Source organism: Phyllostomus discolor, chromosome 2, assembly GCF_004126475.2.
Source record: "Phyllostomus discolor isolate MPI-MPIP mPhyDis1 chromosome 2, mPhyDis1.pri.v3, whole genome shotgun sequence".
Classification (NCBI taxonomy): domain Eukaryota; kingdom Metazoa; phylum Chordata; class Mammalia; order Chiroptera; family Phyllostomidae; genus Phyllostomus; species Phyllostomus discolor.
In genome coordinates, this window is record NC_040904.2 from 191,388,377 (window position 1) to 191,450,356 (window position 61,980).

At 41.6% G+C, this 61,980-nt stretch overlaps 1 protein-coding gene across 4 annotated transcripts; it reads left to right on the plus strand.

Annotated features, from left to right (window-relative positions):
* The first annotated feature begins 19,496 nt into the window (after positions 1 to 19,496).
* On the plus strand, positions 19,497 to 42,241 carry YBX3 (Y-box binding protein 3). Of its 4 annotated transcripts, none has more exons than XM_036019332.1 (10): positions 19,497 to 20,001; positions 23,724 to 23,787; positions 24,736 to 24,769; positions 27,188 to 27,277; positions 28,938 to 29,060; positions 32,590 to 32,805; positions 38,281 to 38,369; positions 40,006 to 40,177; positions 40,828 to 40,927; positions 42,096 to 42,241. In XM_036019332.1, exons 1-9 carry the CDS (start codon positions 19,743 to 19,745, stop codon positions 40,891 to 40,893), a joined length of 1,113 nt encoding a protein of 370 aa, XP_035875225.1. In that variant the 5' UTR covers positions 19,497 to 19,742; the 3' UTR covers positions 40,894 to 40,927; positions 42,096 to 42,241. The 4 variants fall into 4 exon arrangements, with proteins under 4 accessions (XP_035875225.1, XP_035875224.1, XP_035875227.1 ...); XM_036019331.1 differs by having other exon boundaries at positions 19,499 to 20,001; positions 38,281 to 38,378; XM_036019334.1 differs by lacking the exon at positions 32,590 to 32,805 and having other exon boundaries at positions 19,502 to 20,001.
* Positions 42,242 to 61,980: the final 19,739 nt, after the last annotated feature.

Here is a 61,980-nt window from a genome sequence, read left to right on the forward strand (position 1 = left end):
TGGAAGAGGAATGATTACGACTGATATCACAGAAACACAAAGGATTGTAAGATATTACTACTAACAACTATATGCCAAGAAATTTGAAAACCTAGATGAAATGAATAAATCTAGATACATATAATTCCTCCAGAACTGAGTGAAGAAGAAGCAGAAAGCCTGAATAGACCATAACAGCTAGTGAGATTGAAGCAATAATAAAAATACCCGAGGTACACAAAAGCCATGGACTGGATGGTTTCACAGGAGAATTTTACCAAACATTTAGGAAGGCTCTAACCCCCATTCTTCTCTCACTATTCCAAAAAATCCAGAAAGAGGGAAGACTTCCAAATTCTTTTATGAGGCCAGCATTATCCTAATTCCCAAGCCAGATAAAGGCACAACAAAGAAAGACAATCAACAGGCCAATATCACTGATGAAAATAGATGCTAAAATCCTCAACAAAATATTGGCAAACCAGATCTAGCAACACATTAAAAACTGTATATAGCATGATCAAGTAGGATTCATTCCAGGTATGCAAGGATGGTACAATATATGTAAATAAATGAATGTAATACATCACATAAACAAATGAAAGACAAACCCACATGATCATGCCCACTTATGATAAAAATGCTCAGCCAAGTTGGAGTAGAGGGAGCATACCTCAACATAATAAAAGACATATATGAGAAACCTACAGCCAACATCATACTCAATGGGCAAAAACTAAAAGCTTTCCCCCTAAGATCAGGAACAAGACAAGTGCTTCTGCTTCCACACTTCTATTCAATATAGTATTGGAATTTCTAACCACAGCAATGATACAATGAAAGAGAATAAAAGCCATCCAAATTGGAAAGGAGGAAGTAAAACTGTTATTGTTTGCAGATGACAAGATAGTATACATAGAAAACCCTATAGATTCTACCATACACCAAAAACTACCTAATAAGTAAATTTGGCAAAACTACAGGATACAAAGTCAATATTCATAAATTGAAGGCATTTTTGTACATCAATAATGAGATACAGGAACAGAAATTAGGGGGGGGAAATCCCATTTGCTATAACAACAAGAAAACTAAAATACCTAGGAATAAACTTAACCAAGGAAGTAAAAAAAAAAACAAACCTGTACTCAGAAAACTACAGAACACTGAGGAAAGAAGTTAAGGAAGACACAAATAAATGGAAGCATACACCACGTTTGTGGACTAGAAGTATTATCATCATTAAGATGTCCATGCAAACCAAGGCAATCTATAGATACAACACAATCCCTATCAAAATATCAATGACATATTTCACAGATATAGAATAAATATTTCAAAAATCACATGGAACTATAAATGACCCCAAATAGCCTCAGCAACTCTGACAAAAAAGAAAGATGTAGGAGGGATCACAATACCTGATATCAAACTATATTACAATGCTACTATAATCAAAAGAGTCTGGCATTGGCATAAGAACAGACACATAGACCAATGGAACAGAATAGAGAGCCCAGAAATAAACCCATGTCTCTGTGGTTAATTAATATTTGACAAAGGGGGCAGGAGTATGAAATGAAGTAAAAGTAGCCTCTTCAACAAATGATGTTGGAAGATCCGGACAGCTATATACAAAAAGATGAAACTCAACCAACAACTTATACCATATACCAAAACAAACTCAAGATCGATAAAAGACTTAAATGTAAGTCATGACACCATAAAAGTCCTAGAGGAGATCATAGGCGGGAAAATTTCAGATATCCACACAGTAATATTTTTATGGATACAACCCCTAAGGCAAGGAATATAAGGGAAAAAATAAACTAATGAGATTATATTAAATTAAAAAGTTTCTGCACAGATAAAGAAACCATCATCAAAATGAAAAGGGAACTGACCATATGGGAAAACATATTTGCCAATGATACCTCAGACAAGGGTTCAATCTCCAAAATACATAAAGAACTCATACAACTCAACACCAGGAGGACAGACAATCCAGTTAAAAAATGGGCAAAGGATCTGAACAGACACTTCTCCAAGGAGGACATACAGAGGGCCCATAGACATATGAAAGGATCACTAGCCATCAGAGATGCAAACTAAAACCACAATGAGATACAGCTTCACTGGTCAGAATGGCCATCACTAACAGATCAACAAACAAGTGCTGGTGAAGTTGTGGAGAAAACTGAACCCTAGTACACTGTTGGTGAAAGGCAGACTTGTGCAGCCACTGTGGAAAACACTGGAATTTCCTCAAAATCTAAAGATGGAACTGCCTTTTGATCCAGTAATTACACTACTGGGAATATACCCTAAGAATTCTGAAATGCCAATTTTAAAGAACCTATGCACCGCAACATTCACAGCAACATTATTTACAATAGCCAAATACTGGAAACAGCCTAAGTGCCCATCAGTAAATGAGTGGATCAAAAAATTGTGGTACATTCACACAATGGAATACTATGCAGCTCAAAGAAAAAGGAGCTCATATCCTTCGAGACAACATGGATGGAACTGGAGAGCATTGTGCTAAGTGAAATAAGCCAGATGAGGAAAGACAAATACTGTATAATCTCACCTATATGTAGAACCTAATCAACAAAAACAATCAGATGAGCAAAATAGAACCAGAGACATGGAAATACAGTAGAAACTAACAGTGACCAGAGGGGAGGGGAAGGGGGATATGGGGAAAAGAAGGGGAAGGCACAAGTCAGGGAACATGTATAAAGGACCCATGGGCATGAACAGAGGGGTGGGGATTGATGGTGGGAGTGGGTGGGGGTGGCGTGGGCAGGGTAGGGGAGAGCAATGGGGAAAAAGTGGGACAACTATAATTGAATAACAATTATAAAAAGGGTAGGACTGAATGATCCAACACTATAATAACATGATAGGATTCACTGGCAACCAGCCCACCTCCTTAGGTTACCAATGAGCTTTTCAAAAGTCACCTCATTAACATAAACTTCGATGTGGTTGAAGAGGCTTGTTATGAAGAGCAAAAGACAGCTTTATTGCTCTTATTACTTCGGAAGTTGTAAGAGTTTTAGGAGCTGTGTGCCAGGAATGGGGAGGAAACCCGAATATATATTTATTAATATAGATGACAATATCACAGCAATATTTTCCCCAACAGCTAAATATATTAGCTAGGCACAGGGGACATTTCCTGTCTGTCTCTTTCAGGAACTGGGCCCTCTTGGAAAAATGTCTTCCTGTCAGAATAGCCCCGAATCTTCCCAGTGACAGAGCTGGGCAAGAGTCTTTATTAGCCTCAGATAACTTGAAGTATCATCAGATAACAAGGCAGCTGTGTGGGGTGTTAAAAGATAAATTAAGGTGTATTAAAAATTTGAGAGTTTATTTGAACAGAAGTCCATCTGAATCAGGTAGAGCCAAACCAGAAGGGGTTAGAAGTGCTGCACTGGCAGGAGCTAAGCAGAGGTGTCCAACCTTTTGGCATCTCTGGGTGGCACTGGAAGAAGAGTTGTCTTGGGCCACACATTAAATACACGGACACTAATGAAAACTGATGAGAAAAAAAAAGGCATTAAGTAAATTTACGATTTTGTGTCGGGCTGCATTCCTAGCCATCCTAGGCTGCCTGTGGCCCATGGACCACAGGTTGGACACATCTGAAAGGAAGACATTTCCAGGGAAAATGTGAAAGCAAAGCAAGGAAATTGACTTATTCTGTTGGAGAGTTTGGGCCAAGTGAGTGAAAAGGACCCGTGTTTCTGGGCTTCACCTCCCTGCCATTGAAGGGAACAGCTTCTTCCTCCTTTTCACCAGCTTCACTATTTGGGAGAAGGTTGAAAGGAGTTGAATTCAGTCAGTTAAGGTTTGCACAGGGAAAGACGCTGATCCTCGCTCCTGCTCACACACCTGCTAAGTGAGTCAGCTGTACTCTTCCCCTGGGATCTGAGGGCAGGTTCTTTGTAACAAAGTCTCTAACCTTACTGTCATACAGTAGTTCCCCCTTATCTGTGGGGATATGTTCCCAGACCACCAGTGATTGCCTTAACCACAGATAGTACCAAACGCTATACAGACTATGTTTTTCCTATGTACACATACCTATGGTAAAGTGTATCAGGCACAATAAGTGATTAACAACAATAACTAATGATAAAAATAGAACAATTATAACAATATACTACAATAAAAGTTATGTGGATGCAGTTTCTCTCTTTCTTTGATAAACAGGATATGCTGGACAAAGGGATGATTCACATTCTGGGCGGGACAAAGCGGGTTGTTGCAAAATTTTATCATGTTACTCAGAACATCATGCAATGTATACTTATGAATGGTTTATTTCTGGAATCTTCCATTTAATAATTTCAGGCTGCAGTTAACTGCAGGGTAACTGAGCGTGGAAAGCAAAATGGCAGGTAATGGAGGACAATTATACAGTCAGTTTTTCCTAACTCTGGCAACAGTTGGGAGTCCTACCTACCATATTCTCTCATCTAAGCTCCTGGAGCCAGCCCTCCAGTCCCTCCCACCATGGCCACGGGAATGCTTTACTTGGAATCATTAGTGGCCTCTTGAGGCTGACTTCCTCAGACCTTCCATAGAGGACGCTCTTTTCCTCAGCTCCCTGCCATCTCAAATTAGCCTTATCCAATATAGAACTGTCTTTTCTCTTGGGATGGAAACTGTATCCCCTAAAAACACCCTCCGCTTCTGGTAACCATCTCCAACTCCAGCTAAGTGAGCTTTCCCTAGCTTCGTCATCTGTTTCGACATGTTAAGCCATGCCTCCGATGTCAGGTCTGGGCGTGAGGACTAATTTTCACCTTGTACCCAGGGTTCTGACAACACTGCCCCTCCGTCTTCAAGCAGGGCTTTAATTTTTAACAGTTCATTCTGAAATGAGGGTCTCACATCCATGCCCCACTGAAAAGTATTTTCAAACAATTATTCAGCAGGGTTGCATATATACTAATTTCCTTCATCTCCTTCTGGACAATCTCATATGTAGAATTATATATTAATTTTCAAACCCTGTCTCATCATACTCCACTGGACAGAAGTCAGTAGGGCTTTCTTTGCATACACACCCAACGCTACACCAGAGTTACAACTAGGTTGATCAATCATTCAATTTGCCTGGGATGGAGGCACTTCTCTGGAGGTGGGACTTTCAGTGCTAAAATCTCAAAATGATTTGGCTTCAGAGCTAGGAGTTCTAATCTACATATAGCCCCTGATGTGGGCTGCACAAGGAGTTTTGGTAATTCCAAGGGGGGCAAATGGCACATATGGGGTTATGAATCCATAAAGTTTGGTGTGAAAAAAAAAATCCATGTAATGCATTAGTCAGGGTCCTGGTAAGACAAAGAGGGCATAATAAAAAGTAATTAATTGAGGAGGATTTAACAAAGAACTTCCCTAAAAGGTGTGGTTAAGATGAGAGAAAATCAATTAGGAATAGTACAACTCCCTCACCCCCACCCAAAACTAACAACAATAGGGAAGTTTCTAAAGATTTTACATTTGGGAGGGCAGGAGAGGGAATGGTTAACAGAACCCAGCCCAGAGAGAGTAACTACAAGGGAGGGCCACCAGACAGGATCTGCTGCATTCAGTAGAAAGACCCAGTCAACACATAGGGAGGGACCCTTAGAAATAAACATCCCAATTCATTCTCCTCTCTTTCTCTGATCTCCTGCCAGTGCCTCCCAATGGCTGGACACAGCTGGAATCCAGCAAGCAGAGATGTCTGTAGCAGCCATCTAAAAAGGTGAGCCCCTTGGGGCACAGAACAGAGAAGAAAAACTGGAGAATGGACCTAAGAGACAAACAAAAAAAAAGTCAGTTTACATTATTCTTTTAAACTTAAAATTAATTCTATTTGGAGAACCTATCCCACCAAAGTTGTAAGAAATTCAGTCATTAATAGGACTCTGCCTCCCTTCCTCACCCATGTCCTTCTCATATAAGACTCTTATTCCACAGAGCAAACTTTTTTCCTACACTGTATTCATACTTGCTGCTGAGATGGGTATTGTCCAAGCTTACAAAAATATCCAAATCTGGTGGTCCTGTGGCTTTGTGCCACGGCATTCATGGAGCTTTTGCCAGAGTCAAGAACACTGAGGAATGCGATGCTGCCCAGCTACACCATGCAGACACCCCCCCACAGCACGAAGTCCTTCCAGGGGCCACTACGGGGAGCAGACCACAGTCCCAGTTACTCACAGTAAGCTATTGTCTCTTTCCTAGGCTTGAGAATCTTCTTGCCTTGGCTTCTGCTTTTGCATGTCTCCCTACAAAGCCACTAGCTCTTCTCCCCTTCCACTTGAAATGCCCTAGCATACTATCTTCAGTGGGTTTGGATTTTCACAATATAAAGAGGGGTCTTCTTGAGTCAGTTTTGGCCATAGACTACCACATGCCAATGCGTATGTGGCTTTCTTTTTGGAATAAGAAAAAAAGAAAATTATAGAAACAAATTCAGAATTCACTCTTATTCTTCTATTGCAATGTAAATAACATGCAATTTAATTTGCATAAATCAAAGTAGAAATTTATATGGTATTAGGATACTATAGCAGAAGGGGATATTGAGATTAATCCTAGCATATAAAACAGAGACAGTTATGTATCTATATCTATATCTATCTATATCTATATCTATTTATATTTGTATTTATATATTTATATGAAAATCAGTGTACAAAAAGACAGAAAAATAACAATAGACTCATCACTTATTATACTCCACATATATCTTTTTCCCTCCTCACTTTTGCTTACATGTGTCTGAGCTCCTGAGTTTGATAGAAATGGAAGGACCTGATAGGAGGATATACCATGATATGGTTTCATCTACAATTTTCAGACAAACTTGCCTCTGAATAAATGCTAGGTTACTTTCCAGAGCTGGTATCTGTCCATAATCCATATGGATAAGAGCCATATGGAAGCATCATTGCAGAATTAAATAGATGGTCCTGGCTTGGACCTTGAAAGACCATAACTGCTCCGTTATCTTCCCTGTAAAATTAGGATGACAACACCACTCTTGCAGAGCTGGTGTAAGGATTAGGAATGATAAATGTGAGGCCCCTGTTTAGTACCTAGATCATGATAGATACCAGATCAATGATGCCTTCTGTTAGTGTTCATGTAGTGGTGCCACCCTCACTAGTACAGACAACAACACATGACAGAAAGATCTTAGAATCTGATGGATTCAGAAATGAAATGGACTAGGGTTGAGAACAAATGAAATAATAAAAATGCAAAAGCAATGGGTCAACTGAACAGAATAAAGTCTTTATGCTGGAGATGTTTTTATCTCTCTTTTCCATTTTTTGTTTGGGAGTGGGATGAGAAAAGTCCTCTGGTTACAAAATACACTCTCAATATGAGTTTGGTCCCCTTCTGGAGGAAAAGGCATCAGTAGTCCCAATCCAGCGTTTTCTTGACAGACTTCCATTTCAAACAGCGCTCTGGCCTATTTCTGTAGGTAGGCACAGCTTGCTTAAGAGTTTCAGTCATAATAGAGGTCAGAAAAGTGCCAACTAATCTTGAAGGACCTGAATATATTGAGATCAGATACTAGGGCTAAGGTGTGCCCAGTTATACCTGTTGAGTGGCCATAGTGAATCTTATTTCCTAAGCTAGGACAGAGAGTTGAGTGACACTGTGAAGTGTGTATCACTCTCCAGAGCAGATTCCTGCTCCTGTTGGATCTTGGTAATAAAATTCCAATTAAGCACATCACTGTGGGCTTTTATTTTAAGTCAAGACCACATCTAACTACCAACATCTTGCCCACAAAGATTGTCTTTAGAACCTTCTCAAGCAGGGAACATTGAAGTCATTTTGCCACATGAATTTCTCACCATCTCACAGTTAGAGATCCTTTTTTTGGTACAACTTGTGTTCTTTTGGTTTACTCTTGCTCAAGATAACAAAATATCTGGCTAGAGTTATTCTACATCACTGAAATTCAAATAAAAGGGCCTCCTTCTTTCTTGGACCCCAATGTGCCTTCTAGGTCCCTTTAAATATCAGACTCCACACTTTAACTTTAGGGCAATATTTCATTTCACATATTTATAGATTATGAACTTTGAATCTGAATAGAAACTCATGAAATTGAGATACAGGAGAATAGGAGGGGCCACAGTCAAACAGTGAAATTTGTCTCTACTACCACGTGTGTGTGTTATGTGCTATTGTGTCGGCTCCAGCTGCGGCAGCCCTATGAGTGAGTGACGCCTACAACGTCCTGTCCTCCACAGCCTTGCTCAGCTGATGTCAACTCGTGCCTGTGGCTTCCTTTATGGAGTCAATACATCTCACTTTTCTCTTCTTCTTTTCTTCTGCTGTAACATACATCTTTATGTTGTCCATCATCCTGAAGACATGTTTTTAGCCTTGTGGGATTTAATAATAATAGTATAACATGTACACACACACACACACACACACACACACACTTCACCCCCCACAACCACCAAAACAAAGTATCTGCCTCAAAACAAATCAAACCATTCCACTTGATTCTTGCAATCTTATTTTTTAAAACTAACTTTTGTTAGTTCAAATTTTTCCTGTTGACATTTCACAACTCTAAAGCTTTTCATTTTCCATGGAAACTCTTACTATGGGGTATAGTTTTAGACCCTAAAGCTTTTACTTTCTCCTTTAAATATTCTAAAGTTCTTACATATTTAACAAACTATTCTTTTATTACTGTTTTTACCTTAAGTGGCATAAAAAGCCTAAGAGAAGAAAAAACTGGCTAGAAAGTCAAGATGTTGAAAATTACTAAAAGTTTCCTAAACAGAAATGCAAATAAAGAAAAAAATATTTTACTAAAGCAATTTTGAAAATGTATTTCATGCCTCAAAGCAAAGCACCTGTAGGTGGATATGTATTTGGAAATTTACAAGTTTACCTGTAATTGTAAATTATCACCTCAAGGACACAAGTTACCCTATCATAATATTTACTTTTGCTTAAACTCTGCCCCCCAAAATTTATTCTTATTAAAAGACCAACATCAATAGTGATAAATGCATGGGATTCAGGTAAAGGCAGAATAAAAGGAAGAAGACTAGCAATACTTTGCTCACACTGCAGTAAGATTTCTAGAGTTCTAAACACTTGGAAGAGGTACATGTTACTCCTTGTTCTTATTTAGTTCAAATACCAAAATAAATATACACTCAGATTTCCACTGGCAAATATATACTTTTTGTATATACACATATATTTTTTCTTCAACATTGTGACCTTACCATCTAGAAGTCAAAACTCCGATGGCACTTGACTGATCTTTCTCTCTTGCAATTTTATTAGGAGCGAGGTCTTCCTTACCCTCCCAAACTTTTCCATTCTCAATTTCTACTCCCAAGTTTCTGTGTTAGGGAACTATCAAAATCAAATTAAACAGGTATCTCCTTAAAATGAGTACTGAATCGATTATGACAGTGAACCATTAGGGATGCTAATAGTAATCAAATGAAAGTCTGACTAAGAGGCAGAATTCAGACTAAAGAGAATGAATATTTGTTTATTTCATTATTTAATTAAAAAATTTTTAATTGTTGTTCAATGACAGTTGTTCCCATTTTCCCCCTATTGTTCTCCCTGCCCACCTCCTCTCTAGAGGAGAATTTTGAGGAGAAAAAAACTGAAGAAGAAATCTATCAGATGCTTTTTCTTTAGTCTTTTGTTGTTGTTGTTGTTGAGGACCTATTTTCCAGAATTATTGTATCTACCAAAAAACATCAGACATTAGATCTTCTACACAAGAATTCAGATTATATACTGCATCAGATTTTCCTAAACAAGTGAGGACATAACAGGAAGTAATAAAGAGGGAGAACATAAACAGAGAAAATGAATTGAAACAGGGAGAAAAAGAGACATAATCTGTGCAGAGTGAGACAGAAGAATGCTTTTTCAGGAAGAGGAGAGTGTATTTTATTAATTGTTTCAGAGAGTTAGTTCCAAAGTGCTATAAAATAAAATTTCACAGCTGTTTGGCTTCTTCTCCAAGGGTCCTAATTGGAAAGATATGAACATCTTACAGTGGCCAGAGAGCCTTGCTCAGTTGACTTATTTCTGAGGTGAGTTCAGAGTGTTTACAAATTTCTCTGCATGTTTTTTACATTTTACCAAGTTCCAGTTATATACTTAATTGAAGAGGAGAGTTCAAAAACCACAAGACTCAATGCCAGAGCATGGGAATTGTTTCAAACAGAATTGTGGAGTACAAAGAGCACTGGACTGAGAGTGTAAGGAGACTTGGGTTTGGTTCTAGCTTTGCCAATGAATTGATGCATTCGTTTAAGAAAGTTGGAGACCTTCCTGATTCTCATTTGTAAAATGAATAGGGTTGAAATGGATACTTTCTAATATTCCTTTCCAGTTCTTATTGGTCTATTACACAATCTTTTCAAGTTCTTCAACCAAAAGTAAGGCAGTCTGCTAGTCTTTAGAGAAACATCAAGAATTTATCTAAATAGTGTAGATAAAACCAATAGAAGCAAAATTAATACAACGAAGCCTTTCAGAAGCTGAAACTTTTATATACAAATCAACAAATGCTAAAATCATCAGGTTTCTAAAAATCTTCTGTGTATTTTTAAAACTGCTGAGTAATTGCTATCCCCTCTGAATAATCTCAGATCTAGAGGTGCAACACTTTCCAAACCCTAAATCCAGCTTCCCAGAGAAGATGGTTAAGTCACAGGCAATCCCCTACCTTACTCTTAGTTTTCCTAATGAACATAAAGAAAACTCATATTATATCTGCACTTTGGTATATTATATATACAAGGTCCGGCAGAAATAAAGCCTGCATGAGTGTGGTTGGTAGGGTAACAATATGGATATAATAATTTATGGTTTTAATTTGAACATTTTACCTAAAGTGTCATATGATGTGCTTAAGTGTGATATTGTTATATTACAGAATTTCATGCATATGATTTTGTAATAAAAAAGCAGCATTGTTTATGCTGGACCCTGTATTAAAGATAATAAAGGAAAGAGTATGTCTGCAAAGGCAGTGGTAGCATAGAATAGATATTATAAATTAACTTTATTTCTATACCCTAAAACTTGTTAGTGACACCATCATATAGTTACTCAGAATTATGCAATAATGCTTCATGTAAACTCTTTGGATATTATCTTCCAGAAGGAAGCTCAAGCAAGACCAACAGGTAGCACTATCTTGACAGATTGTCACAGACTGATGTGTGGTCCAATTTAAAGGGCCAGAACTTTTCCACAATGGGCTTCTGGAAAATCTTTCAGTGTCAACTTCTAGTTGCCTAGGAGACTTGTGCAACTCACATGGTAGCCACTAACCATATGGATCACTTTAAATGTGTCAAGTCCAATATGAGATATGTGCTGTAAGTTTAAAATATACACCAGAGTTTGAAGACAATACAAAAAAAGGAATCGAAAATATATCATTAATAATTTTATATTGATTAAATATTGAAAGTGGTAACATGTATTTTTGAATATATGGTGTTAAGTAAAGTGTATTAAAATTAATTTAATTTATTTCTTCTTAGTTGTTTATTTTGGCTGTCAGAAGTATTTTTAAAATATTTTATTTATTTATTTTTAGAGAGAAAGGGAGGGAGAAAGAGAGAGAGAAACATCAGTCAGTTGGTTGCCAGAAATTTTAAAATTAGATCTGTGGGTCATAGTTGGGATTCAAATTATATTTCATTTAGACAGTGCTGGTCTGGACCATAAGCTCCTTGAATAATAGGGTTTTCTGGTCTTGATTTATATACTGTTTTTAACACCTCATGTGATCAATAAATGTGTTGAATGCATTATTAGTGGGTGCCAAACAGAGTCTCATAATCAGGGTAACCTGTCCCCTAAACATCACAGAGACCATGAAAAAACCTTTGGTTTCTTACTCCTCTACTTTTGTATTTCCAACTGATCATTTCCTTTCTGTGTTGTTTTAGTATTAAGCAGGTTTAGGTCAAATGCTTCACTCCTTTCCAGTTTCAGATGTGCTAATAGAGCAATGCTTCCATACTTTAAGCTTTAGTCCCTTGAATGGATTAAAGTCTCCTCAATCTCATTGGTCTACTAATTGCATTCTTTTTTCCCTTAGGGAGATATGCTGGGTAGTCCTTTCTCAACTCAGCATCAACCTTAGCTTCTTCAAAGGCAAAAACTACATTTCCTAGAATCTCCTTCCCTCTATGGTTCTAGGCCTGAGTCTATAAATGAGAGGCACTAAAGAGTTAGAAGATGGAAGAGAAGGAGACCATTGTTTTCCAGAGTCAGTTACAGGAAGATATGTGTGTAGATGAAAGTTTGACACTATTTCTAGATAAATAACTCCTGCATTTATGTTGCTGGCTGAGACTGCTGATATTGGTGGACTCACGGTGAAGCTAATGAAGTTTAAACTTGAGGACTCCTTTCTTGCATGGATACTTTCTAGGATTCTGGAAGTAGTTTTTATATACCAAATTTTATTCATTTCACCTTAAAGAGAGCTCCCTAAATTGCATAAGCTATAAGGTTCACAAAACTTAACTCTAGTCCAGAATGGTCGAGAGTCTTCCAGAGATCTTGTGACTCTAGCGGCTTGAAGATGCTCCTGAGAGCTACCAGCTATGGGGCTGAGTTAGAAATCTTCAGTGGAGCCTCTGACTTTCTTTTCCCCTGCTTGCCCTTCCCAACAGTTGTGGAAGTTCTAACTCCAAAAGCCACTAGGAACTGAGTGGCTTTTGTCTACATGAGCATATCAGTCATTGCTTAAAATGACTGCTGTGATACCACTGGTGCCTTTCAAGCTGCTACCCTGGTGCTGGAGCTCAGAAGGGGTGAGTGCGAGCAGCTGGACATACAGATGACCCACCAAGAATTACTCAAAACCCTGTTATCAATGGGAGTGTAGCCATGAGTGATGGCACAACAATACAGAAGATATGGAGGATAAGATGAGTTGGTGCTCAGAGGTAACCTTTCAGTTCACTATGCAGCCCACATGTAGAGTGCTTGAGCAGACTAAGTGAGTCAGTCCTTAGCCCTCTGTGTTTTGTGTGGAATCTGCCATGGAAGATTATAGTGATGCCACACTTTAATTCAGGAAGACCACTCCAAAAAAGTGTAGGATTCTTTCTCCAGTGCAATGCTGAATCTGATTCCATGTAATATAGTTTAAATGATACAATTACAAATCCACACATAGTCTAATACATTGGAAGCCAGATTTGATCAGCCTTTTATTGTATTTTGAATTTTTTTTTGAATTTCCTTGCTGCTTGTAAATAGTGTTTTGATTTTAAGTTAGACTAAATACATTCATCTCTTTAAAACTCACTGCTAGGTACTATAACCAAACTAGAAAAGATATGTATTTTTTTTCTTGCAAATGAGAAACTAAAGCTCAGGTTTAACACTTCCAGTCAAGATGGTGACATAGGCAGACATGGCTAACATCTTTGCATAAGCACATCAAAATTACAACTAAAATATAGAACCATCACTCAGAACCATCAGAAATTGAGTTGAGTGGAAGTCTGACAACTACAGAATTGAAGAAGCCACTTCCATCCAGACTGGTAGGAGGGGTGTGGAGACAGAATGGGCTGGCCCCACACCCATGTGGGCACAAGATTGGGAAGGATATCTCAGTAGCAAGGAGTCCCAGATCCACACCAGGCCCCGCAGTCCAGATTTCCAGTACCAGGAAGATAAGTACCCACAACTTCTGGCTGTGAAAACCAGTGGGGATTGAGTTGGTGGAGGAGGTTGCTGGACCCCTAAGCAGTTACTCTTGGGGAACCCACACATGGACTCATCTTGGACTCGCTCCCTCTGAGCTTCAGCACCAGGGTGGCAGCTTGAAGGGCACCAGTTGCATACAGGGAGAAACCAAAGTTTCCCTTTGCTGAGCCCTCCACTCACAGTGCTAGTAGATTCAATGTGCCATATCTGAGACTCCATCAACCTGGGTAACACTGTGGAGATTCACAGAGGCTCTACCCCACCAACTTAAAGGCCTACTCAAACTGCCTTTACATAGGAATGGCTGGCCTTGGTTCCTAAATCCTATCAAATAAGCAACAGCTGGCTTTAGTGAGCCCTAGAGGCAGCCAGATGAGAGTCACAGCTTGGCTTTGTCTTGGAATCTCTAAGCCCAGCACAAGTAGCAGCCATCTCAGACTGCTTTATAGCTCAGCAGGGTGCCCCAGGCAAAACACAGGCCAGGGCTGACCTTGGCCTGCACCACCCAGGAAACCTCAGGACCAACATACCCAGTGGACAGCTACAGACCATGTCAGAGCACCACCACGCAACCCCTGCCCAGCTGATCCTCAATGGAGGGTGGGGATTGGTAGTCAGTGGTCACAGTCAATCCTTGTAGTTAACTGACCTGGGTAAATCCCTCTCATTGGAATGCCAACAGTAACCAAGGCTTGACTACAAGAGGAAGGTGTACACAGCCAACATGAAGGGAGCAATTCAAGTACCCAGCTCAGGTAATATGGGAGGCTGTGCCACTAGACTCTACAGGACACCAAGTACATTAGGCCACACTACCAAGATGCAGAGTGAAAGCACCTCTACCTAATACATAGAAACAAACCCAAGGAGGCTGCCAAAATGAGGAGACAAAGAAATATAGCCCAAATGACACAACAGATCAAAACTTCAGAAAAAGACCTAAATGAAATGGAGATAAGTAATCTATCAGATGTGGAGTTCAAAACACTGATTATAAGGATGCATAAGGAACTCAGGACCTCAGCAAACATAAAAAAGACCCAATCAGAAACAAAGGATACACTAATTGAAATAAAGAACTATTTACAGGGAAACAGCAGCAGAGTGGATGGAACCAAGAATCAAATCAATGACTTGGAACATAAGGAAGTGAAAAACAACCACACACAACAAGGAAAAAAAAAGAATCCCCCCAAAATGAGGACAGTATAAACAGCCTCTGGGACAACTTTAAGAGGTCCAAAAATCACCTCATAGGGGTACCAGAAGAAGAAGAAAAAAAGCAAGTAACTGGAAATCTATCTGAAAAAATAGTGAAAAAAAAAAACCTTCCTTAATTTGGTGAAGGAAGTAGATGTGCAAATCCAGAAAGCACAGACAGTCCCAATTATGATGGATGCCAAGAGACCCACTCCAAGACATATCATTATTAAAAAGCCCAAAGGTTAAAGACAAAGAGAGACTCTTAAAAGCAAGAAAAAAGAAGTTATTTTTTTTTTCAGAAGGTTGCCAGATGGGAGGGAGAGGAGGAGAATGACTGAAGAGGCGAGGGGATTAACAAGTATAAATTGGTAGTTACAGAATAGCCATGGGGATGTAAAATACAGTATAGGAAAAGGAGTAGCCAAAGAACTTATATGCACAATGCATGGACATGAACAACGGTGGCCTGAGGGAGTGGGGGGTGCTGGGTGGAGGGGGGCAAAGGGAGAAAATAGCATAATATATAATAAAAAATGACTGCTGTCAATTATTATATCATGATTCTTCTTCTGCTCCACTCAATCTCCAATTTAATAAATAACATTTTTTTACACTAGAAATGATAGAAAACATCACATGAAAAAAGCCTTAGACTAAGCTTCATCTTGATCAACATTGGACACTCTCCTCCAATTGGGCACTGTTTTGTCTGGCACACGGTGTGTACTTCGTAGACATGTGCTAATGAGCACGTGTGTGAATTAGTGAGTGAAGGAATGGATGACTTTATATTTGTATCCATGTCGTTCCCTACTTATGATTATTAGAACAATATAGATCATGTTTGTTCTAACCAATTCTCTCTAGATTTATTTAGCACAGTATCAAGAACTCCCAGCTGCTCACTGCTTTTTTTGGATGAAAATAAGTAGATTCGGGAGCCATTCCAGGACAAATTCTAGGAAATTCCAGGATGCATCTGTAATTTTTTCAGGGCTTTCCAGAGGTTGGAGGCCACACATGTTAGTTATGACTTATTTTCCAAGGAGGAATATTGGTGTATATATATGTATATATTCAAAGGGCTTGAATATTGGGCCAGAGTTTAAAGAATTCAAGCTCTGTTTTTCTTACAATCCAATTCTGCACAGTGAATAGCAATGATAATCATGTTGTTGGATAGGAAAGTCAGTGGCAAGTCCTCACCAGAATAAATCATGCTTCTAATTTAATTTTATGACTCTAATCTTTAAAAAAAAGGAAGAAATAATTTAACCATGTTTATAATTAGACCAGTGTTTTTTTTATTTAAAACAAATTTTACACTAGCATTTTAAAAAGATTTTATTTATTTATTTTTAGAGAGAGGAGAAGAAAGGGAGAAAGAGAGGGAGAGAAACAATTGATCAGTTGCCTCTTGGACGTACATGTCCTGACCAGAGACCAAACATGCAACCCAGACATGTGCCCAGACTGAGAATTGAACCAGTGACCCTTCACTTTGCAGGGTGACATACAACCAACTGAGCCACACTGATGAGGGCTACACCAATATTTTTCTTAACTATTCACATGTAAGAGGTCTGTCTAGGAAAAGTTCAGCCATTGTTAATATAAAGAGAATGGTTGTTTGACATCGATATGACCTGGCAGCCAAAGAGAAAGGACTGGAATGTGCATGCATGAACAATGATGACTGCACTGTATTAGTCAATGGGGTAGGGGGTAGACACCATTGAGTGCCTTGCATACTGTGTGGCCATTGCATTCACAATGACTGAGTGAGTAGAGCAATGAATCTGCATCAAATTTTGCATTAAGCTTGAACATTCCCCTATGGAAACTATTTGGATGATTCAGAAGACCACACACAGCTATGGGCAACTTGTGATTGGCAGCTTCATCATGACAATGCACCCGTTCATGCATCACATCTTGTGTAGAGTTTTTTTTGCAAAACATCAAATCACCCAGGTGATTCGGCCTCCCTGCAGCCCAGATTTGATGCTCTATGACTTTTGGCTTTTCCCCAAACTAAAATCACCTTTGGAAGGGAAGAGAGGTCAGGCCATTGATGAGATTTAGGAAAATACTACAGGGCAGCTGTGTGGGAAGCTTTGTCCACAGAGCCCCCCCATGAGAATAAGTATACCAAGACATGCTCTGTTTGGGGAGGAAAGGTGGCCAATCTCTCAAAGGAGGACCAGGAGCCTGTTCCTCATGGGCTTTTATTGGGTTCATTTACACAAGAATTCAGGTAAAGCTCATTAATCATCGCCAGGCAGTAAGGATCAAACAATAGATAACAAAGAACTCTGAGGGCCTATTTTGAGTCAGGGTCAGATAGCTAAAGAGCAGTAAAACGTTGAGGAACAAACTTACTTCTTGCTTGGACCCTTATCATTTAATGGAGAGCATTCTAAGCAAAACAGGTTTCACAGGATTTACATATTCCTTCTTAGGCCTGATTGCCTGGGGAACCCGCCCTTTCCAGCACAGGGCTGCACCACCCTCTGTCATTGTTTCAGGCTTAGGTGGAGCAAGGGAAGTAAGGTAGCCAAGAGATAAGGAGATTTTCTCTCAGACAATGAGGACTCAGGCTTTGTCAAAGCCGAGGGGTGAGGTCCATCACCCCCTATTGCTGTAGCCCCCAAAGTCCTTCCTTGGGGGCCTCCCACGTGATTGTGCCTGTCTTAGATCATTCCCCCCTTGGGGAATCTTACCCGTCATTGGCTAACCGACCAAGCATTGGGGGCCAGTTATGGATGAAGTAAGAGGAGCAGAAGCAGCACTCCTGCCAGGGAGATAAGCTTTTGTCTCCTTAATGGCTTATGGTCCAAGGTTGCTCCCTCAGCCTTAGCGGGGGTTACAGCTTCTGAAACCAGGCAGGGCAGTTCCCAACACAGCTGATGGTGTTTGGGAGAACTGTGTGAGGTCCCAAGGTGCCTTCTTTGAGGGGGACTGAGGCATCATTGCCCTTATGTACGTTTCTTGTATTTTGTATGTTCTTCAGTAAATGTCTCTACTTTTCATACAACATGGCTGGATACCTTCTGGACAAACCTTGTTATAACATTACTGTATGCTCTATATAGCAGTCAAACTGAAATACGACTCTAACATTTAAGAGTATGTAATTTTTAAAAATATTGATGAAATACATCGAAAAGTAAAAAATCCCATATTTTGATATTTTTTCCTAAGACCTAATTAATTTCCTTTAATTAGTAGTTTTCATGACTGGAGTGAGAAAGTAATAATGCAGGATGGTTTCATAATTACTGATAATGAAGGTATTGGTAAGGAATGAATATTGGAAAATTTTGGTCTTTTTGTTTTCATTTAGTAAACATTTACTGTGTACCAACTGTATACTAGGTGCTGTGCTAACCAGTGGAAATTCAGTGAGTTATACTTGACAGTTACCCTCCTGATGTGGAGCACACAGCCCCATAACACAACTCCAGGGGAAAAAAAGTAGGTAAATGGTTTGCGGAAACAGGGAATGAAAAAAAGGACCTTTTGTGAGGCTAGACGCTGGAGTTACATATGATAATATCATCTACTTTCCACGGCACCTTTATGAAACTCTCCCCTAGGAGGAAGCTGACTCTGCAACACTGAGTACCTAGCCCGGGTTGGTTACAAACAGCAGCACTAGAAATGTATACCTACGTTTGCTTGGACCCTAGAGGCAAAGGAGACCAAATCGTTCTGTGTTCCAGATAGTTCTTGGGTACAAGTCGCACTCCCTCTGGCATGTGTTTACCATAACCCCGTTCATTCTCTAGAGGCCATGTGGGCTCCTTCAGCTGGGAATAACGCTTATTGGGCGATGTTTCTCTGTATCTGTTATCCCTGAGGCTAAGAGGGCTCAGTTGCTTAAGTTTTCACCAGATGGTCTAGGCAATTGGAGCAAAAGGTAGGAGGTGAATTTATTTCAGCTAAAGTATTGAAAACACATTAACAGCCCATTATTTGTTTTGTTAAATGGGTGTAAACTCTGACACTTACAATAATTCCCTGAGGGTTGGACTTCAATTTCCTCACCTGTGGGTTATAGATGAAATTACCCACAAATTATCTTTCAAGAGTAAGTTGCCAGATGGTCTTAAGATTCTATCATTTCAATTCTTAACTGCTGTATTAAATGGTTTCTGCTGCTTGATAAATGTTGCATAAAAACAAGTGTTTGGGGGAGAGAAGCGCAGCGTAATTTGGATGCCCTATTTTCCTCTGCTAAAGGTCAGTTTCAGGTGTCCTCCAGATTGTGAGGAACGAGATCCGTCCGTTCCTCTCCAACAAAGAGGCAGTAGAGTAGACTCCTCAGCACACTCCCGAGTGAAATGCAAACTTCAAACTTACCCTTGCTTTCTCTAATCCCCACCTCGGCCCCTGCGCTCCAGTCTCCTGCGGACGCGTGGGTTAGAAAGGGCACCAGGCTCCTTTAAATGCTAATAGAGTCGATGCCCAACTCCGAAGCCAACTTTCCCCACCCTCTTCCCTCGCCCGCCCTTCCCTCCCCGGCCCGTGCGCCGCCTAGAAAAACTTGTGCGGGGCCATTTTTGGGGCAGTAAGATCCAGCGAGGAGCCCAAGAGCAAGCGCGCAGCCGGACAGCTCGAGCCGCCTCCGCCGCGAGACCCCACCCCGGCCGCCGCCGCCTCCTCCTCCCGCGCCGCGAGATCCGCACCGGCCTCCCAGAGAGCGAGCCCGGCCGACGCGACCACCAGCCGCGCTAACCGCCGACCAACCGCCACCGAGGTGCCCGAGTGAGAGCAAAGGAGGCGGCATGAGCGAGGCCACCACCACCACCACCGCCGCCGCTGCCGCCGCCGCCCTCCCGCAGGCTCCGGCGGAGGCGGCCGCCGCGGTCCCCCAGGACTCTGCGCCCAAGAGCCCAGCCGGCGGCGGCGCGCCCCAGGCCGCTGCCACGGCGCCCGCTGCCCTCGTCGCAGGAAACCCGGGTGGGGACGCGACCCCCACAGGCCCCGCAGCCCCGGCCTCTTCAGCCCCCGCCAGCAGTGAAGACGCGGAGAAAAAAGTTCTCGGTGAGTCAGTCCCGGGAGTTTAGGGGCTGCCCCGGGCGGGGCGCGCAGCAGCCAGAAGCCGAGCACGTGTGGGCATCGCCAGCTGCATTTCCCCCTGGTGTGGGGAGCACCTTATGAGGTCCCCAAGGATGTCGGTGCCCAGCACCAGGGTCTGCAGCCCGCTGGTCCTGCAGGCGCTCCCAGGTGAGCGCGTGGCGCCCTGCGCCCCTCGCCGTCTGGTGCGCATTTTTCTTGGTCCTGGGCCAGCAAGTTGGGTCTTACTTTGGTCCCTGTCGCACATTGCCCTTGATTTGGTCCAAAGAGAAAAGGAGCGGCAGTCTGAAAACGGACGCAGGGTGGGGATGAAGGTGGATGTAGGGGAGGAACAGACACGTGGGATGGCGACTTCGGAGTCACTGCGTAGGATCTGGGTGGCGACAGGATTTCCTTTGGGGAAGAATGAGGCGCTAGTAGGAGACGGGAAAGGAAAGGTGGAAAGTCTTCTTGCTGGGGAGGCTCAGGTGTCTGTCCCTGACGCCCTTCCCACATTGGCACGGGACAGGCGCCACGCTTCTGTCGGCCACAGGCTAGGAAGGGGATGTTGCAATCCTCTTGGGTCTTAGTCCCCCGTCCTCCTCCCTCCCTGTGCCCACTGCTGCGTAGAACCTGTTTCACTGTTTACCAACCGCTCCACGTTTTCTCCCTCCTGGACTGTGGGAACGCACTTGGTGCAGCAGCTGGAAAAACTTAGTAGGAAGTGTGGTTATGACGTTTGTTCGCTACATCGTTATCTTAGCGAGTTGCAACTTAGGAAATAGGCGATAAGACGTTCAGGTTTTGGGGGGGGGGGGCAGAGCGTCAGAAAGGGCTTCTGTGGTAGTTGTTGGTTTTGTCACGTACTGCAGCCCTCTCTCAAGTAACGCCCTGTGTCCCCGTGCGAGACCTTAAACGGGCTTACAAAGCACGTGGGTGGTGAATAAGCTTTCTCATGGGTGTGTGACTGTATCATTCACTGTCTTTTAAACGTGAAAGTTAAGAGATGATGTAGGATGCTTCAAAGAAGTTTTCGGTATTTTGGGTAGGGTGTGTTTGATCTCTCAGAGCCTTCCCAATTTTCTAGGAAGAAAATTAGGGGATTAATGTGAAGAAAGTAGTATGATTCCCTGGCCCCTACCTTGAGAGGCCTGTGTCTCCCGCCTCCCCACCCTCTTCCACCCCAGGGGTTTTATTCAGTTAATGACAACAACGTGCTAAATGTAGCCTGTGTGTGTTAAGATATAAAACAGCCGGCATTTTGTTGGACTAAAAGTTGCTTAAGCCTAGTCCATATTGAACTGTGATGTTTCCAGCAAGCGTTTCTTGTAACTCCTCATGCAGAATGTCTGGGAGAGACAACCTTGAGTTACCCAAGGTGGTGTTTGGATATATCCTTTTTAAAAATTCTTTTGTGTAAAGGGAATTTCGCAGTTTTCCCCTTAATCCTTCTACCCTTTTGGATCTAAAGTAACTTCTGAATTTGAAAGCAGGAATTGGTAAAGATGAAGAAACATAAAGTTAGTTTTTGTCAATCACCAATTGCCGTTAAGCCTCCACCACATCCTGGTGATGAGCCTGGAAGTCTTTTATCTTTCCACTGCAACCCCAGCTCTCAGAATGAAGGACAGCCTGCTGCCTGACATTTCAGCACTAGCTGCCTCTGTCCGCTGTGTTCTGCCATCCCCCCCTCCTTTGCCAGGGGAACACATGGGTGCCTAAACTGCGCCAGGCCCAGTACTGACAAATGGAATTCAGGTTCTGGATTCTCCCATTTTAGTCTTTACAAACGGTCTTTTACCTTCAGTGTGGATGCAGCCACAGGCCAGGAAAAGCAGTTTACCTGAGTGAAGCAACACTTCTGATGAACGTGACGGAAACCACATGGTCTTCCTCTGTCTCCCCTTCTCCCTTTGTCTATGTGAAGTGAGTTTATGGTTTTCAAGCAAAAAGTGTGGGTAAATGTGTTTGGCCACATGAAGTGATTGGAAATATGTGTGGGATTAGGAAAAAAATTTAAATTACATTGGGGGAGTAAAAATAAGCTTCAGCTTTGGTTGAAGTTAGACTTGAAAATCATTCTTTATCTTTTCCCCTATTATCATGTTGCCTTTCTAATCAAGGTTATTCCTTTGACAGTGGTAGACATTAACTTCCATGAAAATGAGTCAAAAACAGTTCCTTTATGTTTTCCCAGGACATTAATTAGGGCAAATGACAAGACTCACAAATGGCAAATCATTTGAAATAATGTATGACTTGAAAGCATATGATTTATCAAAAACAGGCTACTTTTGTGTACACTTGGGTATAAAACATAATTTTTTTCTTCTTTGCCCTAATGCTGTAATTAGAAAGGCCTAAAACTGAAGATGCCAGTGGTTTAACCTCTTCATTGGAGAGAGGTCTTTGTTACTTGGTGTCAACGAGGTGGAGATTGCTCAGGCAATAGTAGGCTAAATGACTTGAGAACATAAAGAATTGTTTTTTTTTTCTTTTTCCTAAGAGAGCTAAAGTACTTCCTCAAGCATGTCAGTCAAGCAACACTCAGAATTAACCCTGCTCACAGCAAAATAAGTTCTAATTACTATTTTAGTCTTGAGTTTAAAAACTGAATCCTTATTGTTTATCCTTGGAAATTATAAATTTTGTATCTCAGAGAGGCAGTATGGATTAATGTTAATTGTTGCTTTCATTCTCTACTAAGTTTTTTTTTAAGGTACTCTATTGTCAGATTTCCTGTTTCATTGAGTCTTGATAATTGCTTTATGCACTTCCTGAATTTAGACATAGGCATTCCTTAGAGGTATTGAATTTGGCATTCACAATTGATTTAAGGGAGTTACCTCAAATCTTACTTGAGGGATGAAATAACTATGAATCTATGAAGTGCAAGTTATATAACCATAGTCTTTGTTTTATGTTAAAATCTGGTGTACAGAAATGGTCCTAGTCATGATGGAAGTAGAGATCATACTCAAGTGTAAGAGGGGGGATTTTATAGAAAACGCGGAGTTTGAGTCCTGCCGACTGCAGAGAGTAGGGTAAACAGTGACACAGAAGCCCAGGTGCATCCCTGCGGTTTGGAAAAGTCCTGTTACATCATGTCTCAGGGTGGGGAGTACAGAGCTGGAGTGAGGCAGCATCAGTTCTATTCTTACTCTTGACTCCTCTGATAGGCCACCGTGTGGCAGCGAGACAAGTTACTTTATGTTATATCTTTGTAGATTAAGTATCAACAAGGAGCTACTATTTCACTTAAAGTTTGCCAATATTCCAGAGTGTGAAAGTGATGGGTTAAGGTCATTTGTATTTGCCTTGTTCACTTATCTGTGTTCTCTTCCACTGTGACCCTTCTGCACTTACAACATTTTTTTGGTGTTCAAAGAACTTTTTTTTTGTTTTTCCTTAGACATTGTTTCTCAATTTTAATTATTGCAGAATTGAATAGACTCATGGCCACTCCCTATTTGAGGACTTTACCAGAAAGTTTAACAGGGAAGAAAGGTTTATTCTTGTGAAAAGTATTTCCCAAGAATTATAATGTCTTCACTTGTTCCATTTTCTTTTTTTTAACATATTTTGGAATTAAGCTTTCAATGCTTTTTTCAGGTATGTTTAGGCTTTATAATGCTATCAAGACCTTAAATGATATGAGCTTTATCTCATGGTACGTCAGCAACTAATTTATCTGCTTAATCCTATTTTAGCCACCAAAGTCCTTGGCACTGTCAAATGGTTCAACGTCAGAAATGGATATGGATTTATTAATCGGTATGTGTGTGCACATCTCTGCATGTCCTAAGTACATACTTCTGTTGTGGTACCAGTAGTTATACATTCTTTACCATTCTTTATTAGTGACTTGTATAAGTGTTAAGGTTTGTAAGCACTGTAAATACTCTCATTTCTGAGCTGCTTGCCATTAGATATTAATTAAACTACATTTCCAGAACATTACATAAGTGACTTATTTTATGAAATCTGGCCATCAAAAGAAAAAAAGGGGGGAATAATCAGAAATAGGAGGAACCTGAGCCCGTGTCCATAATTTCAGAGATGGAGAAGTGGAGCCTGGTTAAGCAACCCTCCTAAGGTCACTTCGACTAGTGCGTAAGTGCACTGGAACTGTCACCCAGGTCTGGCCCAAGTCCCGTGCAGGAACTAGTGTTTTATTTGAACCATGGTAACTTCTAAACATATAGGAATGAGAATATAAGTGCAAGCTATTAGGAGTATTATGTATTTATATGATGTTACAGTTTTCTTTGCTCCCTCACCCCCCACCCCTTTCTTAAAAATTCCTCCAGTTTCTTCCTTGTCTGTTTGGCTGAGGGTGGGGGAGGTGAGTTAGGGTGGGGTGGTGGTGGTAGGGACTGTTTTTGGTTTCAGTGTAAGGAGAGCCTAGTTCACAGCTGTGCCCTGTCCTTTTAACCGGCTTGCTTTGCTTTTGCTGGGAGGGAAATTAGGGGCTCTGATTACACACCATGTGACTGAGAGAGAGATGAGAAGGAAGGGACCATTCTGTGTTGAATCTGTACACTTGGATCCAAGCACTGTGGTAATGTGGAGGAGCAAGGTGGGTATCTTGGGGGGTTAGAAGTTTTCAGTGAGGATTGAGTGCAGGCATCTGAACTAAGTTTAAAGGATAAATAAAACTTTTTCATGTGTTTTAAAGCCTTGGAATTTAACCTTAGTTTTTTCGTTTTTGTCTTCCAACAGAAATGACACCAAAGAAGATGTATTTGTACATCAGGTAAGACGGGTAGTAAATGTTGCATTTTATACGTGAAGAGAGAGGGGTCAGTAACGTGCTATTGTCCCACTCCCAGATGTAGTCCTGAGCATCATTATTGCACCCCAGGCTCTCTCTGTGACTTTATTTTGGCAAGGGAGCTCAATTCCACATTTTAAGATTGGCTGGTGAGTGCTCTGTCCCATCACAGCCACTGTTTTCAAATGGATTTTATTTTTGAGTGGCAGGAAGTAATATGCAGTTAGACCACTTTTTAATTTTTAAAGGCTTTGAGTCCTTAGCAAAAAACCTGTTTCCTGTTGCCGCCCTGCTCCCCTGACTCCGCAGTTCCCCCAGAGCATGGTGGGAACGCACCTGGCTTTCGGCCTGGGTGGGGACTGGTTAGAGCTCCTCTAACTTGCAGTCAGTGAGTGGCACAGTGAAGCAGATGGTTGGGGTGTGTCTGTGAGACGGAGAAAACTGCCCGTGCCCAGGACAGTCCTCACTCCTGTTAGAGGCAGGCACGGTGAGCACAGGGCACGGTGAGCACAGGGCCAGGCCGAAAGGCCTACGCTGCTTTAGATTTAAAACAAAAGTGGAAAGTGGGTAAAACATGGAAAATATGAGCTTCTCTGCTACAGGATCTCAGCCTTCCTTTTACATTAGTAGCCTAGGATGTTGTTTATTCTATTACCATGTATCCTGGACTTCCTTTACATAATAGGTTACAAGAAAAAAAACACCTATCCTTGCTGTTCCTTTCTGTATATTGTTTTCAATGAATTGTCTCAAATGCGTGTGTAGTTCTGAGTGTGTAACAGCAGGGAAGCACAGAGGCAGATACTGTAACCAGCACATTTACCTGCGGGGCTCTGCTGCCTTCTGCTGAGGAGTGTGTGTTGGGGTGGGGTGACTGGCAATAGTGACAGCTAAGAATAAACTCTCTATTTGTGGTTCCCATTGTTTATATTTCTGCTTGAGTGGGTAGATTTCAGTTGTATCTAGATAATTTGCATAGGTTAATTTCTAAAGTCGTAACAGACTGACAGGAAGTGTTGCTTACAATAAATACCAAGCGGCTGGCTGACAATTTGGGGGAAGAACTGCACGTTTGGTGGCGGCAGGAGTAAAAGGGCCTCCCGAGTGTCTGCCCTGGTGGCCGGCTTTGTGAGCCCGCGAGCGAGTGTGTGACCTGATTCCAGTCCCTGTGCGGCTGTGGGGTGAGTCACCGCACTGTGTTGAGGCCTGCCCAGTTTAACAGGAAAAAGCGACGGAGCTGGCAGGGAGGGGCTGGCTTGGGAATGGCTGAATGCTCAGGCTGTGTGCGCGTATATCCTGTCCCTGAGCTGCCTTTTTCCTCTGTGGGTGAAGTCTCGGCTCTATTGGCTCATTCTTTTTATTTTTTTTTTCCTTCCTCCTACTCAGCGTAAGGGAAGGGCTAGATTACACATGCCTAATCGCTTTATAAAATAAGGCTGACCTAATTCCATAGGAAGTCAGAGCCCCTTTAACTATTTAGAGATGCCAGGTAAAGAAATAGAGATTCATTGCAGGAATGATTCCACTTCCTTCCACAGGCTGAAGAAGAAAGGTCTAATTGTAGGCAGATATGTCGATGCAGATGTTCAATGCAGGAGAACATCTGCATTAAGCTTTTAATGTGTCATCAGGGGCAAAGCTTGGTGTGATGGGGAAAATACTGAATAAATATATAGACTCAGTACAGGGTTGTGAATTTCCCCACCTATCGCCCTCCCACCACCACCAGCATCTGTAATAGGGCCCCAGACACACATCACTTATCAGCAGCCTCATGCTTCCTCATCTGTAAAATGGGTTGTGGGGGTGGGAGATGAGCCAGATTATAGGTAATGTTCTGATTCCTGAGGTAGTTTTGCATATTCTCGCAGAAATACTTACCCCATGGCATTTTCTAATTCCTTTTCCTTGTCCATCATCCCTCCTCCCCTTCACGCATTCTTTAACACCTTTCGAGGTGAGCACTTTCTCTTGTCTGCAGAAACCTTTATACCTAAGATATGTGTGCAGTGTGTGTAAGATTTCACACAGACATCCTCACCCCCGCTGACAGGAGCCACAGCCTGAATCTCAGATGATGCCCAGTTCGAGGCCACGAAATAAACCGTGTCAGGACTAGGTGACCAGGCTGCGACCGGAAGTGCGACTGCACGTTTCACTCCACCCGCCCGGATGAGTGCTGGAGGGTGACACCGGCCACGAAAGCAGTGTGGAGCAGTGTTATGCTGTGTTTTGCTTGTTCTGCTTCAGAGATTCATGTTGGTAGGAGAGTGGTACATTTAAAAAGTGTGAATAATGATAGGCCAACAGTCTCTTCAGTATCCCCAGCAAACTTGAAAGCAGTGGAAGGTTACCCATACTGACGTACACTTCAGTGCGTATTTTCTCTTCCCTTTACAGACTGCCATCAAGAAGAACAACCCACGGAAGTACCTGCGCAGTGTAGGAGACGGAGAGACAGTTGAGTTCGATGTGGTTGAAGGAGAGAAGGTGAGAGCAGGTTGTGCCTGGGTGTCGGAGTGCGCGGCCTCTTCGCTTTCTTGCAGAGCCAAGAAAGGGGTCTGGCAGCCCCTTGTGAATTCATATTATTTCATCTTTGTATGACAGGAAGATGTGACTTTTAAGTAGGAATTTTTTGATAGTGGGCGTCATAAATATTTTTTGATACAGATTATGCAAGACAACTTAATGTCTCATTTAATAAATGATAAGCCCTATTATGGAAGGAAGAACTAATTTGGCAAGATTGAAAATGACATTTTATTTTAAGTAGATTAAAATTTAACTTGTTTATCTATCAATAAAACTTTCAGGCTGTGATTTTTAATAATATCAGTAATACACAGTGAAGAATGTTTCAATCTCAGTGAAAGAATATTCAAATAGAATGTAATCATTGTGTTTTCGGCTTGGACTTTGGAAAGCCAAGGGCTGCTTAGGCTTCTTAATGGGCTGTGTAACAGCTTTGTTTAGATGAAGGTAACCCGTCATCTAGAACGTATCTCTGGATTGTTTTAATGATGTTATTTATTTAATTCCAATATTAGCAATGTCCCTAATGTTTTGTTTCTAGTCAACAGTGGACTACAGATGGCAGGCAGTAAAGCATCACAGCATTTTAAAACCATACGTGGTGTAGCCACCGTGGCAGTTAGTCGTGGCTGCTGAATATATAAACTAAGCAAGCGACTGGTTAACTCCCATGCATGTGCTTGATATAAACACACCTCCCTACCATTCTATAGTCCATATGCTTAGTGGCTCCCAAACTGTTCTGTTTTAAAAGAAAAATGCTTTATTTCATTTAATATAGTCATTTAAATGATGCTTGTACTGATGTGATCCCCAGGGTATCTTGCAAATATTTTAGAGATTCAAATCCCTACCAGCAAATGCTGGCCTGTAACAATCTCTAATATCTTGTTTTGTCAGGTTAATTTGACCTCTGTCTGTTTGGCTGTGTATTTCACCTCTGTGTTTTCAGAACTTGAGGTTTTACAAATTGATAGAGGGTGTGCAATACACTCTTTTGAGTCATCTTTGTATTTTTTTGTATGTTTGAAGCATTTTGTTCATTTGCTCATATGAGAATAAGAATGCCACGTCTGTTTCAAGGATAAGAGGAAGGACTAAAGAGGGATAGCCTGTGTGGAAGCTCTGTATTACTAAATCCAGGGTCCTTCGCTCCTGTTGCTGCCAAGTTTCACTCTCGGTCATTGCTGGACACAGCTGCGTGAGCCCGTGAATAGGGATTCCCTTGGTGCCTGTGAGAGTAGCATGGAAGTCAACATTTTCCAGGAAGATACCATTATCTCAGTTATTTTCCACTGAGGAATATCCTTCTTGGTCTTGCATTACTTCTTTTTCAGCTGCATTCTATTTACCAGTTTATGTACTTCAAAGAGGTGTATATTGCTTTTGGACTTAGTAAGACCAAACAAGGAGGCGGAGCTTAGGCTGCATGAACAAATAAGCTGTATACATTTCAATCAGGATGTCAAGTACCTTGCTCACCTTATTAAAACGTGGGTGTATTTTTGAGGTCTAACAATGGGAGTTGCCAGTCATGAACATTGTGGCTGCCAACGTCTGTTTTGGGGGGCGTCTAGTGTCTCTTAAATTTTGAGGCTGTTCTTCTCTCCGGTGTCAGGGTGCTGAAGCAGCCAACGTGACTGGCCCAGACGGAGTTCCCGTGGAAGGGAGCCGCTATGCTGCGGACCGGCGCCGTTACAGACGAGGCTACTATGGCAGACGCCGTGGACCTCCCCGTAACGTATGTCGCTCTCTTCCCTCTGAATCAGTGATTGAAAAAATGTTCATGTCTAAAATTAAGTGTCCATGCTTAGAGCTGATAAATACTGTTTCTTCTCCTGGAGATACAAAATGGTTTCTTTTATTTGATGGAAAACTTGTAGTGCCTAGAATTTATCCGTAGCTGCTAGTCTCACTAGAAACTTGCCACTGAAACATTGTGTCAATTTGTATGTACTTGGCTGCAAGTAGCAGACATCTTGTTGTCTTGTAACAAGAAAGCTTAATTAAGGCAGGCTTGCTAAGGTAGTCAAAAAGGCAGTCCCTTCATTGGGCCAGAACCTTGTCTTAGGGCTTTCACTAGGAAAGGGGAATGGAAGCTCTGTGATGGGCTCAAACCTGTTCTTCATCCCGTGGCGCTGGCATTGTTGACCTCGAAGAAAACCAGCATTTGGTTGGCCAGGAAGAATGGGGAATAGCTTGGGAATAGGCAATAAACTGTGCTAGCCACAGAAATATTACATTTACCTCGAGTAAGTGGCTGTTTATTTAGCATAACATTTATTTATTTATTTTAAAGGAGAGTAGTAATTCTCTGGATTTTTAGTTTTTTAAAAAAATATTTGTGTATGTATGTATTTATTCATTTATTTATTTTAAAGAGAGGGGAACGGAGGGAGAGAGGGGGAGGAAACATTGATCAGTCGCCTCTCACATGCACCTTGACTGGGAACCGGGCCTGTAACCAGGCATGTGCCCTGGCCAGGAATCAAACCAGCGACCTTAGGTTTTGCAGGCCAGTGCCCAGCCAGCTGAGCCACACATGCCAGTGCTGGATTTTTAGTTCTTTAGATTTCTACCAATCCAGGTGAAAGGGTTTACAACCAAGTCTGGCTAGAGCTCTCTTAGGAGGTCAATATAAACTATCAAAGCACCCAAATAGAATCCTGTTCATTTGTGGTCATGAGGATTCTATAGATTTGAGTCAGTTTTTGATGTTTCTAGAATTAGTGCCTGGGATTGGCACCACAGAATAAACTTAAGATGCTTTATAAGCACAGGATTGTGGCTATGTCAGTCATCCAAGGAAAACTTGAAAAGTCTCACCAGAATTCAGTCCCTGCAGATTGAGAGTGAGTTATCTCCACACTTTTGGTGGATTTACATCTTTGTGCATAGCAAAATGCTTTCCCTCTTCATTCTCTCGTCTTCATACCCTGCTCAGATGGACTTTTATCATATTGTTTATGACATCTTGTTTTCTGTTTCTGTATTTTTCTTATCTGTGTTTTGGCTATCCTGTTTGACTTTTAATAAGAAGCTGCGCAGGGGATGATGGTGGGATTGAGCTACTACAGCATTTACTATGTCAGATTAACTTAAGTCCATTGGATTCACGGAGCTACAGTTGTGATTATGTTGATTCCTCGGTTAATTCAGAAGTAAGAGTGATAGAAAGCCTTTAGTGAAAAATTTCCCTTTAAAAAACTTTTCAGCTCAGCTGGAAATAGTGAAGTCATGCATGTGAAAGGTATTTAGAAATGTCAGTTCTGAAAGTGTACATAAAGGTTTTCTGTTCTAATGTTGTTAAGGCCTTACAGCTCAAAAGTATGTTTGCCAATGGTGCTGCTATTATTTTATTTTGTAAAAATGAAAGATTTGGTTGTCTGCAATTCAAAAAGATATGGAAAAGCCTAAAAAGAAAAAGCAGTTTATGAAGTCTCACACTTAATATTTTGGTGAACATTTTCTATGTGTCTTTATGTAGTTGGGGATCATAATTTGAAACAGGTTTTATGAAGAGTAGAATGGCTTGACTGGACTGAAATTCGACTAGCTCAGCCGTTCGTTGAAGGTTTTCCTGTTGGGGAATGTGGTTGCCCATGTGGGCTTGATCTGGAGGATTCTGAATCTTAAATATCCTCCCCCTCCAAAAGAAATGGGCTATTATTTTGTTAGTTTTTAATTAGAGAGAAGGAGAGAGAAACATCGGTCTTTTGTTCCATTTATCTATGCAGAGATTCTTCTATGTGCCCTGACTGGGGATCAAACCCTCGGCCTTGGCTTATCAGGGTGATACTCTAACATACTGAGCTACCTGGTCATGGCTACTTTATTTTTATTAACTGTATTTACTTACCTTAAGACTATCTTTGGCATTTGCACATCCCCTTTTAAAGTAAGATTGGAAGTAAATTCTTTGAGGGATGTTTGGCTGTTTGTTGTTTGTTTTTATTTTTAAGTATAAGGTACTACTATATGATATGGTAATTTAACTACAGGAAAAAGTAGAAAATGAATCAGTAATTCCTTTTGTTAGTAAGTAAGACCTATATTTAGAAACTACCTGTATATATTACTTACTACCATCTCATAAAATGCAAGGAAAACTGTATTACTAAGCAAATCATGCCATAAGTTAGTGGTTCTCAAACTTTTTGGTTTTTGGACCCATTTGTATGCTTAAATATTATTGAGGAACCCAGAGTCTTTATTTATTAAAACTTATTATGTAGCCCTGGCTGGCATAGCTCAGTGGATTGAGCGCGGGCTGGGAACCAAAGTGTCCCAGGTTCGATTCCCAGCCAGGGTACATTCCTGGGTTGCAGGCCATAACCCCCAGCAACCGCACATTGATGTCTCTCTCTCTCTCTCTCTCTCTCTCTCCCTCCCTTCCCTCTCTAAAAATAAATAAATAAATAAATAAGTAATAAATCTTAAAAAAAAACTTATGTTAGAAATTAAAGCAGAAATTTAAAAATATTCCATTGGTGTAATCAAACTCATTACATGTAAGTGTAAATAACATTTTTATGAAAACTATATATTTTCAAATTGATGGAGGAGAGTGGCATTGCTTGATATATTTGCAAATCTCTTATGTTTGGTTTAATAGAAGACAGCTGGATCCTCCCATCTCCGGCATTCAGTCCACGGAGAGGCCACTGTAGCCCCGTGAGACCCCACCACACACCCATGAGATGAGATGGGAATGGGCAAATGGCATCTCCGTAGAACTATGAGAGTAGTTCCACTCCGATAAACCCCCCCCCCCCGCCCCCACCAAAGAGTTCTGGAGACCCCGGCCCTGCTCTGAGCGCAGCTGCAGGAAGCAGACTGTGCTGAACTGTTGATCACACCATGAAATACATTTTTTCTTGACTGCCCTGACTTCGTCCCAGTGGGTGGCAGGTGTTGGGAGACACACCTTTGGCTGGGCTCAATATTATAAACACTGTAAATATATAAACATTGTAAATGCCGTTTGGGTGGTTGTTTAGATGACTGTTAAAATTAAGTAGATTGGTTGCTTTTGCTTTTCTGCTTCTTGGTATTTTATCTGCATAGATCTCCTTTAATCTTAATGTAGTTTACCCCAGGTAATCACATGATGATCTGGGTTAAATGCATTTTGTCTATATATTAAAGGACCATTATTCCTTCTGAGGAGGAAATATTTTTTTCTTTTGGTGATATTCATCCTAAATGGTATTCTTTGGTTCTTTCCTTGCTGAAACTTCTTCTGAACCTCTGTTTCTTTGCTTCGCTAGTACGCTGGGGAGGAGGAGGAGGAAGGGAGCGGCAGCAGTGAAGGATTTGACCCCCCTGCCACTGACGGGCAGTTCTCTGGGGCCCGGAGTCGGCTGCGCCGCCCCCAGTACCGCCCTCAGTACCGCCCTCAGTACCTGCGGCGGTTCCCGCCTTACCACGTGGGACAGACCTTAGACCGTCGCTCACGGGTCTTTCCCCATCCCAACAGAATGCAGGTAAAATTGCACCTGGGACTTCTCTTCAGCAGCCCTCACCCCTCCGTCCTTCCTCTGCCTCCTCTTCCTCCTCCTCCTCCAACACCAGCAGCTGCAAACAAAACCTTGCTCGTGGCTTCTTTGTGCTACAAAAGCTGAGGCCAGGCCTCGAGTCTTCATTCTCGTAACATCTCTAAGGGCACAACCACTTGAGCCATGCCTGTAATTGAGGGCCCTGGTGGAGAGGGTGCCATCTCTAGTTTATGGAAGAACAAGAGTAGAGACACAATATGCTTAAGAGCTTAAACTCCGAAGTCAGTCAGACAGGCCTGGATTTGAATCTTGTCTCTGCTACTTATTATCTGTGAGCTTTTGAGAAAACCAAGCTTTAAAGAGATTAACTTGTTCATCCATTAAATGGCTTTAATAACATACCTCTACTTCGGGGTTTATGATGATTAAATCCGAGGTAAAGACTTGAGCACGGTGCCTCAGGATAGCTAGCATCTCTAAAGTCCTTAATTTAGATGGGGTGGTGTTGACTGCTAAGAAACCCTCCCAGGGAGTGGAGATTGTTGATTGATTCTCCCTCTTTTACTACAAAGTATTGGTACAGCTGTTGTGAACTTGGCCTGTAATTTAACAAGCCTTATACCAACTTTTCAGTCTCCAGAAACTTGGACAACTTAGGATAGGACATCATTTTTTATTATCGCTAGCTACAAATTTTCCCTCTTGGTGTCCTTGGGTTGTTTTGCCACTAAATGTTTTGACTGAACATTATGTTCAGTCTGTTCTTTGCTACCCTTCTCCTATCCCATCATGCATGACGGTGTTCTTTCTACACTGCTTCTTGTTTTTATCTGTCCACTCTTTCACAGCTGTCCCTGACCAACGTGCTAAAAATAACAAGTAGACTCACGCATTTGGAAAGATTGGGTGCATGGGGCATAGTAGGTTTCTTCAGGGCAGCACTTGGGGCTTCTAGGAAATGAGGACAGGAAGAGGCAGTGAGATTGTAATGCACGGTTATTTTTAGAGTGTTAGGAGTACCTTCCTGAAATAATCATTTGCGGTATTTAGCACACACACGTCATTTTTTGAGGACATGATGGTTCTTTTTCATATTGTTTGAAATGAAGTGTATTGCACCTTAGGACTTGAAGTTGAGAGCAAAGGGAGTCTTTGGCACCATTAACAGGGGTGTCCAACCTTTTGGTGTCTCTCTCTGGGCCACGCTGGAAGAAGAATTGTCTTGGGCCACGAATTACATACACTATGACATATAAGCACACTCAAAAAAATCTCATAATGTTTTAAGTAAATTTATGATTTTGTGTTGGGCTGCATTCTTAGCCACCCTGAGTCGCCTGCAGCCTGTGGGCCGCAGGGTGGACGCCCCTGATTATTGTGGAACATCCTTTGCAGAAGCTGGTTAAAAACTAATTTTAAAAACATGTGCTTATTCTGATAGTGGCAGGTAGTTGTTTTAACTTGGGCTGGATTTCTGACCCATTCCATTTCTGAAGGAAGAGCTGGCTTCGACTCCTACAGTGGTTTTCCTTACTCTCTTTCCAATGCACCTTGTGTTCATGGAGTCAGAGGTTGGCCTGAGCTAACGAGTGTCACCAAGTGAAGATTCCTAAAACTTCCCTGTAACTTCCAGGTTGCCAGTGTCATGACTTAAAATTATAGAGAGAGATCTCTAGACAGTAAGAATTATTGAGGTTAAATAGAAAAACCTTTCCAACATTTTCTACTCTATTCAAAACTGTGAAATGCATTGGACACGACAGGAAAAAAAAGTAATAATACAGGCCAACAGTTTTTCCCTTACGTATGAAGGACACAATATAGTGTGGTCAGTGACCAAAGGACTTCTACTTTTTAAAGAAAATAATTCTCTGTGTTTGAAATTAAGTAGAATTGGTTACTGGGCTAATATCAACTCTTTGCAGTCTCTGAGGAAAGAAATCTATGATAGAGGAAAGGGAGCCACGTTGTTTGGCATCTGCCAAGTGATCGACATTTGCAGTCAGTTCTCCTTCAGCTTCCCTACAGCTTTGGGAAGGTGGCAGTGGATTCCGTCCACACTGTCATTGTTAGAAGTGAAGAGATTTGGGTATGTTGAGAAGTTAACAACTTTTACCTGAGGTTGCATGGGCAAGAAGTGCTAGAGCTTTAATCTGCTTTTCTCATTCTGTCACTCTAGTAAACTGTCATCCTCTAGTCAAGTTCATTGTTCTTTCTAGCTGTCCTCCTCCCCCCCCCCCCCCCCCCCCCAATTAAAGGTTCCTGAGAAAGTAGCAGCCTTGCTTGTTCAGACAACTGCAGCGAGGCCGGCGTGGTTGGGGTGGTATGAGTGGAGAGGAGAGGGCTGGCAGGTGGGACTAGGGTGATACCTTAGAGCAGACCAGACAGGCCTGGCAGACCGGGAGAGGGACTGATGACATCTCTAAATGTGATAAAAAGGAGGAAAGGAATCTGTACAGGGAAGAAACATTTAAGAGATCATCGGGCTATTTTTAGAGGCTGGACCACAGGAGGCAACAAGCAGGGAGACGAGTTAACTGTAATCGCCCTGTGGAGAGATGATCGTGACCCTGGCCTGGGTTAGAGTGCGAGCAGTGGAGGTACGATCAGTGGTCAGATTCATAAGTGTTTCCAACATCCAAGTGACAGCATTTGGTACTGGAGTGAATGTGTGACATGAGGAGTAAAGGATATACCTGTTGTTTTTGTTTTTGTTTTGTTTTAATTTAAACAAACATAGGAAGACTGAAAGAAAGATTAGGTTTAAGGGGAGGTGGGAATTATTTGGGGGTCTTTACCCCATATTACATTTTGCGTCCAAGTGGAGATGCCAGGTAGGCAAAATAAATGAAGAAATTAATTAATCAGTAAAACAAAGCAGAGTCAAGAGGTAGAAAGTGGCATGAGTTAAGGTGTCATTTTAGGAAAGGTGGCTGGCAAGGTCTTTGTTGCTGTATTTGAGAAGAGACCTCAGGAAGCAAGGGAGCAACTTATTCGGGTACCGGGAATGGCATGAACGGTGGAGGGATTGGCAAGTACAGAGGCCGAAGGGAACCTGAAGGGGACAGATGGGATTGCAGATAGAACCTTGGAGACATGGAAACATGGTGAAAGGCACGGTGGAGGGTGAGACTAACTGTAAAATGTGTGAGGCAGAGAACTGACCCTGGGACTGAGTTCTGGGGCACACCAACAACTGAAGAGCAGGAAGGTGAAGAGCCTAACAAGTGGCGGTGAGAAGGGACAGGCAGAAAAAAATATCTTTTGAGAAGGAAATGCTGTGTTAAATGCTGCCAGTTAAAAGGAGAGGGTGTTAGGTTGAGAATTGATTACCGGATTTGGTCACTTGGAGGTTAGTGATATGGTGAGGACAAAAATATGATTAGGATGAATTCAAGAGAGTACCAAGGTGGAGGAAGAAGACTATTTGCTTCCCCTTCGAGGTTGTTTTCATGGTGATGGTGATGGGTTTCCTTCAGTGTGTATGTCTGTAAAGGAGCCCAGAGACATGGAGCAGTGTCTGGAGGAGAAGGAGGTTAGGGCAAGGTTTTGGGTTGATTTGATTTTGTTTTTACATTGAGTGTGTTCTGTGCTGGTTCCCCTTACCCCTGCCCTCACCAACAACTTGCTCATGATGTCATTAGATGGACAGATCTCATGCCTCCCGACATACACTCATTTATATGTGTGTGGTTTATAGTGTGTGCATGTGCATATGCATTGTGTGCGTGTTCCTTATTTCTGTTCACCGAAATGGCCTGAAAACAGTGACACCTTGATAGCATTGGGCTTTCTGAGTACCATTCTCCACTAAAAGGAAGCTCCTTTGGAGAAATGGCTGATTTCAGATCTGGACCAGAGAGAGTACAACATGAACTTGGGACATCTTGTTGTGCCAGAAAGCAAGGAAGTACGCAAAGAATGTTGGAGACAGGTCAAAAGGACATGAGCCCACTTGAATGGGTTCCCATTGGCCACTAACGACAGTAGCAGAGTATAATTCATTGAATAAAATAGAAAACCATGAGTCTGTACAGATACAAATGAGTGAATGGATGTATTGAGAATTTGATGAGAAATCAAATGTTTACAGACTTCGAAGGTACGTCTTGGAAATCTTCCTGAATTCCAAAGCGAAAAGAGTAAAGCCCCTTACCTCCTGCTCCACGTGAGCGCTGTCGGTCGGGGTATGAAGCTGTACTCCACCTGACGGGATGCAGTGAGGAGAACGCAGTGCCACTGCTGTGGCTTCCCTGCCATCCGCACGGACACTGAAGCGTGGGAAACAAAGTGTCATGGCTGTGGAAACCAAGTAGAGATTGAAGGACTGTGTCAGAAAGAGACAACTAAATTCAGTGCATGGTGTTTGTTTTTGCTGTTAAGGGCATTATTGGTGAGACTTGAATAGGGTTTGAGGATTAGATTCTATATACATCCAACTTTTCTGTGTGTGATAATTTCAAAATAAAATAATTGAAAATGGTGGCTGTTACTTCAGCATGTTTGTGTGCCTGGATGGAAGTGATGGAGTAGAAAAGGGAGGAGGAAATGCACAGTGAAAGGGGGACAAAGAGTAAGGAAGACCTTCTAGTAGGCAAGAGAGGTGGGTTGGCTCTGGATATGAGTTTCGACCACTTATCCTGTGTCATGAGAGAGAAGAAAATCAATGCAAATGTGGATGGCTTGGTAACCTGTAGAAAATATTTCCTGATTGCTCTTTTCTTAGTGAAATACGGAGAAGGAATGGATGTTAGTTTTGAGGGGTGGAAAGAAGGTTGAGACTGCGGCTGTAATGTAATGATTTTGAGAGGTTGTCGGCGGGCTTATTGTTTTTGTTTTTGTCTTCATTCTTTCTTCCCCTGGAAGTTCTACAATAAAATTATTTTATTCCCACCGCTTAAAATAAATTTATCATCAAGAAAGTATATTTTACTTTTAAAAATGTTGTACTTCAATAAGCAGTGCAAACAGATACAAGGAGGACACTGTGAAAGGAGGAAGCCGGAGGTGGGGGCATGGTTCAGAGTTGCAGGAGATGCTGTGAGTGCAGAAACCGTTGAATACTGAAGGGACACCCAGTCTGTACAGTTGGTGGGTCTGAGTTTGAAAAGATTGCAGCGAGTTTCATTGCTAAAGTGTAGTGCACTTCCTTTCATACTGTAGGTTTTCTTTCAAAAGACACATGGAACACTTGAAAATGTTAAATTAACATTGTGAAATAAAATTAGTGACTCTGGAGTAAGATAGAAGATGACTTATCTAGCGGGAGTTTTTCTTTCTTTCCTATCATTCACAAAGGTCCAGTCAGCAAATAGGTCACTGTTGATTGAGAGTTCGTTCCCAGCTCTGTAAGGAAGCGTTTTGCCTTTTACTTTTCACTAAGACCCTGAATGCAGCTGTGTGCTCGGTGTCCCCTCCCCTGGTAGCATGACACTCACCCGCAGCCCTGTTCCCTTCTCCTAGGCCGGTGAGATCGGGGAGATGAAGGACGGCGTCCCAGAGGGAGCGCAGCTTCAGGGACCTGTTCACCGGAATCCAACTTACCGCCCCAGGTACCGCAGGTGTGTGGTGCTCTCCTCAACTCACGGCCAGCTGAAGGACCTGTGAGGGATGGCAGGATGGACGAGGGTCTTGCGGGTCTCGTTTTGTGGGTTTATGATGAAGTAGAAGAGGTGGCTGCTCTGACCAAATGTCCAGGTTTGGGTGGGACTCTGCCGTGCATGTTTTCAGATGGCCTGGGACGTTCTCCCCCTACTTAGACAGAATTTTTCGGTTTTTTTTTGTACCACGGCATTATTTGTATTCGATAACTTTCCCATGATAGAATTTTTTTTTTTTATTTGTAATGAAAGAAGCGGAAATTAATTGATGAGTAGAGCCACAAATAGAGGAAGAGTGAGTGCCAGAGATGCTTGGGATTCTGCGTAGTCTGTTAACTGAGCCCGTCTAGTGGAAAGGTTAAACCAGGATATAGATCAAACTGTCTGTTTAAATTCCTGTCCTGTTATTAGTAGCTGTAACTCCTTTGGCAAGATTGTGAATTCTTAAAGCCAGTCACCAGGTCTGTAAAGTGGGCATTAAGGAATGTTCTGCACTTGTCAGTAGGTTTAACTGTATAATGCCTCTAAGATAATTCGTAACGTGCCTGGTATAGTAATCACTCAATAAACACTAAATATTTACTGAGCGAGTAAATATTAAATATTATTACTACCTATGATGTTAGTATTAGCGGAGTGGGTTATTTTATTTGTTCTCTATCCCTGTGAAGACTGCAAATTGAGTTAGGCCCCCTAAGATCCTTTTTCAGCTTTTTATATTGTAAGCCTTCCTGTTTATTGATCCTATCCTTGAGGGTAAGTAAAAGAAAAAATCAAAAACAACAACAACTTCATTCCTGAAAATGCCATGTATAACACCTTGATGTCTGGCGATGTGGGTTCACTGAAGGGAGTGTGAGTGTATCATTTAGGGCAAGGACTTGGACCCCTTTTGTATCCTTTTCCCTCTCCAGATTCACTCCAGTTTTTAGACATCATCACTCTAATGATTAATTACTAACGGCTTTCCAATAAAAGTGACTTTACAGAAATGTCTTAATAATAATCGAGGACACCGGACAACATGTGGATCCCAGCTCTGTCGATCCCTAGCTGTGCCATCCTGGCAAAGGTGTCGTGGACCCTTTTGGCCTAGATGACCAGCAGTCCTGTATGACTCAGACAGTATTTGTTCTCTCTGAACCGCTTGGATTTCTCACTATAAATCTGACTCACTGAGTAGGTATTGATGTTAAGTGATTTAACACGAAAACCCCCAGTGCAGGCTCTGGCATGTGTTTAATCCTAGTCTCCACTGAACTCCGTCCATGGAGGGCAGGCGCCAGACCACTTTTCTTGACTTTCCTGTCCTCAGTGCCCATCAGAGTGACCGGCAGGCACATAGTATGTGCTCAGTACGTGTTCATTCACAAAAATAGGTATTCAGATGAAGGGAGAAAATGATGGGAAAATATTTTTTTTTCACCAAAACTGTGTTCCTTTTTCTGCATTAGCCTGTGCATAATTCTAACAATAAGTGCCCAATCACTTGACTTTTTTATCTTGAAAAAAATGACTAAAACCCATGTTCTTGAGGACCCCTGCCACACTGCATTTTTTTCTCTTTGTCTTGTGTTTTCTGTTCCAGGGGACCCCCTCGCCCGCGACCCGCCCCAGCTGTGGGAGAGGCTGAAGACAAAGAAAATCAACAAGCGGCCACTGGTCCAAACCAGCCCTCTGCCCGCCGTGGGTACCGGCGCCCGTACAACTATCGGCGTCGCCCCCGCCCTCCAAATGCTCCTTCACAAGATGGCAAAGAGGTAAATCCAGTCAGCTGCCAGGGACGGCGCCAGACTAGCCTTGATCATGTCAAACTTTAGTGCTCTATTCTAAGTGTGGTTTATAGCCTAATAACTGACACAACTATACATATTTATATATAATAGTTTATGGAAAATGTTACTTATAAATACCATATATAATTATAAGTAATATAGGGTATATGCACATATTTTGTATACATTTATATGTATGTTAACATTTACACTTAAGGTCTGTATGTATATAGAGAGAGTATGCCCTGCACTGAATATGAACCAAACATTTGAATTTAACTACATCAAACTCTCCGAAAGAATTATCCATACCGTGGGGATTTGGAGCTGGTGTATTTAGGGCCGTCCAAACAAGGGACAGCTTTTACAGAGAGGAACCTCCTTCTAAGTGTGCAGAAAGCAGTCACATGTCATAGGCTTTTTGTTATGGAGAGTGGCGGTATTTAGTTGCCATTTGGAAGCCATTCTTCTGTGGCACTAATTTTTGACTTTTATTTGAGAATAAACAAAATTTTGCTCAGTGATTTGCCTTCAGAGGCAAGACGATTCCACCTTTTGAGGCCTTTCAGTCTTGAACTTGGCAATGTCACCTGAATTGATTCGTCTCTGCTTTGTGGTTCTGTTTCGTGTTTTAGACCAAGGCAGGTGAAGTGCCATCTGAGAACCCTGCTCCAGCCACCGAGCAGAGCAGTGCTGAGTAACACCAGGCTCCCCAGGCACCTTCACCATCGGCAGGTGAGAGCGCGGGCCGCCCGGGCTGCGGTTGGTGTTTTCTTTTAATGTCAGCGGTTTCTCAACAGCAGCACAGGTCAGTCTGCAGGAGCTCTGTGATTCACCTGGACCAGCCCTCACCTCCATTGGGATTTTGAAGAACGCGGTTTTGGTGTTTAAATATCTCTGAGATTGCCTTTTTTTTTTTTTTTGCTAGGCTTTGGGTGCATAAACATTCAGACAATTAATGAGAGTCCAGTTCTTTTTTGTAGACAGACAGTTTTTATTATAGTATTAACGTGGTAATCCCAGGTAAGAACATTTGAAAGTTTTACTTTTTTTTTAAAGAATTTTTTTAAAGATTTTATTTATTTATTTTTAGAGAGGGAAGGGAGGGAGATAGAGAGAGAGAGAGAAACATCAATGTGCGGTTGCTGGGGGTTATGGCCTGCAACCCAGGCATGTACCCTGGCTGAGAATCGAACCTGCGACACTTTGGTTCGCAGCCCGCGCTCAATCCACTGAGCTACTCCAGCCAGGGCAAAGTTTTACTTTTGTGACACCTACTGGCCAGTTTGATCATTTTAAAGTGCCTGACCAGGCCTCAATTTAGTAACAGGAGACTAATGTGTAGAAAAACTGGAGTGGTTTCCTCATTCCCATTTCCCTTTGATGAGGAACACGGATTTGGAGGCAGCACAGTCCAGTGTGCACCGGCCAGGAGGTCCACATCCCCAGTGCGGGGCCTGCAGCTTGTTTGCCAGGCAACCTTGAGCAGTTCCTTTCCTTACCTTATGCCTTGGTGATGGCCGCTGCTGGTAGAGTGCGAACACTTGTTAGCCTTAGCCACTGAGGTCCTTGCAAATGTTTAGTGAGATAACACCTGTGAAATCGTTAAACAGGGAGTGATAAAGAATAAACTCTTTGTACAGGTTAGCTTGTTACCTTCCTCATGGTTTCACTTTCATGTACTGACTTCTAGTTTATAAAAATAGTTCATGCAAAACAGCCATTAAATCAGTGCAGGATGAGAATGATGCACAAATGTCGAGAAAGATACAGTGTCGATTGTGTTTAGAGCCTTTAAAATAGTGTATTTTGAAATACATGAAGAATAGTATTTCTGCCTTCGTATTCTTTAACTCCTGGTTATTCTGTCACTCTTTATAAATTTGATTTTAATTTTTTCCAGGTGACCTAAAGAATTAATGATCATTCAAAAAATAAAACAGAAGCAGACCACGACCTTACCAACACCAAAGAAACATCCAAGCAATAAAGTGGAAGACTAATACCCTAAATGTGGACATTGGAATGTTTACAATTATTCTTTACAAAGCAAATAAGCACAAAAGGAGAATGTCAGCCAATGTTTCCAGCGATTTTTCTGGGAATGCCTGCACGGAAGACGAGAGAGCACCTCCCCAGTTTCAGCACCCACTAGGTTTATATTTTTTTCCTGGTTTTACTGTTTTGGTGATATGAATTGAAAGAAGAAATATTAATACCACATGGGGAAAACCCCAAAGAAATCTGAAATATATATAGTAAATGCTTTTTTTTCCCTTTTCTGTTCATTTTGGATGCTGGTGCTAAACTTTCAAGTATCGTGATTAAAAAAGGAATTTTATGCCCTGCTTATTTATTTCTAGGATGAGGGGAGGATACCATTTTTGCTTTCCTATGTGACTCTCTTTGAAAATGTGCGGCATGAAGTTCATCGAAAATAAAATTTTTACCCTTGAAAGGAAAATGTATAACTGGAGTGTGTTTTCCTGTCTTTTGTCTTTTCCCCCACTTGATTCACTTAATAATAGTCAACTGAAAGCCAAATGTAAAGGTGCACTAGTGTGATTTAATAAATGTAGGCGTATGAGTTTGAGATGATAGAAGATGGGATTCCTTTTGGAAGGTGCACCATGGAATGAGCAAGTTTGTGTCTGAGGTCAGCGGTAGGCATGCTTTGTTTCTGTTTGGTCCTCTGTGTCTTTTGAGTAATCTCCACTGAGGTGACTGCATGGCATTTACACTAAACAGCTTCCTTTAGATGGATGAAAGAGTTCATAATTCTAACGTCCTTGAACTTCCAGCCTGAGGTCGTATTGTATGTTTGTATGTGGATCTTTCAGAAAGAGGAAGGGAGGCTCTTTGCAACCATATTACAGATTTCTTCCCCCTAGGAAGTAGGTGGTGCCCCCAAGCTGAGAAACCATGGCGTACATCAGTGCTGTGTAAGTAACTTCTCAGACCCACTGCACCTTTCAAATTATTTATACTCGACTCAAGTACATATGAGCCTAGGTCTGTGCCAGGCACCCTGCTAATGGCTAGGAGGAACAAATGAATGAAACACTCGAGTCCCAATGAGCTGTTTTAGTAAGTGAATGTAGAGAACAAATATGTAAACAAGTGTGAAATTTAATTTCAGATGGCAATATATGTTATAAGGGAAAATACACATGGTAAAGGGATAGAAATAGGCATAATATTGGGTGGTATGATTATTTTAACTAGGGGAGGGGTGTCTCCTAAATGATTCGAGAAAACGTACACAGAGCCCTGGCGTGGCGGATCAGTAACCACTTGAACATCTTGAGCATTCCTGGCATGGGGAGCAGACGCAAAGGCTGTAAGAAGCACCATACTTGGCCTGTTCAGGAAATGGCAAGCAGGAGAAAGTGGATCGATTGTTCAAGAACCTTGGGTTGCCTCACACGTTTAAAAAGAAATAAAAGTTGCTAATACGCACCAGGCAAAATTACTGAAAGGCATGAAGTATTTTATTTTAAAAAATGTCCAATTTCAGGCCTGATGCTCCCACGGCAACCAATTAGCATGCTTTTTCATTTTTTTTAAATATGTCTGTATCATGTTGGTGTGTGTATGTGTGAAAGAGGGATTGGTAAACTGATCCAAATTCAGGGAGAGGGAAGGGATTTTAACTGCAGTTACCGTAACAATTTAACAAACATTAGAAATAACGTTTTAGAATTCTGTGGGTAATTTCACTCTCCAACTGGTCCTTGCTTAAAATGGCTTAAAAATGTACCATATACTTTATGACACAGGTATTTTTTCACCTAATATTTTTATTTTTACTCTTTCTATTATCTGTGTGGAATATGTTCATCATTTGTACTGGTTGTATAACATTTAATTATAGTTTCCCATAATTTTGTCCTCTATTATTGGGTATTGAGAGTTTTTAAATTGCTATATTATATTATTATTGCTATATTATAAACACTTCATTCCAACACCCTTGCTTCTAAATGCCACCTGTTTCAGGGTTACAGCTGTTTTCTTGGAAAAAGAAATTAACAATGTGGAGTTGGGGACAGCCGTACAACCTGAAAACACTGGTTGGAAGCACACAAGAAAAGAAGACAAATTGGCTGTGATTTGAGGATGGGACTGAAATAAGTGCTTTCAGAGCAGGTGGTCAGGGACCGGGCCTGTCTTACCAAGAGACACAGGCTACCCGGTTGAGAGCATAGCCAGGGATGGGCCAGAAGGCTGGCAAAGTGTGGGCGCACGTGAGCTGTGAGTGGTATTTGAAGCTGTGAGCTTTGCATGTTTGACAGAACAGATGGAGCTGCATTTACTCAGTAGCCATACACCAGAGCGCCTGCTGTTTGCCAAGAGTGAACACTCTGGGAGCGTTCATGTCACAGATTCCCCAACCACAGCAGTGTCACAGGGGTCCTGTGTTTGTTGCAAAGAGGCAGTGTTTGAAAGTGCTTTCACTCCTAGTGAAGTGGGAAAATGTACTTACAAGGGCTAATATTTTGAGATGTGAAGTCATGAAGTTCTTTAAGCCTTAGAGCTGACACAGATTAAAGCTTCCAGGAGCAAGTACTTGGTTTCAGCTGAAAAGGGCCGGGAGGAACCTCGACTACATAAGAGTGATTTTTGTACATTATGGTGTAAGTGTCATGTTTAATAGGAAACATCTAGAAAGGAAATAGGTCTTGATAATCTCTGAAAATAAGGTGATCTTTTTAAAATTTAATTTTTATTGTTATTTTTTCATTACCATTTAGACCCTTCTACCATCCTCCTTGCAGCAATCTCCACACTTGTCCATCAGTCCTTTTTCTTCTGCTCAATCTCTTCACCCCTTAACCTCTGCCCCACCCCATGCTATCATCCTGCTCTTCATCTATGAGTCTGTCCCCATTTTCCTTATTAGTTGAGTCTGTTCACTAGATTCCACATATAAGTGAAATCATATGGTATTTGTCTTTCTCTGGCTTATTTCACCTAGCATACTTTTCTCTAGGTCCATTCATACCGTCTCAGAGGGTGAACTTTTTCTTTATTATGGCCAAGTAGTATTCCACTGTAAATGCCCCATAGTTGTTTTATCCACTCATGAGACGATCTTGTCAGTGGCCAGGATAAGACTTCATCAGCTTTATCTTTTCCCAGGGTTTCATCTGATAAACCAGAATCACCCAGATTTTCAGAATAGGGATGGGAAGATGTACGGTACAATAAAACATACATGTTCTTCACAATATCCTGTGTGCCTCATAAACTTCATACAGGGATCAAGATGAATCTGAAAGTACATTGAGACTACAGTTTTATCACTTTTTTTCTGATCTGCTTTCCATATTTGACAAGCCCATGCCTGACAAGCCAGGCACTTTGCTAGGGTCTAGATGTAGTGATAAATGGTAGTCTCTGCCCTAAGGGAAAATATAGCCTAAAAGAAGAAACAAACTTCCACAAATGAGAAGCACTCTAGCTGCTCAGAAAACAAGGCAGCCTGTGTAGGAGACATTTGGAAGTGAAGATCAGGGAACACTTGGAGGGGAATTATAAAGAATCAGGAGGAATTGGGTAAATTAGGAGGGGAAGGATCACAGGCATGAGGAACAGAGGATGCAAATGCTTACGAAGGCGAGGGCTTCTTCATGTGTATTTTTTGTTACTGTGGTAAGGAATATGAATAGTATGAAGATAATGAGACATAGAAAGAAATAAGGTGTTTATGGAGATGTGCAGTCATTAAGAGATTTTATTCTGCAATAATTTATAGATTTAAAAAATCTTTACATGGTAGGACTTGCTTTTGGAGATGTTCTGGCAGCAATGTGAAAGGTTAGGGGGACAGTGAGACCGAAGAATGGAGGCCAGTGAGAAGCCTATTACCAAAGTTCAGGCAAGAAAACAGGGCATGAACTCAATGATGGAAAAGAGGAAAGAGGGATGATAGAGATTTAAAAGGTAAAAGGATCTCTTAAAAAGCTAAGGATGGAACTGCCTTTCAATCCAGTGATACCACTGTTGGGATTATACCCTAAGAACCCTGAATCACCAATTCAAAAGAACCTATTTACTTCAATGTTCATAGCAGCACAATTTACAATAGTGAAGTGCTGGAAGCAACCTAAGTGCCCATCAGTTATGTGAGTGGATCAAAAAACTGGTATGTTTACACAATGGAATTCTATGCAGCAGAAAGAAAGAAGGAGGTACTTACCCTTCACAACAGCGTTGATGGAAATGGAAAGCATTATGCTAAGTGAAATAAGTCAGGCAGTGAAAGACAAATACCATAGGATCTCACCTGTAAGTGGAACCTAATCAACAAAACAAACAAATGAACAAAATAAAACCAGAGGCTTGGAAATAAAGAACAAACTGTCAGTGAACAGAGGGGTGGAGGGAGGGGCAGGCAAAGGAATGGGAATAGAAGACTCATGAGCACGCACAATGGGGGAGGAGAGACTGTGGAGTGGGAGAGATGGGGTTGAGGTGAGCAATGGGGAAAAAGGTGGGACAACTGTCACTGAACAACACATTTTTAAAAAAAGGTAAAAAGGACTATAGTTGGTGCCATTTGATGGGGTGCAATAGGCTGAAAAAACTAAGTATGGATGCAACATTTCGAAGCTTTCTAATTTGCAATTACCCAAACTGTGGTACTCAGCTTGAAGCTTATAGCCCCTTAGGGAGATAAGTAACTTGTTGAAAAATCATATTCGGAGAGTGTTTATGAATTAATTAGTATCAATCTTTACAGAATTATTTAATGGCATTTAGTAAAACCCTCTTCTTTTTACTGTTATCAATGAGGTAGGTAGAATTTTTAAAAATTAACTTGTAGTTGAACTTATCTCAATAATTTTACCAGAAATGCATGTCAGAGGTTTGATTCAGGATTATTTTTAATGTTGTGCCCTAAGGGGACTGGAATATGAAAATTATTCAAAGATAAATTTATAACCTACCATACATTGTGTAAGTATACACAAGTAAGATTATTATTAACATTATCAGATAATAATAATATGGCAATTATTTCTGTAATGATTTTGCTTTTTGAGAAGTACTTCAAGCATATTATTTGAACTAATCAACAACTTTCTGGGGTAGATAGTTTTCATCTCCATTTCACAAATGAATAAATTTGAGTTAGACTTGTTAAGTCATACTTTTTACTTAGCACAAGCAAACATTTCTGACAATCAGCTTTGTGAATAAAATGCCTGCCTGGTAGCAGGGCTTGGGCACTGATAAAGTTGAGACAGTGCTGATGTCTACCTGTCAGAGGTGTCCTGCTGTGGTGAGTGGCTCCAGGAGGCATGACTTTGGGCCAGATGAGTTTTTTGTGTCCAGGGACTAGAGAATCAGGGGATATGAAACTTGGCAAGGATCTGGGGCTAATTTATCCCACCCTCTTTATTTTACGAGTGAGAACCTGAGGCCCAGCAAGGTCAACATGTCCATGTTGATGTAAGCTGTGGAAACTAAATGTAAATCAGTAGTTTCTAAATTACAGTGAATGGTTCTGAGAATCTTGGGGAAGGGAGAAAAAGGGGAAGAAAGAAAGTGGAGCGTATAGTTGGCATAATATCCCAAAACATGACATTTTTGATAATATTGTATGTTTTAAACCACCAAGTTGGTCATAACTTGTATCAGCAACAGAAAACCAAGACACAATGTAAAAAGAAACGACATGTACATGGAAAGTTATATACCCATAATCAGCAATCCTTCAAGCTGGAGTAAACATGAGGGCGTACCAAGAGGGATAGTCCATGTTCTCTTGTCTCTGCCTTTAGCTGGTTGCAGAACCTCTAGTTTCTTTGGAAAACCCTTTCCTCAACTGTCCCTGGGAGTCTTCAAGGCAGTGGAACACCTCATAGATTTTCACCCACCCGAATCCCAGGTCTTACACAGAGTTCACCATTTCCTGCTCTGTTGCTGTCTACTGTTCTTTCAGTGCCTTAGAAGCCCTGTGTAGGCACCAGGCACTGCTGCTGAATCTACTTACAGCTTCCATCAAGGTCGCTCTGTTTCCGGTGCCATGAAGCCTTGCAGGTAGGCCCAGCATCCTGTGGAGCCCTTGCTGCTCACCTGTGGTGAAGCTGAGCTGTGTTTTCAGATAAAATTGGAAGAATCATCTGCCTCCTATTTGTGGTAAATTCCTTTGGAATAGTTCCAAAGCGATGCTATCCAAGGTTTAATGTAGGGTTTTTTGTTCCTTTGTTTTTGGCTTATTGGGTTTTTGTGTGTGAAATAACTCTACCAGTTGTACTTACAGTCTCCTTTCCTTAGGACTCAGTTATAGATCATGAGGCCTTGGCCAAAGGACTTTAGGAGGCAGACATAATGCTGAACACCAAGCTACCCTTGTTATTGGCAAAGCCTTGAAGCTCTGACTCTTGTTTTTTTGGTTTTTGTTTTGCTTTATAATAAATGATTTCCAAGGGATTGCTTCATATAAATAGATCTTAGGACTATTCACTCCACCAGATTTCAAGCTGGGATCCCTTACAAATGTAGAATTGTGTAAGAGAAATTAAATAACACATGAGTGGATGGCTGTTACAGGAGTTTAGAGGAAAGCAGGATCTAGTAAAGGTTCATGTGGAGGAAACTGTAGAATGAAGGGATCCCCAGTGTATATTTAGTGTGACTTCCTGCTGTTCAGTACTTAACATGAGCAGAGAATGAGCACTTTTAAATGCTTATTGAATTAGTACTAAGCAGAAATAACCATCTGACAGGGATGGTGGGGCTGAAACATGGCTGAAAATTAGTCAGAGGGCCAGAAATAAGGACAGAGATAATAGTTGAAATTTTAAGGGAATGAACACTTGGGGAGAAAAGAAAAATATCAGATTTCTAACCACCTTATTCGTGAGTGTAATGAGTAGTACCTCCTGTTTACATCTTCTGTTCAACTAGCACTCTATTTCTCTATTTAGCACGTACGTATTTAGCTGTTTCTGTATCTTGCTATTTCCAGGGTTTTCTCTATCAGAAATTATAAAGTCCTTAGGTCCTACAGGTTGTAGCTTATAATGGCTCCTCCTTAATAATAACAAGATTTTTTAGCAGAATTCTGTGTATCATCAGAGTGGGTATCTAGCAATAAGCTAGGATATTGCAGGATACAAAAATGAGCAAGCCACCCCTAGCTGGCATAGCTCAGTGGATTGGGCGCAGGCTGCGAACCAAAGTGTCGCAGGTTCGATTCCCAGCCAGGGCACATGCCTGGGTTGCAGGCCATGGCCCCCAGTAACCGCACATTGATGTTTTTCTCTCTCTCTCTCTTTCTTCCTTCATTCCCTCTCTAAAAAAATAAATAAATAAGATATTTTAAAAAATGAGTAAGCCACAATCTCTGCCCTCAAGGTTAGGGTGCTTGGAGGAGTAGTGGGAGATTACATAGTATAGTTCTAACCCATTCATTTGGCTTTTATTAATCAGCTATGACATAAAGGATGGGAAGAGCAATTGACTGATGAAATGTCATTGTTTTAAAAAATTGAAGGAAGCCCTAACCAATGTGGCTCTGTTGGTTGGGCATTTTCCCACAAAGCAAAAAGTCACCAGTTTGATTCCCAGTTAGGGGACATGCCTGGGTTGGTGGGTCAGAACACATATGAGAGGCAACTGACTGGTGTTTCTCTTTCACATGGGTGTTTCCCTACTTTCTCCCTCTCATTTCCTCTTTCTAAAAGTAAAAAAAAAAAAATTGTATAAGAGAAACTTAACCATTAACCCTTTAAAAATGTACAGTTCAGCAACACTTAGTACATTTTATTCAACTTAAAAAGAGTGCCGAAGGAAATAAAAATTTTAATAGAGAAGACTGGAGAACTGTAGTGCCCGAGTCTCTAAACCCTCCGCACTACAGTGCCCCCTAACTCCCTCTGTTCTGACGGATGCCCCTTCTGGCTTGCTATTCTGTCAATGCTGAACGAACTGGTCACCTATTCGAGTTATTGACGACCTATATATTTCTTCAATTGAACTTGTTTTAGGTGTTAACATCTAATTTGGAATTCCTTCATTTTTTTTTCTTTAGTGTTTCCTTTGATTGTAAATTCCACGCGGGCAGGTAAGATGACTCCTGTGCTCACCTCTGTGCTCCTAGAGGAGAGCCCAGTGTGTATTTAGAAAGTATATGCTAATGATTGGTTACCTAGTTCTGGGATTTTAAAAAAGATATTATTTATTTATTTTTAGAAAGGGGAAGGGAAATGGGAGAGAAACACCCATCAGTTGCCTCTTGCATGCATGCCAACTGTGGACCTGGCCCACAACCTAGGTATGTTCCCTGACCGGGAATCGAACCAGTGACCTATTGCTTTGTTGGATGACACCTAACTAGCTGAGCCACCCTGGTCAGGGCCCTAGATCTGGCATTTACATTTCCACTTATTCCTTATCAATTTCCTTATGTCATAGCCGTGGTCAAACTATTTGGTACGCCCAGCAAAAACTCCGTGTTGTGATTGTCCCGGGGTGGAACTAATCAAGCTCAGTGGCCAAGCCTGACCGTTTTCAGCGCCAATGGAAGGCTGCTGCGATAGGGTCGGACTCGAGGTGGCGCTGTTGTACTTTATCAGGACCGACTTCATTTTTCACTTGGACTGACGTTTCCTGTATACCCGATCATCTACCAATCAATCCCCGGGGAAGGGGAAGAGTAGTAGAGGAGCAACGAGTCCAGCTTTCACAGCTGCAGCAGAGGTTTCCGGCTGGCTAGTGTGTGGTGAGCCCCGGAAACCTCAGTGCCCACAGACTTCTCTTGTGGGGAAGCCCGCCCGAACTCCATCCTTTGCAGGCAGCCACGCCCCACAGGAGGAACCGAAAAGCATTTCCTTGAGACTGGCACACCTTGCCCTACCCAAACCGGTCATTTTTTTTCTTTCTTTCTAGCTGGGCCAGTTCCACCTGAAACCAGAGTGACTGGAAGAGGGGCACGGTAGTGAATGGAGGTTTGGAGGTACAAAGGTGGGTGAGTGGGGAAGGGGTGATGCCGCTAGGGGTGGACTTTGGCCTTAGGGAAGCAAAAGAGGGAGGAGGCGGAGAGTGGGATGGTTGTGAGCAGCTGTTTGTATTTCATGTGAACAAACAATAATCCCCAGGTGAACGAATCTGTTTTTATTTCTTCGTAACAAGCATCTTGTGGGTTTTGCCTTCGATGTTTTTATAACAAGAGACTAAACTTGCCTCAGCGATTTTGGCAAAGAGCAGCAGCAGGAAAGCCCAGTGATGTGGGTGGGGCCTGTGTGCATACCTGGAGAGGGAGCAACGGGGAGAAGGAAGGCAGAAACCAATTGCTTCTCATAGGACTATGGGGTTATTCAGATGTGTGGCCTTGGGCTCACTGCTCTCGGCTTCAGCTTTCTCATCTGTAGAGTCGTGATATTGAAGTGAGATGCTTAAAAACTATACAGTGTGATATGCTCTTCCTTGTTAACCAAATTTCTGTTTTCTCTTAATCTGTCTTTTCTCTTTTTCCTTTTCTCATGACCAGTCCCTCAACCTCAGTCCCATTTTGTCACTTTCTTTCCCTTTCATTTCTGTGATTGTGGCTGCCTTCGGTTACGAATCCTTTCCCCATCATAGTTTCTCCTACATTTCACGTCCAGCTTTCTTCCCACTACTTGGGAAGAGCCATCGGTTGTTGTAGAAACAAAGGCTGCTGTGATGGGCAGCACACCCACCCTGAACTGCAGCTGGAATCGGGGCTTTGTGCGGTCAGTCTTGTTTCCCCTCCTCAGTAGCCCAGACTCTCCACTCACAGCCAGCGAGGGGCCATCCGGGTCTTTCAGGGTGACCTGACAAAGCATTTGGTTCATTGAGAACCAGATACTTGGTTCAGTGCTTTTGTCCCCTGCATTCATGTGCTAGGGCTGCCCTACAAAGTACTACAAACTGAGTGGCTTAGACAACAGAAATTCATTACCTCATAGTCCTGGAGGCCCGAAGTCCCACGTCAAGGTTTTGGTAGGGTTGTGAGGGAAGGATCTGCCCCAGGCCTCTTTCTTTGGTTTGTAGATGGCTCTCTTTGTGTTCAGATGGTTTGTGTCTGTCTTCCAACTTAGCTGCTTTGTAAGGACCCCCATTGTATTGGGTTAAGGCCTACCCTCAGGACCTAGTTACTTCCATTACCTCTGTTATCTCTCAATTCCCAAATAAAGTCGCATGCTGAAGTACTGGAAGCTAGGACTTTGAACACACGAATTTGGGGGCAGCACACTGGGCCCAGAACAATGACTAGCTCTGTAATTATGCGCACACTCAAAGTTAGTTGAACATCACGTCTATTTCAGTTTTCCTCTGCAGACAGGGTTTTCCCACCCCTCCCAGCCCCTCCCAAGCAGCTCCGATAAGCAGGTGCCCCAAACTTCCACAGGAAGTTACATGGTTCTGCAGCTCTGTTTTGTTTTAACCCAAGTATGTTATTTTCCTGTTGCTGAATTAACAAATTTCTGCAAATCTAGTGACTTCAAACAACACAGATTTTTATCTTACAGTTCTGGAGGTCAGAAGTCTGAAATGGGTAGGCAGGTCTGTGTTCCTTCTGGAGAAAGAAAGGAAAACATTGATGGGTTGCCTCTGCTATGCTGGATCCCACACAGATCCTGCAACAACACAGGCACGTGCCCTGACTGGGAATCGAACGGGTGACATTTCCCTTTATGGAACGATGTCCAGCCCACTGTGCCACACCAGTCAGGGCAACCTTTGTATTTAAATGACTGTATTATAATTCCTTTGTCTCTGGTTTGTATTTGTACATTGAGAATTTGAAAGCAGGTTTTGTTAACTATTAAACAATGAGAATGATTTTGGACACTAATAAATTGGCCTTAGAAAAAAATATGGCATTGATATTTTCAGAGAACTTATTTTGAAAAGCAACTATTTAAAAATTTGTTTTTTCTTTACCATCCACATTCAATATTTTTTTGGACCTGTGTATATGGGAGGCCATACGGGAGAATCTGTTTCTTTGCCTTTTCCAGCTTCCAGAGAGCACTTACATTCCCTGGTTCACGACTCCCTCCCTCCATCTTCAAGCCACTTCAAGCCTTTCTTCCCTCCCCCGTGCTGCCTTCTTCCACACCAACACTTCTGCCCTCTTCTTCCACATGTCAGGCTCCTTGTGGTGAAGTTGGACTCAATGAATAGTCCAGGATAACCTTCCTATTTTAAGGTCAGTTCATCAATCTGTCTGCAATCTTAATTCCCTGGTGCTAGTTTAGCACTATGAAAATTGAACATATTCATAGTTCTGGATATTTTGAACAGACATCTTTGGCAGGGGGGCATTATCTGCCTGCCCCACTGAGCTTTCAATGCCTGGGTTTTCTTTAATGGGTTTATGGTTCTGTTTTCACTCTGAGGGATCAATGTTTTGCTTGCTATGTGTAGTAAAAACTTTATATTCCTTTTACAGAGAAAAACAGCATCCTGCCCAGTGATAGAACTAAAAAGGTTTCCCCGTAGAGCAGGAAACTGGGTACCTGCTACTTCTCAGATAACACTTAAAAATGACTCCCCATTCCCACTTGTACTTTTAGCATTACAGTGTATTCCTTCAAACCTAATTAATTTTTATGTTATTTTTCTATAAAAATGTATTTCAGGTCCAATGCTGTTTTTTATGGGTGAATTTAGCTATTTAGTTATTGAACAAGCATAGGAGTCTTGATATGGGCCAGCTGCTAGTCCCCCTGGATGCTAAGATGCGGCCATGAAGAGAGGATACAGTGATGAAGAAAACAGTCTCAGTCCCCAACGTCTGCTTCTCATGAAGGTGTCATGCTGTTTCTTCTAACTCGGTCACTTCATTTGTGCTTTCCCCACCAACCTCGGCTGAGGGGTCTCCGCTCCCCAACATGCCATCTGACTTCAGATGTGGCTACTGCTCTGTGCCTGCTTCTTGGCTCCCTGCTCATAAAGGACCTAAAGAAGCTGACTGTGTTCTTAAGGAAATTACTCTGTGGTTGGGAAGAAACAGATAATAACAGGCAAGCTAATTAAGTACTGAGTACATAGGTTGGGCAGTCAGTGCTCTTACTAGCATACCATTTCTTGGACATAGTTTCTAACTGGGGAAATGGAAAGTAGAAGCAGCTAATTGCACAGACAGCAGGGTAGAGGAGAAAGAGTCTTGTCCTGAGTCCAGGACCTGCAGTCTGTTCAAAGCCCTGGCACTCTTTTTGTGAGCAAAGAACAGGCACATACCTCTGTGTCCTTAGTTATTTTATATATTTTTTTATTTTAGAAAAGGAAAGGTTGAGATAGACTGGGAAATGGATAACAATAGACAGCCTGTCTGGACTATGGGGAGCAGGCTGAGGGCAGGGAGCAGGAGGGGCCGCCAGGGGAAATAGAGCTACAGGTGGGAATGGGGCCTGGGAGCCACTTGTGCACTGAGCCACACCCCTCAGGGATGGAGGTTGGAGGTTTGATTACTGAGGGCGGGGCTGTGCAGCTGAGCCAGGTTGCACTTCTGTGGGTTTGTGAGGCTGCATTGCCCGAGTAACTCAGCATGAGCCTTGTGGGCACTTTGCCTCCCGTGCAGAGGTCCTACTCCTGCCTGCAGATGCCCACCCCTCCTGCTAAGGCCACCATCAGCTTGAGAGGCTGTGTGGGGTTTCTAGGGTCCCTTTAGTTAGGCTTTTGGTTTGGTTGCTTTCTGTGATCCTACACTGTTGGCAACTCCCTGAGTGCAGGGACTAGGGTGTGGCACAGCAGGACAGGGCGAGGAGTTGATGGAGTGCCTGGGGAGTGTCCCTGCCCCCAGCCAAGAAGGCAGCAGTGGAAAGTTCTTACAATTAACATGTGTAAGCCTAGCGAGATAATTAGATCGAGGGAAAAACCCTTCTACCCCTTTCTGGTACTAGATTGGGGTGAGACCAGGGCAAGGCAGGCACTTGTGCCATAGAAGTCAACATGGTGGTAGGGGAGGTGCTAAAGCAAGGAGGCCTGTCAGTCTAGCCTGGGGAAAGAGGGATTGGTTGGGAGGTGGGCTCACCTGAAGTGTACAAAAATTTGGGAAGTTCATTCTGAGAAAGCACCTGGCCTATCCCACACCCAAAACAAATATAGTTCCAGGGGAACACTGAAATGCCCCCTTGCTTGTCTCTTGCTATTCAGGACCTGCACTGGCCTGTCCTCTCCATGGGTCACATGACCTTAGCAGTCACAAGGCTTCCAGGAGGGAATCTCTCTTTCTCTCACTTGCACACCAGGTGAAGCATTCACCCATGCATGTTCACGCGTTTTTCTGTCTGGGAGCACGTGATCTTGTGGCCCTGGCAGGCACATGGCCATGGCTGCTCGGGCTCCACACACAGCCTCCGAAAGGGAGCCTGAAGCTGGACAGCAGCTGGGGACAAGCTAAGCCACCCAGATGATCACTTAGCAGCTGCCTGCCATTCCCAAAGGAGGGTACTTTAAAATGGAGCAGGGACTCTGGGCCCTGCCTTTTGTTTTTGTCTTGTTGAGAATGGCTGGGTTTTGCTGCAGTTTGCGGAGGAGATGAGCTTTGATTTGAGACGGGGCATCCCTCATTCTCCCAGAGCATTCAGAACCTCATAAAAACTTTCTATTCTCATCAGCCTCTGCCTCTTGAGTTTGCCTTTTGTGTCAGTGGGCAGAGGAACCCTCTTTTCAGTTTGCTAATGAAATCTAGGGATTCTTCCAGGCTTCAGAAAAAATGAGTATTTTATTTTTCAGCTTCTCATAATATCTCTGAGTTTCCTAACTAGAATAGTAATGAGGAGGTAGGTTAGAGTTTAGTCACCTCCAGATATGGAAAGGAGAATGGGGATGGAGTGAAGTAGTTTCTATCCATCCCTAGACTTGAGCTTCTTTTTGTGAATTTGCTCTTATCCTCTTAGCTCATGTGGCCTTCTCCACTACGTTCTCCTCCCTACAGCTCCAGCTGAATCAGGCAGTGTGGATCCCAGCTTGATCACGCATGCTGTGAATACCACTTCCCAAGGCTGAGTCTTTAGGAAATAGGCTACACACTGTACTTCTGTGGACTAAATTACTGGCACGAATTGCAAGTGAAAAGAAAACCCGTTTTAATGTTTTCTTCTACAGAAGTTAACATTTGATAGACTCAGCCATAGTAAACAGACCCAGCTTTGTGTAACTAACAGTGGCTCTTAAAGTTGCCAGGTAACAAAATACGTAGATGTATGGTGCTATTTCTAGAACACTGATCTAAATTAAAATGACTATAAGTATATATATATATATATAGATATATATATATATATTATTGTAGCAGATGCTAAAGGTTAAGAAAAACATATGTTTCAAAAGGTACATAGTGGCCATAGAAAATTCTCAATAATACACATGTAATACTCATATTTTAAGCCAGGTTGCTTTTGAAAGTTTCAAAATTCTTAGGTTTTGTCTTATAATCAGTTGTTGAATGATTTAACCAGATGCATTTCATTATTGGGTAAGGGCAGAGTAGTATGTCATGCAACTCAAGGAGGTACCATTCATGCTATATTCATACTTTGCTATCAACTGAATGATGAAAAATATTTGCCCAAGATGATAATTTGGAGTTTAGAGAAGACGATTCTAAGCACTTTCTTTTCTGATAATAATCAGCTATCAGGATCAACTGTTTGTTGGAGCCATGCCTAGTTTCTTTATTAGAATTAACTTTTCCGAAGTACCTGTAAAATCAGATGGGACTGACTGTGCCCAGACTGGGACAGGCCCTGTCGATCCTTGTCTCAGTGCTCAGTGACGTCCTTCAGCCTGGCCCCAAATTTAGTGCTGCCACCAGCCAGTTAGAGGGGAGGACTTGCCTATCTGAGTAGTAGAAGTGACAGTCTTGGTTTGTTCAAGGAACGAGGAGGGGGACTAAGGGAATGCTGAAAATCTACTTGACTGCCTTGTTTTCCATCAGATTTATAAGCAGATGCCACAAATCTAGTCAGTCTGGTCTGAACCTGCCCTGCTTTCTGTGTCTGTGGTCTTTCCCTGTAGGTCTTATTTCCTGACCGTTTTCGCATCCTTTGGGGCTGATATCTTCGTATGAGTCAAAATGAGTTCTGACAGAGGAAAAAGAAAGGCAGAGTAGTCACTAGAATATTCTTAGCACCGTGCAATGCCAGCAATGAAAATACAACTGAAATGTGTATTTGTCTCTGGTCTTCAACGTTGGTCGTATATAGGGTAGATTTCCAGAGGCTTGTCCAGACACAATTTCAGCCCAAAGGCCTGGCAGGCAGAATAAACTATAAAAGTATATATGCACATTAGAATTTCAAGGACTAATGTCTTTCTCCTTATCCTCATCCCTACAAAACTTAAATAAATAAAAAGAGACCAAATACCCAATCTGTCTCCTGAGTGATGGAAAAGGGTCTTGAAAGAGCACCAGACAGATATTCAAGGCACACAATACTAGTCTCAGTTTGAGTACTAATTAACTGTTGGAAGACACCTAAATTCTGTGACTCCATTTCCTCATCAGTAAGTCACGGAGGTTAGATTTTTTGGTTGCTTTCAAAGGGCTCTCTATTTGTTCACAGACTTCCATGGTGTTTGTGGAGCATGCATTGCATTTCATAGTGCCCTTGTCAGGCAGAATGACAAGCGGAGGCCAGGGTTGCTGTTTTTATTGATTCTTTAGCAGGGAGGTTTGACTGCAGTGGCACAGAAGATGCAGCTACTTCATTTACAGTTGGGAAGAGAATGCCTTTTGGACACTGAGAATAGAACTTGCTATCTTTGCATCCCTTCTTGAAGCCCAGGCAGCTTTCATAACACCGAGTGACCTCAGTTTCACTCCCTTTCTTGTCCTCACCCATGTTCCACTCTTAGGATGGTCTAATGATGGACTCATAGTCAGGAGGTTCCCCATCTGCTTAGATGTCTGATTTATTTTCTGACCTTGGCCAAGTCACCTTTTCACTTAGATCTTAGTTTCCATGTGTAATATGAGGTTGTTAAAACAGCTGTAGATTATTCTCAAGTGGCTTTTGATTATATAAAATTTAAAATAACTTTGAAGAATAATTCAATTTTGCATGATTGGAAAATAAAGAAATATAGATAAACCAAATGTGATTTTGTAACTATCTATAAATCACCTCCCCTTCACCTCCACCACATTTACCCTTCTGAGTCTATTCTTCTTGGACTGATATTAAAATTAATTATTTTTAATTCACTGAGTTAACATGGACTGAGAAACAGAGGCAAGCTGACTTTAAAATAAAAGCTGAGCTTAGGTTATTTGCAAACGGATCAGCAATAAAGATATGATAGTATCAGTAAGGCCACAGGTTGTGAGTTTTTATATATTCACAAAGTGTGTGAGATAAATCATTCAGAAAAAGAAGCTCAGTGCACCCTGAATAGGACCCTCTGTGCTGAAGAAAATCTCCGTATCTTCATACCTGAGTTATGGGATTCAAAACTGATATTGGGGGCTGGACCTTTCTGGCTTTTATTTACACTGAAATCAAACATATTTTGGGTGCCCAGGGAGTAGTGGTCTCTGAAGATATGTAGGTTAGGTATGTAGAAGCATTTATGTTGATTACAATTTTGAGATGTGGTGCTTTGGATATGTTTCTAGTTCCACCAATTCATGGCAACCTGAGAAATTTAGACCAGTTCAGGACTGTCAAAGAAAAAACTCGGTTCTGATGCTCAGAGCTGCAGAATGTGGTGCTTTGGGTACTTAACCAGATATGAGAAGGGTCAGTGTGAACTTACACAGTGTCATGGCATTAGATATAGATAGCATGTCTGGCCAGCTGTAGGGGACATGTGCTATCCACCCTGTTCTAAAACTGATTTTCTTGGGAACAGAACAGTCTGTGATATCACCAAATCAAATACAAATTTTTGTTTAACTTTTAGAGGCTGTGGAATTGTAAATATTATCATCAAAAACAAATGAAACTCGTACACTGAGATTTAAAGAAAATCTACCATATTTTGCTGTGTATAATGTGCACTCACATTTTTGGCCCAAACTTTTAGGAAAAAAATATTTTGTTTTAATTTTTTAATTCAATTATTTATTTATTTATATTTAATTTTTTGTATTATAAAGGAACTTTAGCATTTCTTTTTGAACATATTATGGTACAAGAAATTTTATGTAACGAATTACAAAACTCAAGAACAGATACAAGGCATTTCATGGGATACAAGGCCCATGTATAATGTGCATCCTTATTTTCCCCTCAAAAATTTGGGCAAAAAGTGCACATTATGCATGGTGAATATGGTAAATAAATGGGAAGACATCCTGTGTTCTTATGTAGGAAAAAAATGTTCTTAAGGTGGCACTACTCCCCAAATTGATCTCTCTATATAATCTCTACCAAAATACCAGATGACTTTTTCCCCCTAGAAATCATCAAGCTGATTCTAAAATTCATATAGGAGAAACACAAGGGACTGAGGATATCCAAAACAGTCTTTAAAAGGAGGACAAACTTGGAAGGCTCATACTGAATGATTTTCAAACTTACTACAAAGCCATATAGTAATTAAAACTGTGCTGTTGGCATAAGGATACACATGTAGAGCAATGGAATAGAATTGAGAGTCCTGAAATAAATGCATATGTGTATGGCTGTCTGATTTTTGACAAGGTGCCTAAATAACTCAGTAGGGGAAGAAGAGTCTTTAATAAATTCTGCTGGAACGACTGAATATCCACATGCAATAGAGTGATAGTGAATGCCTACCTCGCACCATATGCAGAAATTAATTGAAAATGGATCAAAGACTTAGGGTAAATATAAGAATTAAAATAATAAAATTCTTCAAAAAATAGGTATAATTCTTTATTATTTGGGTTAAACAAGTTTCTTAGGACACCAAAAGCAGAAGCAACAAAAAAAATAGATAAGTTGGGCTTTATCAAAATTAGAAATCATTGTGTTTCAAATGACACTATGAAATGTGGAAAAAATAACAGATAAAATGGGACAAAATATTGGAAATCATATATCAAATAATGGTTTTGTATTTAGAATTATAAAGGACACTTTCAATTAACTAATGATAGACAAGTATTCCAATTAAAAATGGGTAAAGAATTTGAATATATATTTCTCAAAAAAAGACATATAAATGGCCAATGAGCACATGAAAAGATACTCAATATTATTAATCATCAGGGAAATGCAAATCAAAACCACGACGAGATACCCATTTCACATCAGTTAAGGAGGCTGTTATAAAAAAGGTGGTGTTAGCAAAAATCAGTAATGGATGTGGTGGAATTGGACCCTTGTAATTGCTGTTGGGAATGCAAAGTTGTACAGTCACTTTGGAAGATAGTTGGCAGTTCCTCAAAATTTAACATAGTTTCCAAATGACCCCGCAATTCCATTCCTAACTATATACCAGAAAGAAAAAAAGTCTACACCAAAACTTGTGTGTAAACATTCCTATACACATTATTCATAACATTATTCATAATAGTGAAAAAGTGGCATATCCATACAATGGAATACCATTCATCCACAAAAAGGAATGGAGTACTGATTTTTGTTACAACATGGAGGTGATGGTTAATTTTATGTGTCAAATCGGCTGGGCTCTGATTACGGCTAAAACATTATTTCTGGGTCTGTCTGTGAGGATGTTTCTGGAAAAGATTAGCATTTGAATCAGTAGATTGAGTAAGAAAGCTCTGCCCTCCCCAGTGTGAGTTGGCATCATCCAATATACTGAAGGCCCAAACAGAACAAATAGAACAGATGAAATCCATCTTTTCCTGCCTTCCAACACAGGAGCTCCTGGTTCTCAGGCCTTCGGACTTTAGGGCTCAAACAGTGGCCCTGGTTCTTAGGCCCTCAACCTCAGACGGAATTCTACCACCCGTTTTCTTGGTTCTCTAGATGGTAGATGGCAGGCATGGGACATCCTGGCCTTCAGAACCTCATGAGACAATTCCTATAATAATTCTCTTCATTTTACATATTTACATATCCTATTGGTTCTGTTTCTCTAGAGCACAGGTGGCAAACACAAGGCCCAAGGGCTGAATCTGGCCCTCCACCTTGTTTTATCTGGCCCGGCACAATATTTCTACCTGGTGGCAGCATCAAGCTCTTGTGTAACTGTTAAGGAGTAGTTACATTTATGCAGTCCTAAGGTTACATTCGGCCCTTGGAAGGCAACTGAGGGGCTGATGTGGACTCTGGTGAAAATGAGTTTGACACCCTACTCTAGAAAGTACTAATATGGTTGGGTGAATCTTAAAAACATGTGAAGGAGAAGTTAGCCAGGTACAAAAGGCCACAAATTGTATGGTTCAATTTATATGAAATGTCAAAAAATAAACAAATCCATAAAGACAGAAAATAGGTCAGTGACTGCCAGAGGTGGGGGGTGGGTGGGCACTGGGGAATGATTGTTGTTGGTACCAGCTTCTTTTGGGGGGCGATGAAATATTCTAAAATTAGGTAGCAGTGATGGTTACACAACTTTGTGAGTATGCTAAAAACCTCCAAATTGTATATTTTAAAAGGGTAAATTTTAGGGTATGTGAATTATATCGCAAAAAAATCCCCCCAAAACAATGTTAAAGGTAATTCTAATTTTAGAAAATGTTTATGAGAATCTGCCTGGGAAGCAATATAAGTACAATGTAAGAGCACAGGTTCTAAAACCACAGGACCTGGGTTGAATTTCCAAATCCCTGCTTACTAGCTCTGTGATCTGGAGCAAGTAAATGAGCTTCTCTGTGGCCCAGTTTCTTTCTCTATATGTAAAGTGCTTGAAACAGTGCCTAA

Bases quoted from the DNA above. Each gene is read 5' to 3' on its own strand.
- YBX3 (XM_036019331.1), top strand. From the start codon at position 19,743: ATGAGCGAGGCCACCACCACCACCACCGCCGCCGCTGCCGCCGCCGCC. The intron at 32,806-38,280 runs GTAAAATTGCAC...CCCTTCTCCTAG, and splicing joins CCCATCCCAACAGAATGCAG to GCCGGTGAGATCGGGGAGAT. The intron at 40,178-40,827 runs GTAAATCCAGTC...TTCGTGTTTTAG, and splicing joins CTTCACAAGATGGCAAAGAG to ACCAAGGCAGGTGAAGTGCC.